The sequence below is a fragment of the Electrona antarctica genome, assembly GCF_951216825.1.
Source record: "Electrona antarctica genome assembly, chromosome: 9".
Classification (NCBI taxonomy): domain Eukaryota; kingdom Metazoa; phylum Chordata; class Actinopteri; order Myctophiformes; family Myctophidae; genus Electrona; species Electrona antarctica.
Window position 1 is genome coordinate 34781649 of NC_136790.1, and position 72089 is coordinate 34853737.

The window sequence follows — 72089 nt, forward strand, 5'->3', positions numbered from 1 at the left end:
TGTCTCCCTTTTGACTGATACCTGTCCATTCAAACTCTAAGACGGGCCTGCCCCAAAGTTATTAATGCAGCCGCGCCCGGCAGCCGGCGAAAACTAGAGTTCTCAACAGGCCCGAAAATTAAGGCCCGGCCCTACTTGGGCCCTCATCAAATCCTGTACACTCAATAGAATGTCACCGCTACCACCCTTAGATCTCCATAGGAGCTGACCTGTTCTGACATTCCATATGTTGATCTGACCTCATCAAACCCTGCATGTACACTCAAGGCATGCTCCTTATATGGCCAGTACAGAATTCAATCCATGTTGAACTTTGGCATGGGGGCATGCCAAAGCGCCAGCGCTCCCCCAGCAGTCTGCCGTCAACGAGGCGGATGCGTGCACGCAAGGGCAAGGTCAATTCTCGCCCTTTAGGGCCCATACCCGAGGCGGGGTTGGCGAAAGGGCCTAGCGTGTGTGCTATACACACACGCTAGTTTGTATGTTCTCCCCATGTCCCCTAGGCTACATGCAGTAATCCTGGTCTCTAAACTACCTCCCCCTGGCCAGCCGGGGTGCCTGATGGAGCGGAAAGGAACTGGTCGGAATAACGTGTTCCTTCCACACGCTACGTCTGGCCGGGGAAACTCTCCTGTCAGGTGAAAAGAAGCAGCTTGGACTCCTCATGCATAAAAGGAAACATGAGGTCAGTCCGCTGCCCCCCCAGGTTGGCAGAGGAAGGATTACATTAGATAATTGACACTGGGTGAAAATCGTGGGATAAAAAAAAGACATACACAAAGAACAATAATAATGAAAAATAGCTTCACTTGTTTTGTTCCTCCATTTTTGGTATCAAACCTAATTTAAGCTTTATTTTATTGTTAAATTACAACTTTTGTCTTGATGAAGTCTTACTACTGTCAGCTGATGCACTTTTGGGGGAAAGCTAAATAAGATATCTAGCACAAATGTTCTCCTATACTCCTATAATCTTCAAATGCGTTGTAGTCAGAAGTTGAACTAATTTCCTCTCACCACCTCTGGCTTCCTAGTATATATATCATGCCATCTCTTGTGTCATTCATATAAGCAGGTCTACTGTATGAGATGGGGATTATAGACTTCAATTATGCATGGTTCTCCAGTATACTCAACTGCCCACAGCCTTTGCACACACAACTGATTGAATAGATAGTGTATACATAGCCTACCGATATATCCTTTATGTATGATTCTAAACAAATATCATATACGTTTATATGCTGCACCGATATATAACAATTTCAGTGTACAGATTCAAGAACTGCAACTTCAAGTCACAAACCCATCAAAGGGTTTTGATGTAGGACTTTATGACCTGACGAAGATGTGACAGATACATCGAAACGTTGTCATTTTATTGCCTGCACCCTGTTGAATAAATAAGGCTCAAATTGTCTGAGATGCTCCAGTGCCTTCCTTCTACCTGCTACCAGTCCTGCTTCTGAGATGCACCAGACCAGCCTACCACACTACCACAGGCTTGAGGCGCAGTGGAACCCCCTTGTGTTTTGATGTAGGACTGTTGGCAAACTAAATATATACAAGAATAAAGTACATAAGATCTGGAGTATCAGATAAAAAAATATATATTTTTAATACAATGTTTGCTTGTGAGCAGTTTCTTTACAGTACAGTATATTTTCATGCATGTTCTTGTTGCACGTCTTGGCAGTGTCTCACATGAATGATGAGGTAGGTATACCCCCCCCCCCCCCCCCCCCCCCCCCAGTATTTACTAATTAAGTCAATTATTTGATTTTAAAGAAATACATTAAAAACGATTAATTATTCTGATACATACTTGTTGCTGATCGTTTTGTCCTTTGACTATTCCATTTGACTATGCTAAGTTAGGTATTTTTGTGCATTTTCAATACTTCTGCTTCTTAACATTACTCTATTTCCTATTTAATCTTGAGACAACAGATGTAACTTGGTTATGGCAGAATGGCCATAACCACAAAGCAATATTGGCATTAGAGATCAGGAGATACCCATACTGACATGTCTCTCCTTTTTTTCCTATTTCTTCACTTTCTTATCCTTGTCCATTTTCTCCTGCTCAGCCTTCTTCTTTTTCTCCTTCTTTTTCTCCTCCTTGATCTCCTTGTACTTCCACATGGGAGGTTCTAGGAAGCCTTTTTGCTTCTTCGTCTTCTTCTTCTTCTCTTTTTTTGGCGTGGCCTCTGCAGACTTACTGATGCTGATCTTTGGGATACAGCCGGAGGGGAACACGCTGTTCCTCCGTGCCATGCCGCGCGGGATGAAAGTGGTGAGACCCTTGGTGGAGGCTATGGACAGTATGCTGTCCCGTCGCTCTGTGTCAACGCAGCAGGTGGTGGCGATGGTCTCTGATGAGTGGATGGAGGGAATCATGCTCGATACAGAGCCATTGCTGTGGCACACAGAGTTCGTCTGCAGCTCCTGTTCCGTGTGTTTCTTCGCCAGCTCCTGCACAGCCAGGCGCCTCTTCCCAATCTCCGGAGGGCTGGTGGGGCAGAGTGGTCTGCATCCAGTCGCTACGAGGGGGCTGTGGATGCCGGTGGTCATGCGCACCATGTGGTCCATGACGCCATTGTCCTGGGGGTCACGAGGAATGCTGAAGCCAAAGGTGTTCTTGAGCCTTTGGGTGATCTTTGAACCAGCACCTCTTTCCATTGCTATGGCCTTGGCTACTCTCTCCTTGAGCTCGGGCCACTCTGCGACGTAGCTCTCGCAGAATTGCTCTGCTTTTGGCCGCAGGGCAAGGCGGCGGAGACGGTGTAATGTGTCATAACGGCATGTCTTATGTGCCCAGTCCCGAACACATTTGCCACGTGTGGAGTCTACAGCATGTATGTCAGCTCCTGCAGAGAAACAAGGTACAAAACAACCAGATTAATTTCACAATACAGATGTAAGAGTAAATTAATAAGTAATGAATAAGCTAATTAATGGGATAATTGAACTGTGCCTCACACAGCCGCACGAGCACGCGCGCATACGCGCACACACACACACACACACACACACACACACACACACACACACACACACACACACACACACACACACACACACACACACACACACACACACACACACACACACACACACACACACACACACACACACACACACACACACACACACACACACACACACACACACACACACACTATAGGCTTGTTGTCTGCTAGCAGGATTAATTTAACCTCTACCAGGCAGCATAGACTAGTAAACCAGAGTGAGATTAGTCAGATTACTGAAGGGTGTGTTAAATTTTGATACCAATGTGTCACTTATTCTCCATCCTGGATGGTGTCGCATGCCAAAAATATCAGATCTATATGCTACCAATGAATCGCAACATGTTGTGAGCTTGTAGATATGCTATTGTCGGTATGCGACATGCACCGCTTGTACAACAGAGTATGTGATGCCATTGGTTTCAGATTTGTTTAACTGTGTATTTACTTTTGAATGTTTTTCTTGTTACCTTGTTTTTTCTTATTTACCTACTGAGTCTGTAAGGAGGCTGTTTTTCTTTAAATACATTTTAGATATTTTGAATTTATGACAGTTTTACAAAACCCGGGCCAGTCCAGTGCTCAGTACAAATAATAATAATAATAATGAATTGCATTTTTATAGCGCTTTTCCAAGTGCTCAACAATGATTCATTCATTCATACATTGGGAGGTGAAGCGGCGAACAGTCGACACCAGCGTCCTCACTTCCCACATTAATGGTGGCAAGCTCACACAGACCAACTCATTGGAGGCAATGTAGGGTTCAGTGTCTTGCCCAAGGACACTTTGACATGTGGATAGGAGGAGCCGGGATTCGAACCGCTAACCCTGGGATCATTGGACGACCTGCTTTACCTCCTGAGCCACAGCCACCCTTACAGTACAGTACTAAGTAACAGGTATGACACTTTCTCCAGATATAAGTTGAGAGAACTGAGTTCTTCAGCCACACACTTTCATCTCCTGCCATAAACAGTGTCTGTTTCTGTTTAACGTTAAGCCTTGGAAATCTTTTTACAGATTCAAATCTACTTTTGGGGGGAGATATTAGTTTTTCGTTAAGCTATCTGTCTAGTACTGTACAGATATACAGAATAAGGGAAGAATACTTAAGCTTTCTGGCGTCAGTGCATAGCAACCCAAGAGGAGTATTACCAGCATCAAACATGGACAGACTGAATTATATTGCATTTATTTCTACAAATGAAAATGCATATCTATTTTGGGAGTTACCATTTTAAAGGTCTTAGATGAGACCTAACTGAATTGTTTGTTTAAATGTCGTGTACAATTGACATGTAAGACTGAAGAATATAGTCAATCATAAAATCATTCTTGAGTTTAGTCAGAGAGCAGTGGATGTTGTTTTTATTGCCAAAGCTGTTAAAGATAATTTCCCAAATAGCTTAGAGAACACAATAAAGACAACAAGAAATTATTGAAGTACTAGAGAATAAAACTATGAACATCTAGCAATAGTTAAATGGGCCTTGTTTAATAAGACACAATATGTACACACAATATGTACAATATGTCAAACAATACTAAATATTTGAAATAATTTGCTCCAGAATGTCAGAAATTGATCTGGCTCTTACATACCAGCCATGACGAGTGCAGACACAATGTCATTGCGGCCTGTCATTGCAGCTTTGATGAGGGCTGTGAAGCCCCGACAATCCCTTATTTCTGTGTCAATACCAGGAAAGTAGTTCAGGAGATACATCACTGTGCCGATATGACCTGTAATAGGTAACATAGAAGGTAGTCAACAACAGCAATGTTTTAGCAATGTCTTAGATATTGTTAGTATTGTATACATGTACAGTATAATCTAATATTTTTGGCAACTGATTCCACAACAATAAAAAGTCATGAGAAGAATATGAAAATAGACAAGGAACTGCCAGTCAATAAAGTACAGTGTGCAGTACCTGCTTGAGAAGCAATCATCAATGCAGTGTTGCCTTCATTGTCCTGTAGATTTATGTCTAGAAAGGGACAGTTCAGAAGGCTGTACACAATATCCAAATAACCTTTACAGCAAGCCACCATCAAGCCATTCTGTTGATAAAGACAATTATGAAATACACAGTAAAATCCTCAGTGTTACTTTAAAGCTTACTTTTTCCAGTAAATACATTTGTATGTTAACCAATATTTATGGTAGAGTATGTTAAAACAATAATAATATAACTAGCACAACTGCTGTGGTTGGAAGTGGTCTCCTTGCTCTTCTATTCAGACATTTACCGTATACAATTAGATCCTGTGGTCAGGTAGGAAATAACTCACCTTCCCAAATGTGCTCTGTAATAGTTCAATAGTAAAACTGTCAGTGCTCTAATGTGATTATTATTCGTGGAGTACACCGTCTTTGGATTTTGATTGTCTCACTTTTATGTCTTTGTCATTTGTAGTTGTACCATGTGATTGTCTTTCCTTCGTTATTTGATAACAGGGTGATAATAGGGTTAGTGGAAAACCATTGGGTCACTTTTCCATAATCTCTTTTATAGTATAGTGTCTCAAAAAACAAAACAAAAGGATGGTATTTTGGGAAGGGTTACAATTTAAGATGTTCATCTTAAATTTCACTGTGCAATAACCAAGACCACCAAATAACTACAGCATCTCAGATGTTTACGTTTGCATTATGAAAGAAAACCATTTACCCAGCCATTGATATCCACCTCCATGGCTTCCTCTTTTGTGATTCCCCTCCCCAGAATCTTCCGGAGGGCGTAAGATTCATTGCGTGCACATACGGCATACAGTGTGGAGGCTGCATGGCCATTTGCTGTCTTCTGCTTATAGTCTGGAAGTACAGAGTCATCAGAGAGTACACTTCCCGAATCTGACTCACTGCCTGAGAGAGAGATTTCTGATGCATCTTCATCAGGGCCTACGCCCAGGTGGGGGTCATCAGGAGCAGCAGTAGCCATCTATCATGCTGCAAGTAAATTAATTATTATTATAATGTTAGCTAGAACTATAAGTTATTATTATTTGTATAAAAAAAAAACGAAAAAAAAAAAAATAATAAAAAAATATAATAATAACTAACTAACAATAACAACTATTATGTCTCAGACAAGGATCACAGAGGCTGTAATCTCAGTGTTGTGGAAGGGGCGTGGCTAAGTAAGCTCAGTGTGCCTTTACTGTTGAGTAACTGGATCAGCATTTAAAAGCCCCGCTATAGACTGTGCTAAATGAGGAACAACCGCCGCTCAAGAATAGTCTCAGTAAAGTTACACGCTTCGTCCTCATCAGCTTCATCACGAAGCCAACTTGAACTCAGAAACTATTCGCTGTATAAAACAAATATCTGTCATATAAACATTTGGCTCCAAGATAGTGACTACTATTGTTTAAATATTTATGAAAGTGTTTCAAGAAAAACAATATGTAATCATACTTAGTATACATTTAATGTGCCATTTCTAATGAAGGGTGGATTTGTTCCATGCGTAATGTCATTCATATAATTTTCCTAAGTGGAAATATTATTAATAATTTTCATGACAGAACTAGCACCCTAAACTAAAGTCAAAAAGAGGAACATCAAACACAATGACATCAGTCTGGAAATAAACAGTTAATAGAATTCAAGAGGCCTTGCATTAAATGTTTGTAATAGTTATTTTTCTTCCAGCATGGCTGCCTGTAAACACAAAGAAAATGGCTATGTGGAGTGGCAGAGTAGGTAAACATTGATAAGGCATGACATTACTGTTCTACTGTGAATTGTTTAAAAGATCATGCAATCATACACTGAATTATGACATTTATAATGGCATACTGTATACAGTATATCATAATGTCAACACAATTGTCTGGTAATTCACATGCAAGCATTCACATGTCAACAGTAAAACAATGTTATGCATTCACACACACACACACACACACACACACACACACACACACACACACACACACACACACACACACACACACACACACACACACACACACACACACACACACACACACACACACACACACACACACACACACACACACACACACACACACACAAACACAGAATATACTTACCATAAATTGGAACGACAGGAAACCGACACCCCTGTGGAAATGTAAATTGTATCCAGGGACAGATGAATATTTCACATCTCCATGAAGAATCAACTTTCCTCCCTCTGCAGAGGACTGCAACAACATCTATCTTCAGAAAAGCTTAGAAGTGAGTTCAGGATCTCACCAGCAGGCCTGTCTATCCACGTGCTCTAGACATCTCCATCCCACACACCGCCACAAAGCAGAGTCTTTACATAGACGCTATGCGTCCACTCCCGTCCAGCTACCGTGCGCTGTCATCTCATCCCACTTATAACAGCTTTAAGCAGAGGATTACTACTACTGCCCAGACCCAACAGCAGGGTTAACAGTTAACACTACCTGTTATTTATTTCCACATGCTATTTACAGGATAAATGTGTGTAGGGAACAAACTGTGATGACATACTATACTAAGCATAAATACCATACTGTGATTGTCATGTGTTTTCAGACCAATAACAAAGGGGTACTAGCTGCTAAGGGAAGTCGTCTTTTGGACATTTAGAGGAGCTTATGTGTGAGAGAGTATAGGAAAGGGAACAAGCCTGAATAAATAATGAGTCACTAAGAAGAGTTCATTAAGTCTGAGTTAAACTTGTTAATTTAACTTGATAAATGTTTTTAATTTAACGAGTCAAATTTAACAGGGAACTTGTACTGGTAAGAGTACTGTATGTCAGACTGTGTTGGTGTGAGTTACATTTGAATATTCTGTATAAAACTACAACATGAAATAAATGTCTACATAAAAGGAAGATGCTTGGAAAGAGTTTATCATGTTGGTCTCAGTATCCACATGGCAACGGCGTGGCTCCAATGTGGATCTTGGACTTGGCATCCAGCTTGTGGCATCCAGCCTGCAACATCAGTTGTGACATCGATCACCTAGCCTGTCTGTCACGACTACAGTTAGTCCAAAACGCGGCCGCTCGCCTCCTAACAGGGGCACGGAAGTATGACCAGACCACATCTCCCCGATTCTCGCCTCCCTGCACTGGCTCCCTGTGTGCTACAGGATCCAGTTAAAGATTGTAATGTTTGTTTTTAAGTCTGTAAATAGGTTGGCACCAGTGACCAGTCTACATATCGGAACTTGTAGCTCCCAAATAATCGACAAGGGCCCTGAGGTCGACTGACCAGTCACTTCTTAAGATCCCTAAATCAAAGCTGAAATCCCGAGGGGATAGGTCATTTTCCGTTGTAGTGCCCATGCTGTATTAACCTCCTGTTAGCTGCTGTACTTTATACCTCATACTTTAAATGCTTAGTATGAGGTATAAAGTACAGCAGCATTGTGTTCATACAACAGAAATATTGGGTATTGGTTAAGACTGACGTTATGTATCTTTCAGGACCTTTCACTGCTTCGTCTCAACCATTACTCTATGGCTCTGGTCTCAGCCACCGCGGTGTATTTTTTGACATTCCGTTTCTCTCCAAAGTTGAATGTTGCCACTACTGTTGGAGCAGCCATAAACTACACAGGTTCATCCCGATGTTCTGGGCATCTTTGTAAAGTTAGTGTTAGTAAAAAGCAGGTAAAAGAGTAGCGTTTGAGCAGACTAACATCAGTCACTTTCGCATTCAATGTAGTAGAAGAGCTGACTCTACACCGCAGATATGTCTCCGCCTACAGGAAATACGTTGCCTGCGACCATGAGACCCGTTTCTGAATCGGTCTATATTCTGGACGCAAGACTCCACCCACTCAATAATCTAATCAGAATCAGAATCTGGCCAGAAACTAGCAGCTCGCTATCCTCTTGAGCCACTGAAGAACTGTGTACAGTCAGGGCGGCAATGTTAATACCTGGGTCACGCGGTGGGACATTTGTAACATTTGTTTTGCTATTTCTTGCGACAGCCTGTGTTTATGCATGGCCACAACAAGAGAGGGATTTGAGAGGTGTTGGTACCTCCTGGGGGCTGGCTTAAAGTTGTGAGACTCCCAAACTATCACAGCTTTCACTGCTGGCAGAATGAAGCATGGGCTGAATGCAGAAGCAAAAGAAAATAATATTACACTGACGCAACTTCTGATCAATCACACACTGTCCAAACTTTCTTCAGACAGAACATCTAGCCCACTGAGCATTTTTGTAGTCTAATAGACGTCTAAATGGCTAAAAAAAATGTCTAAAAACTGGGGTGAAAATAGTCTAAAAATGAAAGTTTTTTAGCAGTCTAGGCTAAAAAACTCGGCTAAAAAACGTCGTTTCAACGTCTATATATAGACGGTCTACATTTAGACCTTGATTAGCCTGGCTAATCAAGGTCTAAATGTAGACCCTCTATATATAGACGTTGAAACAACGTTGTTTCAACGTCTAAAAGCCGAACAATGCTCAGTGGAGGGGTGCAGGAGCGTCAGAAGAAAGTTGTGAGACTTCAAAATTATGTCATTCAGAACGTTGGATGGGTGGATCCCACGTTCTTAATGACATCATTTTGAATAGATAGATAGATAGATAGATAGATAGATAGATAGATAGATAGATAGATAGATAGATAGATAGATAGATAGATAGATAGATAGATAGATAGATAGATAGATAGATAGATAGATCTTACATCTAGATGTTCTTGTTTCTGATTGTATTTTTTTGTTTTGAGATTATCCTATTGGCATCGTACTTGTTTATTTGCATTGATTGTCTTATTTCTTGTATTTATTTTGTATACTTTTATTTGTATTTTTTCTTAATGTCCTCTGGGGTTACGAAAATACTGATGTAGTGGGTTTGTGATGGGGAAGAGCCTTTGTGTATGTCTTTATTGTTTGTTTTGTGTTGCTGTATTGTTCTTGTTGTATGTTGTACCTTGAGGACCCTCTTGAAAACGAGTTGCTGCAACTCAAGGGACTATCCTCTAACGGAATTTCAAAATAAATAGATGGATGGATGCGGAGGTACTTCTGTGACCCACGGTATACTGGCAGGTTACCCAAGAAATTTGGCACTGATAAATTAAGCAGTTTGCAAGATAAGCTCTGGACACGCGCACACACACACACACACACACACACACACACACACACACACACACACACACACACACACACACACACACACACACACACACACACACACACACACACACACACACACACACACACACACACACACACACACACACACACACACACACACACACACACACACACACAATTCAATTAGATTCAAAGGGCTTTATTGGCATAAAACATAATGTTAACACTGCCAAAGCGAAAATGGAACAATACAATCAAAACAAAATAATGTATGTGCAATTGAATAAATGATGTGTACACAGAGTTGTTAGATTGCAATTGAGGAAAATCTAACTTTCAATACCATAAGAAATGTGCATTTGCTGTCAGAAATAGTTGGCCTATATATATCCACATGTTAGTTTAATAGCTTGGGGTAAGCTATTGCAAGGTTGTGCACACACACACACACACACACACACACACACACACACACACACGCACACGCACACGCACACGCACACGCACACGCACACACACACACACACACACACACACACACAAATTGAATGACCCTCTATAGACAGTTAGCCTCCTGCAGAGCCATGTCATAAAAAGAACAATGAATGAGATAAGTGTAGCTGATTATGGGGGAGATTTTCTTTTTAAACATAAGAAGATGACAAATAAAAAAGAAATATATTATAATAGAATTAATTTACTTGTACTTATAAGTACTTATTTGACGTTGCAGTAATAAAGACATTTTGAATCTTATGTTAAAACACAAGGACTCTGAAACAACAACAACAAAAGTCTTTGAAGTGATTACGAACCGTGACTAATGTGTTGGGGGCAAGACTGGACCTGCCAGGGGTCTGACTGACCCCCTCTTGACCAGAGGGCCCTGAGGAAGGATCCCACTGTGACTGCACAGCTGTTCTGTCCTGCCCAGAGGACACAATGGAGACAAAGCAAGCAGTTACAACTTACTAGTAACTCTAGCACAACAGCACGTCGTACACTGCTGCTGAAACCTCAGAACTGTTTTCTTCTGAAGAAAGAAACTGAGGCATGTGACAAAGACAAGGCAAGGATATATTACTGAGTCGAGGAAAAACAAGACACTTTATTGACAGTGAGGAGGATATGAGGTGAGGACAAGTGTAAAAAAAAAAAGAGGAGTCCACAGTGTTATGAAGACAGAGGGAATGCAAGGCAGGAAAATTCTGGACTCCATGGCTGATAGAATGACATTCTTTGGTTCACGAAGCCAACGCTGGGTAAGTTATTTGTATACTTTTGTAGCTGAACTATTATGTATGTGGTGTCTGTAGTATGTTGTTGTGTATGATGTGTATTTGGGTGTGATGGACCCCACAAAGAATTATTATTATCAATGTATGGACTTATAGTGCAAAGATTTACTAGTGCAAAGACTACATGAGACCATAATGTGGAAAGTTATCATTTTCATTTCTCATTGTGCTCATCTGTGCCATAACTTTGGTCAATTGATATAATTGCCTTTGTGATTTCACTGTGCCTGATTGATGTGGAGTTGGTTGGGTGGTAGCCTACATTTTAATCCCTGTGTAATGCCATATGGTGAGGAGATGAGACGTTTGGAGTATTTTGCCATGTGTCATGAATCATGATTAGCCTTGTCACACTTTGCTCAAAAGGCATTAGATTCAATACTCAGAAAGGTTCAAAATTACCCCAAGATAGCAAGTCAGAGTCCTTGTTAGCAAAATCAAACTGTTTTTATTCACGTGTCCCGAAGTGGCAAAAATGGTGTTTTAACAAAAGCCTATATGAAACACAAAATAATGATGTCAAATAAGCCTACTCTAGATTCATTATTCTGCCTGTTATGCTTAATTTACACTAAAATATGTGAAAGCAAGGTGAAATCAGATTTAACATGTGTTATGTTGTAGCTTCAGCGACTATACTGAGCTTCAAATTTTACCAGCGTACAGTACCCCAACTTCTAGCACTTCTGCTAGAACTCCATTTTATGGTTGCTCTGGTGTTTTGTTTATCCTCAGGCTCAGAGACATTCCACAGATAAGATAAGAAACTACTTGAGGCAACAACAAAAAAAGAAAACAGTAAAGAGATAAGATCGCTTGAGCATTGCAAGTGGTAACTTAAGTAGCCTAATAAGCCTATATATAGCCTATGCTATATAAATACTTAGTATTATTAGTATTTAGGTGCACAGATACATCCCATCATGAAAAGCTACTACATGCAAGTATATTAACTCACACAGATTCACTTGCACAGGTTTGTCATGTCTTTCTTTCTGTCTGTCTTGAAGAGTTCACAGACCAGTAGTGATCGAGAGGATGGTTGGCTTGCTGAGATGAGGCTCAAGTGGACCAGGAGGCCCAGTAATGTGAAAGCACCACCTTATCATGGTAATGCGGCAATGCCACTACAATACTACTTAAATCTTTTGTCTGCGCGAAATAGCTCTAGGCCTACTACACAATGCAATGCATAATAGACTGCAGGTGCACTACTTCATTCATCCATAGTGGGGCGGCATCTGACTAGAAGGAAGTCATTAGGTAGTCAGAGCGGCCATTGAGGCCAGTGAATGACCACTGTCGGCGGGGAGACAGGAGAGCGTTTTTGTATAGTTGAGAACACGTGGCTCTCAATGTTGCTTGAGAATGATGCCCAACTTGTTTGGAATGGATTAGGCCTATGCCATGTGTTTTTTTTTCGAAAAGATACTTAAAGATAGACATGCATGATGGTACTAAATTGCTGCTGTTTTGAATAATTATGCTTTTACAAATTGTAAACTGCAAGATTATAACACATTTGTCCGCCAGAGCTTATCCAACCGAGGTTGATTGTGTTTACAGTAGGCTATTCACAAAGACAACCAGAAAACATAATTTGAACAATTTGAATAATTTGAACAAGTGTAATGCTTAATTGGGTCGTCCACTCACAGTTAACAGCCTTTGTATTGAGTCTGTGCTTGAAATGTACTGTAATTCTGCAAACTGTTAATAACATTTTCAATCAATCAATCAAAAAAAGCAACACTCAAATCAATAGATACAAAATTGCTGTTCACAAATTGTCACAGGGATGGACAGACGTCCTCTGTTAGCTGAACAAAGTGTGGGAAAGGGTGTTGTCCTTAAGTTAACCCCTGGGGGTATGTCCCAGGGGTCTATACTCGGTACCCTCGTTTTTGCCCTGCATCACAGCGCAACATGGTTTAGTCTTGTAGATCTGATATTTTTTGCAGAATGCTCACCTGTTTTGACATGAAGTAGGTTTGCTAGGGTTCAACATTCCCTTGATTGTTTTGTAGGTCATCACCAGTGTTTTGAATTGGATGCAGGCAGAAACCAGTGAAGGGAACACAGAAGGGTGAGATGTGAAAGTTTAGGGAAGTCTAAGGACATGCAGGTGGTATGCCTTGGCATTCTGATTCAGTGTACGCGTTCGAGTGAGCATGCTGGCAGACCAGAAAGAAGGGAGTTTTAATTTAATTGTCAATCCTGGAGATAAATGTGAGGCTTGGATAAGGAACTGGGCAGACTCCTTGGTGAAGAATGGTCTGATCCTCCAGATGTTTTACAGTGTATACAGGATTGAGTGATCGCTGCAAGGATAGCTGCCTGTCCTGTCTTAGCCTCGGTCCCAGGCTTACTCATCTGCGAATAGAAAAGCCTGGTCACAACCTAAGGCAGAGACGGTATCGGCGGAAGTGTCGGCCGGAACATCCGTCAGATGTATTTCCCCCAGATACAACATTCTTTCGACCAACACTTGTTTCATACATGGAGAATGTAAACTGATTTGTAAAGTGTCGACGTCATTTCCTTGAGCGGTACAGAATCAGAAAAGGTGACCAGGAGAAGCTGGTGGTTGACGGTGTCAAATGCTGTAGATAGGTCAAGATGGATGAGGACTGAGGAGCAGGAGACCGTGACGGCATGTAGTGCTTCTGTGAGAATCGGAGTGAACCGACTTGGGATCCACAGGTTATTCTGTGATTGCTGGAGAGAGAGAGAGATGGTTAGAAACAATTAATTCAAGAGTTTTGGAAAGACAGGACAGAGTGGTACCCATGTTCTCTGGCACTGGCAGAAATATTTTCAAATGGGTGGCCTGTGGCCAAATAAGTTTGAGGGTCCTTGACATGAAAATGTTTGAGAACCACTATAATTTTGCCAGAAAAAGGCTGCTCAATTGACGTAGTTGGTGGATTAAATCACAAATAACAGGGTGAGAGAAACGAGAGAGAGAGAGACAGAGCGGAAGAGAGAGAGAGACAGTGGCAGAGTTTTCACCATTACATAATGCTTGTCGTCAGCGTGTGTTGTGTCTAATCAACTTCTCATGCCAGACACCATTTCTTCTAGCAGGTGAGTTTATTTTATTTCAACAGAAAGATTGCAAACCAAGACACATGGCTTTTTATTTTTTAATTGTTGCAAGCTGCTTCTCTTGCTGGGGGACGTAATGATTTGGAAGGTTAGACGTTGTTGGTGGTCTGTTTAATCAAACTGTTTACTCAGTGCTTGTACTTGTATTTGTATTTATTCAGTTATTTTCATTTATTTATTTATTTAACTATTTATTTACTGTGCAGAACGAGACAATCAATTCTTGGGCCGCACATGGCCCTCTACCCGAAAGGATTGGCTGAAACTGAGAACTGATCCACTAGTAGCTATTGGCTAATTTTATTTAAGACATACACACTATGCATTCATGTAATGTAAACACAACACAGATACAGACACACACACACACACACACACACACACACACACACACACACACACACACACACACACACACACACACACACACACACACACACACACACACACACACACATACAGCTCACATTTTGGCAAGGTCCGGGTTTTTCAGCTCTCTGGGTTTGTTATTTAAGCAGGGCTTTTAAAGGGGCTTAAGTAGATGACCAAAGGACCAAGAGCATTTTGATAATTTTATAGCTATAATCTCCTGGGTAGATTGTGTGATTGCAGACTTGCAGGGTTATGCTAGTCAACCTATGAGGTGCATGTGTGTGAAAATGGTAAATTAACAAAATGTATAGCGCCTTTCTCCAAAGCACTTGTTTACATTCACCATTCACACCGATGGCAGAGGAAACCATGCAAGCAACCACATTGACACTTTGCCAGGAGGAGCCGGGAATAGAACCTGGAACCTTCGGATTCCAAGACTGCCGTTGTACAATTATTTGGGGGCCCACTTGCCCAGCTGATGCACCAGGTTGGGAATCGCTGGTTTCTGTGGGAAACAGCCAGGACAGCACTCTATGACCACTCAATTATTTTGGGCAGCTATAGGTACTGTACCTCCCGAGCCACTGCCACCCCAGTGTGTACAGTATGTTTGTGTTTGTTTATGCGAACATAAACAGCAGAAAATATTAGACATATTCCTAAAACTACCTCTGTTAACCTTTTTGCTGTTTACATGCCTTGTGTAAGGGGTCACGTAGGTTTATACATAAATCTAATTGGAGCGCACTACATGCTGCTGCTACAGGATTGGACAGCTGTGCTTGGAAGAGCATCTACTTATCAGCTTTGAGATTAAATCAGCCTGCCTGCAATATACTTGCTCAGTTAACTGCGTGTGCGTGTGTGAGTTTCCACTTTTATTGCTTGATAGGCAGACAGACAGATTTCATTTTATTTACGCTCACCACAAATATATCTAGCTTTACTAACACATGCTGTGAGAGTACCTATGATGACAAAAAGAGAATGGATGTTATGGTCATGGTGAACCCAGAGCAGAGGTAATGGGAGGGGTGAGAGCAGAAAGGGAGGGAGAAGCAGTGAGAGTAGGTGGGACCGGGATGTAGGGAGAGAGAGTCATCCCCTCCCCTCTCCCAGCTTTTCTCAATCTCTCTCTCTCACTCACTTTTGCTCCCTCTCACAATCCTTTGCTCACTATATTGACCACACAGTGGGTTAAGTGAGTCAGTAATCAAGTGAGTGTTGGAGAGCATTGTCTCTCTTGTCTTGATTGTTTTGATTCCATCTCTGTCTTCAAAACATGATGGTGTCCTGACTCCTGACAGCATTCAGACCTGTCTTCACCGCGAACAACATTGTGAGTGGAGGAGAGCGGTTAAGACTTTGGTGTGTGGGGGGCTGTTCCAGTTCTTACAGGATTACCACAGGAATACATACCATCCTTTGATTGCGTGCGAGAGTGTCGTGCCCTAGCTGTGCCATGTCGGCCCCTGTCAAGACAAACGGGCGGGGATCAGCATGAAAGGCGGTCGTCACAAACGGGAATGTGCCTGCCCACACCTGTTCCAAAAAGTTGTCACCAAATGTGGCTGCTGCTACGCCCGTGTCACAGGTAAGCATGGCACGTGCCACTGTTCAGGGAGAGATCATTCACAGCCACTGTGGTGTGATGGAGTTGAGTGCAGTTTGCTTGCAGTATGTAGCACAGCATGTCACCAGTGTATGAATATGCAGATCATACAGAGTCAAGCTTCTTTCCGTTAATCCATCTGCTCATAGGTCAGATACCACTGGGGATGTGTGCAATACTTTGACATGCAGAGATGGAGTGTGTCACACTGTCATGCAGAGGCTTGTTTCTAAAGTCAGAGAGAAGTACTACTGACCTTGAGGAATCAGGGAACTGCATCCCCTAAACGGCTTTTGCCATTAAGTTACTTTTCTGACCTTTCACCGGTTATACAATTAAGCTGCTGATATGAGAGGGGACAGAGAACAGAGAAGTGACATGTAAAACATTTTATGCCATGGATGTTGTTAAGTTATAGAATTCAGGAGGAAATTGATGGAGAAAGTGTTCTTGAGCAACTTCTTTCTTTTGTAGAGTTGAGTAGCCATCACAGAGGTAGATCCATTTGAATTCCGTGTTTAAACTTCAGTATACACAGTGTTTGTTTGGTTGTGTATGTGAGTCTGTGACACATATACAGCTCTGGTCGCTGGCGTAACTTATGGGTCCAAACAGAAAGTGAGAGACAGACCAACATCTGGAACTCTGCAATGTCTCGGAATGTGCTGCTCTTGGATCATTGAATCATGGAAACGCAGGAGTCACTGAGTCACTTTCAACATTCCTTTCCTCAAAAAGCAAGGCTTAAGAAGCCCCCCCCACACACACATGCACAGACGCACAACACACACACACGCACATGCCCATTGCCAACACTGATTTACTTCCTTTTCTATATTTTGGTCAGCCAGAAAAGAAACAAGAGACAAGATTTCTGGAGACTGTTGCTAAAAGTGTTATTATTGAGCATATTCAAATGGCCATTTTGATCATATGTCATGTCATATGTACTCAGGGGTGGATTTCCCATGTTTTCAATGGCCGCCATTTGAAAAAGGTCAATGTTCTCCCTCTATCGGGGTGTCAACTGATGAAAACCAAATTAGTGCTTTAGCCTCGGTACCACCAGGTGCCCCGGTACCGCCTCGCGGTGGCGCTATACCAGACTTTATGCTTTATGTTTTGGTCTATAAGTCTTGAACCGTAGGTGGTAAAATAAAAAGAAGATTCACACTAATTTCCACCCAACTACATTTTCCGCTATTTTGCATTTTCTTGAAAACACGCATTTTTCTACTACTTGGACTTTTGTCCAAAATAAATAGTTTTATCTGTGGAGTCATGTGCTGAACATGTATTATTCCAATTTTTCATACTCCATTCCGATATATGATTTTCTTCCAAAATTCATCCAATCCATCAGGGGGGGACATATTGAGATGCCTCTAACCACTGTTTCTCAGTAGTCAAATCTGGCATTAATGCAAAATTTACTTAGAATAGAATAAACAGAAATAGAAATGACTGTTATGACTTCTAATGTATATTTATATACACGTGTATAGTTGTATAGTCTTGACTCATGAGTCATAACAATGTTGTGTCAAATAGGTTTTCATATTTTATACCGTTTGTAAACAGTAAACGAGTATTTTAGGCAATACTTTCTTCACCCCTTTTTACAATATTCTAGTACTGTTACAGGACGAGAACATGTGCACACGTGTGCGCGACACACACACACACACACACACACACACACACACACACACACACACACACACACACACACACACACACACACACACACACACACAGACACAGACACACACCACTGTCCTAACCTTTAAATCCTCTGTTGTTCCAGTTGGCAGAGGGTGATTATAGAACAGCTCTTCTCTATTCTGTGTTTCACTGACAGACACAAGCTCTGCAAATGGAACACATGTGTACATGTGTCTAAATGAAAGTTATAGGATTACATTCATTCCGACCAATTTTGCCTTGCTTAACTTTATTTGCAAGAACACCGACTCATCTTATCTATATGGATAAGCTATTGGAGAGATGTGTTTTTATTTATTATTATAATTCTTGAATGTGAATCCCGCTTCCTCCACCCCGGTAGGTTAAAATGTCTTCTTTTGATGAGTCGGACTCGTTGAGTGTATTTGTGTGAGAGTTTAGGTGACCTTCTGCAATGACAACCAGTACAGACCCATCTCACTAACACTCTTGTTTTCTATCTAATATATCTTTCTCTTCTGCCTTTTATTTCCCCATTCAGTTCTCTAGACTCTAGAGACTCTAGAGTCTAGACTCTAGTCTCAGCAGGGAGTCCGGAGGAACATAAAGTGGTCAGACTCTTAATTTACTTTATGTTTTCCCTCCGTTTTTGACCCTTGTCTTCCTCTTTTCTCTCCTCCTCTTCCTGGCCGTGCTCTACTTTCATCCTGAAGACCTTAAACCTCTTCACTGTCGCGTCGATAAATGTTCCCTCTCTCATCTCTGTCCCTCCTTTCATTTGGCAGTATATTCAGCGTACTGTTTATAAACATAGTGAGACTCCACTGGATACCGTGTGGATGTGTGTCGGAGACATGGTCTGAAAAATATTTCAAGTCCCTCCAGCAGCAGTCTAACCATCACATAACACATAAATCACTCTAGTCTAGTACATAAGCCCCCCTGTGACTAATAGTCCATTAGTCCGCAACAGTGTGCATGTGAGGTCATCATCACTACCATCATGTGTACAAATGAGCCAAATAAAAAGGAAATTGACCATATTCATATGGTGGCCAACCCACCCCTCTCCGACTATGATGTAATAGCAAAATGGTCGCTGTTCGAATATGGTCAATGACTTTGTGTGTCCGTGCCAAGTCTTGTGAGTTGTGAGCTGAATGGAGTCAGTCCAAAGACCCGGTCTGTGGTGTAGAAAACCCTGAGCACGTAAACTGTGCTTCTAAAGGGGGTCTATGGAGGCTTGATTGGGTTTCTTCATTGTACACAGAACAAGCAGTTAGTAGATGTATAGGGAAATCTATATATTTTAGGGATGAGAGGAGTGCGGACTGTGAGGTATTTTCCTTGGAAAGATTCCAAGAGGAAGTGAGACTGGGCAATTGGAGTGCCAATAAGCCTGCGCCTTATTGCAATGATGATGATGACTTCATCTAATGGCATGCACCAGCTCTGACCCTCTTTATAGACTTCTACTTGCACTCAAGTGAGGCAATGAGAGCTGCCGAAGATGGGGAGGCATGGAGAGAGCTGGTCAACAGATCGTCTGTGCCTGTATAGTGCAGTTGTAACTTGTAGGATAGGACGGGGCATCTCAAAGTGGGTGCCGTGGGCCTTAACGCAAGTCCAGGGGTGCCTCAGAATACTTTGATAATATTTGAAATTTTTCAATGTCACTTCAGTTTAACCACATAGACCCTCTATGCTTAGTAAAACAGACCGGAGTTAAACTGTACTTGGTGGGTTCTTTTAGGGCCTACAGTACACCAAGTCTCTTCACCAAAAATAGATATACAGGCTAATGTTGGTGAATGTTCCCCCCGGAATAGGAATGCTGGTATAAAGTAGTAAGTTATTTTCAGTCTGTTCTAATGGAAACAAACATTCTCTCCAGTGTTCCTCGTGACATACCTGTACGGTATCTTTGCGTAAATGCATATTTAAATACCGTTAATATGACAAAAGGCTAAAGTAATAACAATGTAATTCAAGGGTGCCATGGATGAAAAAGTTATTTACAGGGGAGACCTGAGCCAAAAATGTTTGAGAACCACTGGTATAGGATAGGATGATAGGATCGGACTTGGACAACCACAAAATGCAACCCAGACACGCAACATGTGCATAGGAGCTATAGAGATGATTAGACCTGGGGCAGTGTCACGACATTTGAAGTGGTGTTCCGAGTTCCCACAGCATCTAAATAAGTACTGCTGTTACTGACCATGACCATTTATGGGGGTTGAGCGGGGAACACGGAGCACTTTGTGGATGTGTCTCCTAACCATCTCTGTGGTAGAGAAAGACCACCATACATCACAGACCGCAAGAGGGTCGTCTCTGTCTTTCGGTTGATCCCAACCCAGTGTTTGGGAACCAGTGTATTATACAGTATGTTCTATTTTACTGATGAATTGAGTACAATGATGAACCACAATGAAAACGAGCCCCCAGGGGCTAAGTTCTTGCGTCATCCTTTTAGCATTTAACCTTTGACTGTACTACTCGTTTTAACAATCCTGCTAATGGAGCATTCAATCAATCAGTCAATTAAACCATTCTGAAAAATAGGTTTGTTGGGGACAGGGTTGTCGCTGTCACAATACAGGTTCCACTTCCAATTTAAAAAGGACAGACTGCTAGTCACACTGGCGGGGTAATGGGTACAGTTACAGTATGCATCTCAGACCATCCGTGTTACAGACAGTGAGCATGCTGAGCATAATACAGAATTCTTAATCATTCTGTTTCGTTGAGGACCTTCATTGTTGTCGTCGGACCTTCATTGTTCTTCTACTTATGTGACCAACCCTTGTTTGTTTGTAGTTTTTTGTGCACGCACGCACGCACACACACACACACACACACACACACACACACACACACACACACACACACACACACACACCCGCGCGCGTGCGCACACACACACACACACAAACACACACACACACACACACACACACACACACACACACACACACACACACACACACACACACACACACACACACACACACACACACACACACACACAGTATACTGTATACACACAGTCACACGCACATGCTCATGTGGCATTTACACAAGCAAGCAAGCTTACACACGCTGCTGACATTGTGGTTGCGATCCATATGGTGATCCAGCTGTTGCTGTGTGGGAAAAGGGTCCATTACATAAGCACCTCAAACAAACACCATGAGCCTGAGTCGCTCACCATGTTTCTTCAGCTCTGCTTTGCACGTCACACTGACCATTAAGCACCATTAAGAGTGGGTTCATAGAGAATGTTGATGTGTTTGTGGAAAACCTTGCACCGTTTCCACAGCAGAGGTACCTGTCCTGCTGTGTCACAATATGGCTGTTAGTGGCATTATATGACCAGACACTAAAAGCGTCATCGCAAATGTAACCAAGAAGCCATAGAGGAGAACATTACAGCCGCTGGCCCGTTGTGATAAAAAGAGATATTTGTACTGTAAGCATCTGAACATACTTAGAGGTTATCTGATATATTGGACTGATATATTCATATCAGAATCAGCGACTACAGACATCACCAGTATTGGCAGATTTGTTTATTTTTCTACATTTCAGCATTAATTATGCACATTGTTCATGATGTTGATCATGATGATCTTTCTAAAAAATATATTTTTAATACACAAGAAGGAACATTTCAAGCTTGAAAATGTAAAATAAGAGTAGAAAATAAAACACGTGAAGACAGTGGAATCAAATACCTTTTCGGATACATTAAATATGAATATTGGAATCTTTGAGAGAGATGTTGATATCTGCCTCCCTTTTCTCCAACATATCTGAATTTGTTTGACAACATCCAGCTTAAATGAATACTGTTCAGTATGGTTGGAGTATTGGTGGAATCAGTTGTCGGTTAGCCTGAGTTCAGGCTGGAACCCAGGTTACCCAGGCTAGTTGTCGGTAGCATTCCTTTGACATTGTTAAAATAAGGTTATTATCATGGCGGCTATGTTTCCAGTGTAGAGTGAATGTAAGGATTGCTACTGAAATATTCAAGCTTGATCCCGTCTGGCTTTCAGAAGTTACGTCATATGGCAGCCAAGTCTGTGGACTTTTAATGATGTAAAAAACAGCACCCCACGTGACATCAAATAACAGCCAAGTCTATGAACTTTTAATGTCACTTGCTTTTAATGTCACTAGCTTGCAAACAGGTGTATCAAATCCAGTACATATTACACAGTATTGCTCAAAGGCTGCAGTCCAGCTGAGCAGATATGCCTATACCACACAGTCTATATAGTATACTGCCACCGAGTCCCGAGTCCCACTGCCCTACCACTACTCACTCCCGAGTCCCACTGCCCTACCACTACCCACTCCCGAGTCCCACTGCCCTACCACTACCCACTCCCGAGTCCCACTGCCCTACCCCACTCCCGAGTCCCACTGCCCTACCACTACCCACTCCCGAGTCCCACTGCCCTACCCCACTCCCGAGTCCCACTGCCCTACCACTACCCACTCCCGAGTCCCACTTCCCTACCACTACTCACTCCCGAGTCCCACTGCCCTACCACTACCCACTCCCGAGTCCCACTGCCCTGCCACCACCCTGCACTCCCACCGCAGTCACTAAACCCATCCAGTACCTCCCCTCCCTCCCTCATAATCCGCTTGCTGTTCTACACATCCCATTACAGAAATGAGTTTGTGTTGCTCACTGGACAACAGCAAAGTAATGAAGGATTCATTTTAATCAGAGTAGCTGTGCATGGGTCCATGGGTGCCACAGAATACTTTGATAATATTTGGAATTTATCAATATCACTTAAGTTTAACCACTTAAACCTGATGGACCTGATTAAGATGGACCACCAAACCTCCTCGCCAAACATAGCCAATCTACGAGCTGTGAGCTTGTAGATCTGCTATTTTTGATAAATGTTCCCCCCAGAAGAGGGATGCTGGGGTTCAAGTGGTTAAATGTCAAGTATAAAGTTATTTTCAATCTGCCGTAATGGAAACAAACTTTTCTCTCAAGTTTTCCTTGTTACACGTATACTGTATCTCAGGGGGAAAGATTTACATATTTACGTACAGTAATTTGACGTAAATGTAAAGTTCTATAAAGTAACCAATGTAATTCAGGCGTGACCTGAGATGAGAAAGTTTGAGACCCACAGCACCAGTGACAACTGCAGTGTTGCGAAGTAGACCGATAGTGTGTGACCCAAGGTGTGATATAGCATGTTCATAGACACTATATGTTGTGATCTTTGGGCGACCATCTATAACGCCTCTAGAAGTCTCCATTCTAAACCTTGGGGTGGTGGGTGAGGATCCGTTGAGTCGCAGGCGCGGGGAACACATGCCAACACAGCGATGTATTACACATATCTTCTGAAGTTTATTACACACATAGAGAAATACAGTAAGATCAGTGGATAATATGACGTCCTAGCAGATTATGGAAACGAAGATAAGCACACAATGAGCAGGAACAAACATACATCTCATATCATATTGCGCATACAGTCAGTTGATACAGTAGTGGACAATCATTGCGTCATGGTTATCAATATGCTTATGCAGATAAATGTTTTGTCACTGTCAGTTAGGCAGCTGAGGCCATATTTCATAACAGTACACATGATCATCAGTGGTGGAAAAAGTACTCACGTCTCTTAAAAGTATCAAATCAATACTGCAATGTGGAACTACTCTGTTACAACTAAAAGTCTGGAATTCAAATTAACAAAATAGAAAGTACTCATTGTGCAGAATGTCCATTTCAAGTTTTCAAATGTTGAAATCTTTTGAAAACAGCAGATCTACAAGCTCACAATGGACGCGTCACATTGCGACGCAATGTAATACTTTGTAATAATAATCAAAATCTTCAAAGTAACTAAAGTTTTCAAATAAAGGTATTGGAGTAAAAGTAATTTTTTTGATATGATATGTAGGGGAGTAGAAGTAGAAATACTGAAAATTGGAAATACTCAAATAAAGTATAACTACCTCAATTGTACTTAAGTACAGTACTTTACTACAGTACGTTACTTTCCACCACTGCTGATGTCCATGGGGTCGGGTGCAGACAGTGAGGAAATTCATTCGATGGAATTCCCGCTGGCATGGTTTTCCGCAGTATGAAGCAAGAGGAGAATTGAGATGATGACAGTGGAGAGAAGGTCCCATATTATAGGCTTTCTTTTTACTGTGCCTCCTTGAACACTTGCGATTGGACAATGTTCTCCCAAATATCTGTCTCAGTTTTTCTCCAAGGCCCTCAGCTTTTTTCTTTTTTAAATAAAAGTGCTGACAGTAAATGTGGGCTTCTTCTGGGGGGTGGCTAGAGTGACAACATAGGATTCCTGAAACGGTCTGCTTCAGCAGAATATAATGAAATGTTAATGTCAGGGTATTTAATTAGAACAGTATGTTTGAGGTTGTTGTACCCATTTCCATAATCCACAGGCTTTAGACTGAAAGCTGAATCCTTCTGCGGTGTAAACGAGTGATGGCTCATGCAGGAGCCTGTGCGTGAAGAGACCGTTTATAGGAGGATAGGACATGACAGGTCAATCAGGAATACCTTTGGATCACACAAGTTCAGGATTCAGGAAATGTCTGAGATGTGCTGACTGAATCTGATCCCTCTCTCTGGGCTGGCTGGCTTAATGATTCTTTTTATGCTTTTCTCATCATCCACATTCTATTAGAATATACTATGCTGTAATATAGTAACGTCAAATGTATCAGATATAAATGTATCCTCTATAAACCTAGAATAAATTCTAAACAGGTTATGGTGCCTTCAGTCACTATAGTACAGTCCTATACTCTGTAGAATTCATTATCAAGCTCAAGCTTATACTTCTGCTATTTCTGAAAAGCGAACGCAAAAAGAAAAGGTAAAATGATGATGCTTTCCCAGTTTTAATGGGTTAAAAGCAGACTGAAAACATATTTATTTTCACAAAGCTTTTAGCTAGGTTCAAAGTGTACTCTTAACATAGTACTACCTTTTTATTGTACTGTTGCTTTATTCATTATGTTTTAATTGATCTTATGTAATTAATTAGCTATTTAATATGTTCCTGCTGGGGATGCACAATATTGAAACTTTGGCCGATATCCGTTTATCCGATTATATCCGATATTGCAAAACAAGTTTCCAGTAGGGTTTAACTTACAACTGCTATCCAGTGACTGTGATTCTGGGGGCAGATGCAGAATTCTAATAATAGTGCATTCTTATTACCTGATTATTACTGATGCACGTATGAGTTCAAATAATGTAAATTTATTTTTATTTTTAAAATCTTCCAAATTGTTGACCCTTTTAACACGATGTCCACAGACGTCTTGGGCACAACATGCAGGGTAAAACCCAGGACGTCCACAGACGTCTTGGGCACACAATGTGAAGTTTTTCAGAAAAATCACTGATTATCACTTATATTCTAGAATAAAATATTGGCTAAAACCCAAATTATTTTGATATCGGTTCAATACCGATATTGCATTTTATACCAATACTGATGATACCGATGATGATCGATTAGCCGTGCATCCCTAGTTCCTATTGTGGACAAAATATGTTTTGTCATGGTTGATTTTGAAGCACATTTGAGTCTCCATATGAAATATATCGTAAGAAACAATGGAAATATATCTGTATATATGAAATATAAATACATGTGACTTGATTTTGACTTCTTCAACGATGCATTTTGCTTTGCCGATGTTAAAGTTATTATGAATTGAGATACACTGCAGTAGTGGGTATAGATAAGGCATATTATTCACGCGTCTGAATATTGGCTTGATATTATAGCACATCTCCTGACACCGACTTGTTGTTGCCACCAAAGGTTTCAAGACACTTGAAAATGGGACTCCGCTGCCTCTTTACTCCTTTGATATACCAGATGTTACCTATCAGAGCAATATTTTCTCTGTGTTGTTAATCATTCAGGCCTGGCAGGCACAGTAACTGCAGTTGCCGAAGTTACTGTTAGGGCTTAAAGCAGGAAATTGAACTGCATTTTTGTACAGAGATCCACAGTCTACAGTATCTGACCTAAGAGCATTTCTATACCCTATAATTAGCTATTTCACTTTTAACCCACCCTCATAGAATTTCACATGATCTTTTTCCATCTGTTTCTCTCTCCCACTCGGGTAGAATCCTACTCTGCAGCAGGGAGCGAGGGTAGCATCCCTCCCACGGTCGGCCCTATGCCTCTCCAGGCCTCAGGCACCTCCAGCTCGCAGGCCTCACCGGGAGGATCACGGCACGCCGTCAGTGCCCTGAAGAAGTGGCTCACCAACCCAGTTCGCAAGCTCAGCTCTGAAGCCAGGGGAGGAGGAGGGGGTAAGGGTGATAAGCTAATGACCAAGGCAGAAGGGAAGTCTCCCTCTGCCCTCCTCCCCGACGGGCAAACTCAGAGAAGGACCATTGAACAGCCTGACAAGTATACCATCCTCCCCATAACACAGACAGACACGGTGAGATTCAGTGAAACCATTTCAAACCTATTTAAAGATGCATGAGGGGGTTCACTTTGTTGTACATATTTGTTGTGTGTTGTCTCTCATGTCTGCCAATTGATTTTGTCTTGTACAGGAGAGGCATGATGGTCCGCTGTCTCCTACAGCGCTTTCTCCACTCAGTAAAACACCCTCATTTGACCTTCCGCAAGATGCACACAGTCAGGTAATGGAACTCTTTCTTTCTTTCTTTCTTTCTTTCTTTCTTTCAGCCTGGATATGCATTTCTCGCTCGCACATGAATGAGCATGATGCAATGCATACAATGTCATGCATTGGTCAGTAATAGGTTAGGCACACAACAACGTTGTGATTTTCTTTACACCTGCCTCCAATTCAAACAGTTTTAGTATCATATTTTCACATAATGTTTTGATACTTTTTGAAATATTTTACTATTTAAGACTTTAATAATGTGATACTGGAAGTCAGTGGAGGTCGGATTGGGCCGCAATGACACAGAGAAGAACAATATAATCGGTAGCGTATCGAAAACAGCCTTATCGGCCATAAAAATGCCATATCGGTATTGAACCGATCTCAAAATAATGTCAATGGCATTGTACTCACAGAGTACAAAGTCTCTGTCTCTTTAAAAGCGTCAGCTGTTAGTGGGGGGAGGGGATCTTACCATCTACTTTCACCAGCAAAAACAAAAAAAAGCAATGCGGTAGCAATGAGGTATCTGAATCTGCCGATATGTCCCTGGAAATAATCTGAGAAAGTTATTGGACCCCACTTGTTTATTATAGCTTAGACTATTAGCCTCTACTCCAACCAACACACTCAAGGCAACCTTTTTATTACTGTACTTTGTTTAGGAACAGTTTGAACCATTAGACACACAGATTGTGTTGTGTTTGGACAGAGAGCACAGCGATACAGTGATGTGTGTAGCCTTACCTGTGTCTGTGTTTGTCAAACTGATATCAATTTTGAATTAGAGACCAAAAATAGATTGTCCATAGACGAATTTAGTATCTCCCTCCCTCTGGGCTGCTGAAATCTGAAATGATCTTGTATAGGCCTACAGATTTATTTGTATAGTAGTCGATCCTACTCTGTAAAATGAAAAAAGAATAACATGATACAGAGACGGTGACTGCTTTCTTTCAGTGCTGTGTAAACAATCCACTTAGTTTTATTAAACACATTTCTTCCATGTAGCCCATGTTTTGTAATTGCATCATCGTGCTATTATTAAGCCCATGGATATACAGAGTGAATTTATTAATACCTTTTATATAATCACCAACATGAATTATGTTTGTTATTTACAGCTGGGTAGAGTAGTGGGGCGAGATGGAAAAGGGGCGACCGTATCTGTTACCAGTCAGACACGAGATAGATAAGTTAAGCGTGGTTCTTGTATGACACCTGCATACACAGCAGAAATAGTTGTGATCATATAATTGTGTCACATCTTGAAAATCAACAAGACAGTCAAAATATCATACTATCATTATACACTATGGCAAATGCCTAATGACTAAACAGCATAGACTGACCTGTCAAACCTATACATTGTTATACCTTTCATCTGTGTCACATTAGCAACATCATTTGTTTAAAAAAAGATTTTTTTTTTTTTTGGAATCTAGACTATATCCTGATTGTTGGATTTACTGATACATTTTTTATTTTAAAAAGACTAGTTTATTGTCAGATTATGGACACATATTGTACTAATTAATGTCATACAATTAAATACAATTAATTAATTACACTAACTAACTAAGTTGAGTCACATTGCACTCCAATGGATTAAATTACAAAACAAAACTCAAGCAGTTCTGCAATTCAATCTGCAATTAATTAGGTTACACTTACACAATGTATGTGCAAGTAACCTTCCAAACACTTTTTTTTTAAGATTTCTTTTTTTTTGCCTTTATATTGATAGTCACAGTGAAGACGGACAGGAAAGAGGGAGAGTGAGAAGGGGAGGGACAGCAAAGGGGACAGAGCCTATATGTGGCATGTGCCTGGACCACTATAGGCCAGCAGGCGCCCCACCTTCCAAACACTTTAAGACCACACACATTCAGGCATAAACACACAGTGTGTATGGGCGCACTTGCATGCATGCAGCCATGCACACTTGCGCACGCACGCACGCACGCACGCACGCACTACACCACCTTTCTCTGAAAACTCTTTACTGTGCTGATTAGCTTTCAAAAGCTCTGTGTGGTGGAATCAATCCTTTGGGCCTTTCTCCAGGCAGCATCTGGAAGTGATCACTGCAGGCAGGCAGGCAGGCAGGCAGGCAGGCAGAAACAGGGTCAGAGCTGGGGGGTGCATGGTGGGGGCTGTGTGGGGGTGCTGCCGGGGGTTTAAAGGGATGCAAAGGAAGACACCAAAATTGGAAGGAGAACAGGAGAAGCCTTGGGGCAGGGTGAGGAAGGGGCCAGTGGAGTTTGGACAATAGTCCATGTGCCTTCAAGATTGAGGGGGAAAGGTTGAGAGTGAAAAGCTAAGGGGGCTCTGGAGGGAGAACTTAAGGATTCTTTCCAGCTAGCGAGGCAGCAAGTAAAGCGTGATTTATGCTCATAGTCATACGGTGTCCTGAGCCGAAAGTAGAAGATCTGTGACGCTCTGTAAGCTTGTATAGTATATTGTCTATTTTCAGTAAGGGACACCGGTGTATGACAAATATAAATTAAGCATAACAATTAAATTAAAGTAAAGTAAAGTTTCTTTGGGCAGACATACTGTATATTTAGATCCATCCTTAAATCTAGAAGAAAAGAGCTTATACACATTTTACAGTAGGAGAGGAGTCAAGTGTTTTAGTTAGTAAGTAGTTAACATGTTCGTGAACCTTATGGGTCCATTCTTGCACTCAACACTCAGGACTATGTTGTGTACAGTATGTATGTCTGGAGATTACATTTGGGGAAATGCTAGCCAGGTTGGTGGTCAATCAGTTAAGCCTGTAAGTAAAGTAGTCCGGCAGCCGGGGACGTGGAGTGGGAAATTTGGCATATCGTTTTTTTTATTGGCCTAAAATATTTTCTATATACATACATTCATGAATCCACCTGCTGACCGGCTGTCATCATTGAGCTGAATTGCTGAATGAATGTAGACAATGTTTTAGGCCAATAAAAAAAACGATATACCAAATTTCCCACAAAAAAGCCTGTTGGCTGCTGGACTAAGGATAAGATTGGGTGAAATCAACATTTTACATGCAATGCGTGAGAGACTTAAAAAGAAAACACAGAGTGAGTGAGTGAGTTGTGACCTACAAACTGACTGAATAGAAGGATTATCCTTCAGTGCACTAAAGGGAGGGAATGAAAAGTATAGCACAGATAGGGGAGACTATGGGAGGAGGATTACACTTCACATTCATATTAGGAGATTATACTGAGCTATAGGTGACGACTAATATATTCAGCATACAATAACTCTCTCTCAACCATGTCTGTCAGCCCAGACCCTTTCACACAGACTCAGTTATCTCGTTGTTTGTTTCAGAGCGGCTCATAATTCAACTCCATCCATCACTTTCGTTATCTGCACGCACACGGTACGAGCCTCAGCAGAACCTGAACGCCATGAAAAAAGTCCTTATTCTTGCTATACAGTAGGGTTACTTGGGGTTTGGAGCGGCAGCATTTTTCCAAAGGGGGATAAATGATAAATGATGGATTACCCAACAGACAGCGTTTGTTGGGTAATCCAGTTAATAGCCCACAAAGTTCCTTGCCATGGCTTGTCCCTCTCATTTCCTCACCCTCCCGTGGCTGTCTGCTTCCTGGATCAGAAGTTGCCATATTCTAGCTGCTGATGCGGCCTAATTATTTCAGCGACTGTCTGGGCCGTGCCCACCGGCTGCACCGCAGACCACCACTGTCTCATACCACGGGTCGGAGGAGGCCATTCGCAGAGGCTTCTCATGTTAAGACTCCATCCCAGTGTTGGTTTGGATGGCAAATTTTGATTCCGTTTTAGTCGTGGTCTTTTGAATAAAATTCCATTTAGTTTTAGTCATGTTTTAGTCATCTCAACAGTCTTAGTTTTTGTCTAGTTTTAGTCAACTAAATGATTGATGTCATGACATCAAAATATCATATGACATATGACAAAAGAATATTCTGGTGGGCTTTGATGGCATTGTAATGACTGATTTTACACTTGGTTGCATGCTGAAAATAGCTGATCTACACAAGCTCACAACGTATTGCAGCGCGACGTGTTGTGAGCTTGTAGATCTGCTATTTTCATCGTGCAACCAAGCAAAATGACTTGTCTTTTCAATATTTTTTTTTTTGTTAACGAAATTGTCAACATATTTAGTCCTAGTTTTAGTCATCATAGCTTAGTTTTTATCTCGTTTTTGTAAGTGAAAAAAGGTAGTCGACAGAACATTTTTCGTTAGTCGACGAAATCAACACGACTCCATCCATGCAAAACGCTGTTGTTGATACAGTCCTGTTGCAGAACGTATTACTGTACTTACTGCACCATTGTATGTACAATATGCTTTATATGTCCTTCCTCTTTTGCAGGTCGATCAATCCGAATCCCGAGAAGACTGCTGCACCGTTAACGATGACTCGGCCACCAGGTGGTCAGCTACAGTGGACAGTGAAGAGGACAGAAGACTAGCCTTAGAGAAGAGCATGTGGGTGATGCTTAACCTTTACATAAACACAGGTTTACATAAACACAGAGTTAAGACCATTACTGAAGAGACCCAGACCTCTAAGAATTGAAGATATTCACATGGCAGCAATTTTACAAATGACTGAATTCTCATGGAGATACACATGCCAAGTTTGAAGTCCATCGGTTGGAAGGCCCTCACGTTATGTATAGCGAGACAGAGAAGCAGACACAGATGTCATGCATATAGATGGATGAATGATTCTGTTCATATTTATTTAATTCTACTATATGTTTCATGCAGCTTATCATCTGTCCCTCCCTCCTTCTCTTCATGATCTTCTCAGATACGTGCTGACAGAGTTGATAGAGACGGAACGGTTGTACGTGGAAGACCTGGGACTTATAGTAGAGGTATGTTCATTCTCCGCCACTGAAAATGCTCAGCTGCAATCTGTAAGATTTAAGCCCTACACTGGTTTCGAACTGGGGTCTCTCGTGTGATGCGAGTGTCGAAATGTCTACTGCTGACTGATAAAGCCTGATATTATAGGTCCTACTCAATGGAAGAGCAGGGAGACCAACTACAACCACCACAGTTGTGTTAGTGATATTGTATTATTACACGGCTTGGTTGAATGCTTGATTCTGATAAACCACTGAATTAGCCCTTCGCTATAAACCCCACCCCCAAAGCGATTGTCCAATGGCAATCCAAATAGTTTAGCAACCGTTGCTAAGGATGGCAAGCGTTCATCACCTCATAGCTGTCAATGTTATTTTGCATGGCTGTGTTGTTGAACACCGTGCACCGTGCACACCGTGCATTACATGAAGACTCCTGTCAGACGTTGTAAGTTGATTCTCCCTCATATTTCTAGTTTATTGAAATAATGTCATGCACATTTGTCCAGTGTATAGCCTACCGCATGCCTGGTTGACTAGATTTAGAAGACATTTTGAAGCTCTTGCTACTGAAATGATCGATTATTTATATGGAGATTTATATGGTAACATGCATCTCAATGAGTGAGAAGGAAAGCTTGCCATCTCTCCTCTCTTTTAACTGTTGCCTATTGGACAAGGACGGGTTGGGGAGGGACTTAGCGATGGGCTAATTCAGCGGTGTGTTATTTCTGAATAATGACATTTACAACTAATCATGCTCTCAAGAATGTTTTTAGTTTTCTCAACAATGACCGGTCAACTGTCAATTATCCCTTGCTTATTGCATAACATACTCTAACACAGGGGTTCTCAAATTATTTAAAAAAATTATTAAAAAAAAGTTCAGTTTTTTGCAACTGAATGGCTGTAAAATGGAAATGAAGAGTAACTTTCCTAAATGATTATATCTGGTTTCAGTATTCATTTATGATATATTTTCTCTATTATTAAGGTTATTTTTGTAGTCAGTTTGTATTGGGGGTGGGGGTGGGGGCGGGGCGGGGGTCGCGAGACATGGCCAAAGCATTTCCGGGGGTCCCCAACCAAAAACGTTGAGAACCCCTGCTCTAACATGATTGGTTATTAGAATAATGCTTTATTCACTAGAAGAAGTTATGGTTTGCACCTTATGTCTAACCTCATGCACATGGATATGCCAGCCTATGATTAAATATATAGCTTGTTTTTGATTATTTCTTTCCCCCTTGCTGTTCCCCTCTTCTTTTTTTTCCTTCTCTTTCTGGAAACAACAACTTTGCACAATTTTACCCACTGTTTCACACCTGTAAACCTGTGATGTGATATATAAAGGTGATTGTGATTGTGATCTGACAGGGCTACATGGGCACCATGGCAAACCAAGGGGTTCCAGAAGACATGAAAGGGAGGGACAAAATAGTGTTTGGAAACATCCACCAGATTTACGACTGGCACAAGGAGTGAGTCACGCCTCCACCACCCCACTTCCCGTATCTCGTGTTCTGTCTCCTTTTCACTTGCAGTTTTGTGTGTGTTTTCATAAGAACAAAGTATATGTGAAGCGTTTTCCTGTTCTGCCAAGATGTGTGTGAGTACACATTAGTGGTTCAGCATGTGTGTGTCAAGTCCCATGCGACTATTTGGTACTTCCTGTGTACGCGTGTGTGTGTGTGTGTGTGTGTGTGTGTGTGTGTGTGTGTGTGTGTGTGTGTGTGTGTGTGTGTGTGTGTGTGTGAGTGTGAGTGTGAGTGTGTGAGTGTGAGTGTGTGAGTGTGAGTGTGAGTGTGAGTGTGAGTGTGTGTGTGTGTGTGTATACTTGAATTACTACTGTGTGAGTCCTCACAAGAGGTATAGTTGTTTTATGGTTAAAATAATTTTAGATTTAGGCTTACAAATAGGAAAAGATTTAGAGGTTATGTTTAGGGCTTGCGGTTTGAGTTTCAAACGTGCGTGCGTGCGTGCGTGCGTGCGTGCGTGCGTGCGTGCGTGCAAGATCATACAGTATGTGTTTAGCTGAGTGATAATTCCTGCCTGACATTCACTCTGTGTCACACAGCTACTTCCTGGGAGAGCTGGAGAAATGTGTGGGTGAACCAGAGCGACTGGCCCAACTCTTCATCAAGCATGTGAGTGTGCATACTGTATTGTAGCTGCATGCATGGATTGAAGTTGTCATTCACCATGACTGTTTTAAATAATTTGTATTCCATAGAAGCCAGCATATTCTATGGAAGCATGTTGCGCAGTGAATACATTTATTAAGTGGTCAAACTAGCGGGGGGATGTGGGGAATATGTGGGGAAGCAATATGTGGGGAAGAATCTTCCCCAAAGCCCTAATGTTCTTAGATATTTCATATAAGCAAAGGTTCTTCACCTTGTTTTCAGTATGTAGAACAACATTACAAAAACATCATAATTGTACATATCGTGTTGTTCAGCACTAGTGTGAGGGGCTATTTCACACAGTTCTGAGATTTTATTTTGCTTAGCCTTTAATCCATGTGCATGACAAGCTGGCTTTGGTTCTTCTCTCTGGGTGTTTTTGGTTTGAGGCAGCAGTGGAAGAAGTTTTACTTAAGTAAAAGTAATACCACATAATAGAAATTCTTAGTTACCAGTAAAAGTCAAGTGCAAAAGTATTGACATTGAAAAATAGTACCCAAACTATATAAGTACCAAAAGCAAAAGTAGCCATTATGTGTCCCGTCACTCCGTGTCCCATGTAATACGTTTTCAAAATGTGTCAAAATCTGTCAGAAATAGCAGATCCACAAGCTCACAACATGGTGTAATGAAGTAGAATTACTGTATTCAAGTATTGAAAAATGTACATGCTCAAATAAGGTAAAAGTACCTAAAAAGTTTACTTAATTACAGTACTTAAGATGTATATGATGTTCTTTCAGTATAAAAGTCTTCTTGTCTCCCTGCCCTCCAGATGCATGTTGTTATTTCAGTATAAAAGTCTTCTTGGCCCGCGGCCATCCAGATGCATGTTGTTCTTTCAGTATAAAAGTCTTCTTGGCCCGCTGCCCTCCAGATGCATGATGTTCTTTCAGTATAAAAGTCTTCTTGGCCCGCTGCCATCCAGATGCATGTTGTTCTTTCAGTATAAAAGTCTTCTTGGCCTGCTGCCCTCCAGATGCATATGATGTTCTTTCAGTATAAAAGTATTCTTGGCCCACTGCCATCCAGATGCATGTTCTTTCAGTATAAAAGTATTCTTGGCCCACTGCCCTCCAGATGCATGTTGATCTTTCAGTATAAAAGTCTTCTTGGCCCGCTGCCATCCAGATGCATGTTGATCTTTCAGTATAAAAGTCTTCTTGGCCCGCTGCCATCCAGATGCATGTTGATCTTTCAGTATAAAAGTCTTCTTGGCCCGCTGCCATCCAGATGCATGTTGTTCTTTCAGTATAAAAGTCTTCTTGGCCCGCTGCCCTCCAGATGCATGTTGATCTTTCAGTATAAAAGTCTTCTTGGCCCGCTGCCATCCAGATGCATGTTGTACTTTCAGTATAAAAGTCTTCTTGGCCCGCTGCCATCCAGATGCATGTTGTTCTTTCAGTATAAAAGTCTTCTTGGCCCGCTGCCATCCAGATGCATGTTGTTCTTTCAGTATAAAAGTCTTCTTGGCCCGCTGCCATCCAGAATGTGCATGTCCTTTCGGCAGCATGTCATAATAATATTCAGTCGTATTGCAGTCATCTGAAAAGTTTTATTTTTTATGTAGTTTTTGTGTATTTTGGCAGGCCTTGATGGTGTCGTAATGGCTGATTTTGCACTTGGTTGCATGCATGCTATTTTCAGAGTGCACCCGAGCGCAACCAAACCAAAACATGACTTGTCTTTTAGTTCTACTGGATCTCTTCTCAACTAGTCCCTCCCTAACATTTTAGTCTAGTTTTTACTTGTTGAAGCGAATGAATTGGGCACTAAGCCCAATTTCTTCTGAAATACTGAGAATAACCAACAGATCTGATATTTTCACTATTTCTTAAAAAGTATGTAATTGTTTAGATCTTTCGATTATTTTGAAAAAGGTTTTAACTTAAAAAGTTAAACTAAAGTTCTGAAAGTTCTGCATCCCAAAAATGGGCCCCCGATCTATTGTTTGAGAAACACTGTACTAATGTATACAACAGAGCTGCAGCAGCCTGCGTTAGGGGTCAGAGCTCAAGATGCAGTCAACTCAGCAACCAGAGGAAATCACTACCTGAGGGTCATATTTTGGTTTACTGTAAAATCACGATTGTTAATTTAACTCTGACAGTTACGAGTGCATTTTTCCGCTCTCAGAGGTAAATTGATAATTGAACCGATCCCACTGCACACTGTATATTAGTAGGGTAAGTGATATGTTTTGGTTAAAACAAAAAGGTGAAAGCACTATATTCTGATAGTAATCTTTGATATATTATATATTCATTGATATATTTGTTCAGTAGGAGGGGTATCCATCTCCACCTCTCAATAAAGAGAAAATGATTTTTCAGGAGGGTGGCCAATCTTCAGCCAGCCAGGAGAAAGTACTCTTTTTTTGTTCTTTTTTTTCAGCTTCACTTTTATAGTGTTCCAGTTCCAATTTTGTCTCGTTTCTTGTGTGAGTTCTCTCTCCTGATTGGATCAAATTGGTATCCTGACCTGAAAATGAATTTTACGTTTTAAGGGCCCTCTGAAGGGCCCTCCCCTGTTACTGAACAAACAGTCTACAATACTAACCCTAAAGGGTGAGGTTGTGCTGAAAAAACAGAGTTCTTAATGCGGCACAGTTGAGAAGCAGGAGTTAAACTATTAATCTGGTGTCAGTGAGGTCAGATGTAGAGTTGTTGGCCGGCTCAATATATTCAGATCTAGTATGTCAAACCATGTATGGCTATCCAGGGTTTGATGAGGTCAGTGTCGTGATCTTCATATATGGAGATCCGGGTGATGATAGTCAGCTCCACATCATGTTGTACCAACGTTCCTTTGCAAGTGTGACTCGCGTCGCGGCAACCACACTGGTTATCATGAGACCGTCACGATATTCCCATTTATGGGCTTAATATTGATGACATCAGGGATCTCCATATATGGGCATTCCTAGCCGATGCCCTAATAATACAATCCCTGTTATGCCTATAGTATAAATAAGCTATTGTATCATAGCTCATTCACAAGATTACGAGATTTGATTAATAAGCTTTAATCCAGCATTAAAAATAATATAAAGTAAGATAAAAGATGGAGAATGGTTGATTTGTTGCTAGTACAGTATTAAGATAGATAGACCTTTATTGATCCCGCAAGAGGCAGCACATCAGTTAAATTACTGATACAGAGTAAGAGAAGTCCTGCAAGATACAGCACGGGTAACGACACAACATAACACCGTTAACAATGAAAGCTAGCTCCTCTCTGCTCAGTGTTGCTGCTGTCCAGCCCCCAGTATGTTTTATTGCCCCATGGGTGAATAAACCATTATGTTTCAGCCACTGGAACTATTTAAGGAGTAAAATCTCCTGCTCCTATTTAACAGACTTCAAAAGCTTTTTGTTTTAGCGGACTAGAGAACACAGTCACACTGAGAGGAAAACAAAAGGCTCAATTCAGCAACCCTAATACTGTCTCTCTCTCTTCACTGTCTGCCTGTCCCCCTTCTTGATCAATGTCACTCTGTTTCTCTTTTTACAGCACACGCACACACACACGACTAAATAATTAAATAATGATTTCACTGACATCTCCTTTTGAACATGCAGGAGCGGCGTCTTCACATGTATGTGGTGTACTGCCAGAACAAACCCAAGTCGGAACACATTGTCTCCGAGTATATTGAGAACTACTTTGAGGTGAGGGCTCAACTTCTGTTCCTCATAAGAATAGAAGAGTATTTAGTTTTTTCTTTATCACTATCCGTTTGAGTTTAAAATGATATAACAGTACTTAGTGTCTAGTGAGTTTTCTTAAATTTTTCCTGTTTGCCTTCTGCCTCCGTAACGCTTTTCTTTGACCTGGCAGGAGCTCAGACAGCAGTTAGGACACAGACTGCAGCTCAATGACCTGCTCATCAAACCTGTCCAGAGGATTATGAAGTACCAGCTCCTTCTAAAGGTAACATTATTATGCATTATATTTATATTATGTGTCCATAGTTAGAAGGATGACTGTGAACATTCCACCTGTGAGGCTGTAATGTGCACTGTGTTAAACTGTAAACACACGCACGCACGCACGCACGTTTTATTACTATACTTGTGAGGCTATAAAAACTTTAGGAAGGCATTGAAAAGACGTCCCAGAGAGACATATAATTTCTCTTTTGGGTCTGGAACTAAAGAGGTTTGGGGAAACCGTGGCCTACAGCACATTAATCTCTGTTTGATTGGCCCTCTAAGGACTTTCTGAAGTACTACACCAAAGGAGGGATGGATGTTGACGAGTTAGAGGTGAGAGGCCACTTAAGTCATCAATTTAACACACCCATGTCACGTTGGAATATACTGTATGCAGTTGCTAAATTATTCTGTGTAAATGTAACATTAGAGTTGTTGTTTATCTGTCATAATCCTTTCCATTTCTTTCAATCAGAAAGCGGTGGAGGTTATGTGTTTTGTGCCTAAACGTTGCAACGATATGATGAATGTGGGCAGACTCCAAGGCTTTGAGGTGAGGCATATGTAAATAAAAATGTCTATTATCATTAGTGTTGATTTTGACAGCAAATTTTGAATTAGTTTTAGTCCTTCCTTTAGTCTTATTTTAGTAATCTGAAAGGTTTTAATTTGAGTCTAGTTTTATTCGACTAAATGTCATAAGATTTTAGTCGACTAAATCTACAGTTGATTTTGTCTACGAAAATGTATTTTGGCGGGCCTTAATGGCGTCGTAATACCTGATTTTTCACTTCGTTGTTTGCAGAAAATAGCCGATCTACAAGCTCACAAGCGTTGTGAGGTTGTACTGTAGATCTGCTATTTTCAGAGTGCAACACCCGTGTGAAACCAAACATAAAACAACTTGTCTTTTAGTTCCACTGGATCTCTTTTCCACTAGTCCCTCCCTACCATTTTAGTCTAGTGTTTATTTGCTGACGAAATTGTCAATACATTTAGTCTTAGTCTTAGTAATAATGGCTTAGTTTTTATCTGTTTTTTAAGCGGTGCACACCGCTCCTTCAAATGGCTATGTGTGTCCATCTGTCCGTTTGCGTTTAGAGTAGGACGTATTGAACCCTTACGACCTATTGACTCCTACAGATGCTGGGCCATTCACACTAAGCACTCACCCACTGACCACTGCAGCGCAGACACACACACACACACACACACACACACACACACACACACACACACACACACACACACACACACACACACACACACACACACACACACACACACACACACACACACACACACACACACACCAGGAAGGACGGGTAATTACAACCCTGTGCTTAAGTCAACAACTGTGCTTGACTCCAAAGGTGCCGCATCGCTCGACTTCACATTATGGTGTGATTTTTATTTTAGTTTTGGTCAGTGAATGTTGATATCCTTTCTGATCAATATTCATATGATGTTACTGCTACAGGGGAAGATCACAGCTCAGGGGAAGCTGCTACAGCAGGATACCTTTTGGGTCAGCGATCAGGACGGCGGTGTCCAGTCCAAAGCCAAGGAGAGGAAGGTCTTCCTGTTTGAGCAGCTGGCCATCTTTAGTGAACCAATCGACAAGAAGAAGGGCTTCTCTTTGCCGGGGTACACGTTTAAAAACAGCATCAAGGTGAGAACAACACTGGCATTTTAAACCCTACTCTCATTAGAGGTGAAAGCTAGAGGTAGCTACTTTTGCTAAGGGCTTTACTACTTGGACGCTATAGCGTCCCCTTTCTGGGCATGTCATAATAGGGAAATATTCAGCAAAAATAGCACATCAGTCAGCATGTGGTTTAGAGGGAAACCCTCTGGAGGACCCCGGTCAATGACGTTTATAGAATGAGTCACAGGGCCATCGGTCAGTTTATCTTAATTCAGTTTTTATTTTATTATATATATTTTTTAATGCTAATAGTATTAGTTAGTTTTTATTATTTTTAGTGTTCGCTTTAGGTTTTTTATACTTTGGGTTATTTGTCAGGTGCATGATTGAAAAGGTATTGTGTAATAAAATTAAGGGTATATATAGGGTTTAATAATGTATTCCATTACAGATGAACCACCAGCAGCACCAACAACCGAAAACTAAGGGCATTTTGTCTACGCAGTTTTGTAAAAACACATACAATACAGTTTCTGTTTGGTTGTTAACTATAATAATGTTACAGGTCAGCTGCCTGGGCATGGAGGAACATTCGGAGGAGGATCCATGCCGTCTGGTCCTAACCTCCCGGAGGACTAACGGGAGCATCATACGTTTCATCATGCAGGCCGCGTCCAGGGAGAAGCGTCTGGCTTGGGCCAACGATGTGGTCCAGATCCTGGAGTCCCAGAGGAACTTCCTTAACGGTACCACAGACTAGTCTAGCCCGTTTAGACTGGCTGCCGCCGCCACGTTACTTTCCCCTTAAGACCGGCTGCCTGGCAGCGTTTCTTTATCTCTGAAGCCGGGAATGCGTGAACGTATCCTTGTAGTTGTCTTTTTTGTACTTTTCCCGATCCCGGATTAACAAATTCAATTCTGTGAAGTTTCTCAGAAAGACCTCAGGTTTTAGCGTGTCTTTCATAAAACTGCCTCAGGTCTAAATGGCCTAGATTTGGCCTAGGTTTTTGAAATGAATGTGAAAATTATGTTCAAAGGTTGAGAAACAAAGTTGATTCTGTCTCTCCCTCTTCTGCACCACCGCAGCCCTGCAGTCCCCGATAGAGTACCAGCGTAGGGAGAGCAAGTCACACAGCCTTGGCAGAGCCATCAGACCTCCCACGGCAGACAGCTCTGGCCTACGGCCTCATTCCTCTGCATCCATGGACAGAAAGCAAGCACCCTGCCTGCTGTCTTACAACAACTCCTTGCCCTCTCTGCATCTGCCCAGCCAAGGCCAGCCCTCGAGCACGGCTAGGAAGGTATGTGTAAACTACAAACAGGGGTTCTCAAAGTGGGTGCCATGACATAAGTCCAGGGGTACCGCAGAATATTATGATAATATTTGGAAGTTATCAATATCTCTTCAGTTTAACCACTTTTAGTCCCTAGTCTATAGTTTGTAAAAATGGACCTCAGTTGCACTGTACTTTTTTTTCCATCTACATCAATTCTGTAGAACTGCTATTTTGGGCAAATGTTCCACCCAGAATAGGGATGCTGGGGTTCAAGTGGTTAAATGTCCTATGATGGAAACAGATATTCTCTGACGTTTTCCTTGTGACGTATCTCAGACGGAAAGATATCATACAGTACATATTTTCATACCGTATGACATGAATGTAAGGGTCTATAAAATAACATGTGCATTCAGGGGTGCATTCAGGGGTGCCGTGGATGAAAAAAGTTTTTCAGGGGTGACCTGAGCTGAAGAAGTTTGAGAAACCCTGCACTAAAAACAAACCTCCAGCACAAAATAACAAGTTTTCTTTAGCCACTTCAACCCTAGCGACCCTATTCTGGGCGTGACATAACAGGTGAACATTTGGCAAAAACAGCCAAAACATTTGACGACAATTGGCACTCTAGATGCTCACAACAGCACGGATGCGATGCATTGTGAGCTTGTAATGTAGATTGGCTATTTTTTGGCTTTGTGTAGAGGGAAAAAGGAGGGGGCTACAGACCTCTAAGGTACCGTGGTCAATGCCATATATTGGGTTTAAGTGGTTCGTTAAACCCTCCAACCTGTCATTATTAATTATTCATCTTTATGTTATTCACTTCGTCCCTTCAAAGGTCTCCAACTCCAGCTGCCCGCCGTCCCGCCCGAATCGCCTGCCACTGTCAATCCCTGATCAGCTCAGTTTGTCCCTAGAGATGGGACACCGCCATGGAATGCCCAATGGCTTCAGCCAGCACAGCATACAGGTACCGTACATGTAGTCCAGCTATTACTGTATTATGAATAGTGATAATGAACGTAACGTATACGTAACTTATAGCGCTTTTACAAACAGGGTTACAAATAGGGATGGGAAGATATTAATTTACTTTGAAATTGTCCTCCGTCATACACTAGGATGAATTCGCTTTTGTTGAGTGCAAATGCAGTACAACTTACACTATACTTGATAAAACGGACCTGTGAGAAGCGCATTTGGTACGCTCTTATTTCATTCTACATAAATCGATTCGCCAAAAATATCAGATCTACAAGCTCAACACGCTGAGATTTAACCACAACTACATAAGATCAGTGGACAAAGTAACATCATATAAAACAAAATAGCACAGAAACATAGATATAAAATTAACACATAAAATCAATAAGAACACTAAAGTGGCAAGAATACTAAGAAAATTACTTAACATAGAGGTGAGTTTTCAGAGGCTCAGATAGAGCGTTCCATAGGATGCACAGGAGCCCGGAGGTGAAATTCAGGACGGGAACCCCTTTTGGTGTTTTACCCTTCTTATATACATATGCACAGTTTTTCAGAAAACATAGGTCAGGATTTAGAAGGCGTTTCTAGAATCTGCCTCAGTCCTAAATGGGAGTCGGACTTTTGATATGATTAGCCAGTGTATACTAATTATTGTTTCATTGTTGAGAGCTGAACATCTGTCGTCCACAGTAAAATTCTGCTTATCTTATCATATTGTCTGTGGAAGATAGAATACTGCTTTTTAGACCATGTAGACGAGAAACTATTGTTTAGTGTTGACCAGAAGCTGTTACCATGATTCATCATCACTGATAATGAGGGGAAGTACTGTAACTTTGGCAGTCCTCTGCCTCATCCTGTTGTTGTTTCCAAGTGGATTTACAAACCCGGTCAAACTGATCTCTTGCCTGTGTCCACAAAGACAGGGTACCATAGACCGTTCAGTTTATGGAAGAAAAAAACCCCTCAGTGATCTACTGTTTTATCTTATTTGCTCAGACTTCCCCCATCAGGAGGAAATGGGTTCTCCTATCAAACAAGTGTATCAGGTCCCTTTATAAGAGCACTTTCCATCCTGCGTGTTATGTACAGTAGAAGATTATTCATTATTTATATTTTTGCAACAAGTTTTTGGAGTTAGAAGACACTTTTGTTTTGTTGATGCACCAAATGTAACAATTTTCATGTTTCAGGTGTAGGCCAGATATTTAGTAATATAGTAATAAATAGAGTTTCGAATAGACTATATTTTTTTACCCCTTTTCCTCATTAATTTAGTCATTATGCCAATTGATTCCTCCCCACACACATTTCTGTGTTATCACTGCTGTTATCACTGTATCCTACTGACTCACCTACCAGTGAGGAGCCCCCACCGGGAGGACGTAGACCCTTCGTCCTACTCCTCCCGCCCAACACTCCCTCAGTGCTGACAGCTGCCGCCCCAGCTAGTAGGATTACATTCAATGACCAGTATCACCCTCCCTGCCTGGCTTCCCTCCCAGAACACGGGCCAATTGTGTGTGTGTGCTCGACAAAGCCAGATGCATTAGGTAGAGGTATCTGCGTAATTACACACAGGTCAAAAACATGATTATACGTCGGGAGGTAAGCCAGGCGGCGAGGGTGATCTTTGTCATTGTATGTACTCCTACAAGCTAGGGCGGCACCTGTCAGTGGATGATGTTGAACAGGAGGTGTAGGATGGTATATCGGTATATTTGAGTCTCCGACTACCGGAGACTCCGCCGGTCATCAAATTATTGGCTTGTGAATTTGACAAAAACCAAAAAAATCTCCATGAATTCAAGGCTCCACGGGGTAAGTAATCAATAGAAAAACATGATTTTGGGGATTTTCGGGTTAAAAAAAAGCTATCAATCCATTCCCACTGTCAGCAGCGTTCTAAATCAAACACTGCTCCTCCTCAGGGTCAGGGTGTCCATGGATCCACAGCGAGCGACACTGGGGGCTACGCCACGCATCGCCCCAGCAACTTGGATAAGCTGACAGAGCATGAGCAGTGAGATGACCTGCAATGATCCCCTGAACTCTCTTATCCATTTGGTCTCAGAAGCACGTCAGCCCTATTGGGCTGGGCAATCAATCAAAAATACATTGAAACTGATATTTAGAACCAATAATAACCAATAACCGACTTAATCTTGCTCACGTATACTGTAGGTTCATCGAATAATTGAGAAGCAGGTTGATTTATTTTTTCCCCTTTAAACAAATCTTCATGAAAACATACTAACAGATTTGTTTTAATCGATTAGTCAGATTAAACTATTAACCCGGTTTGATATTTTGTGGTACAATGGGGATGTACAAAAAATAGCAAGCTCATATGTCACATCACAACTCATTGTTAACTTGTAGATCTACTTTTCATTCATCATAATCAAGGCAAAAGTTTGAAATAATCGTGATATTGATTGGAAATCATATTGCCCAACCCTAATCGGCCCTGTCAACGAGCCGTGGTGGAGCTGAAAGTGTTCCGCGTTGATAGAATTATACTGTAAATCGTTGTTTTCAGCTATCGTTGTGATATTGTTATATCTTTGTTATGATATTTTGTACTGAATTTCAGCTGAAACCTTTATTTACAAATATAGTGCAGAATCTGCAGACTATATGAATCGAAATTTCAACCTTTCATATTTTGTGTGCGTGTGCGTGTGCGTGTGCGTGTGTGTGTGTGTGTGTGTGTGTGATTCTTTGTTTGTGCACATGTGCAGACATGAGCATTTGTGCAGTGTATGTACTGTATGCAACATACATTCGTCTGTGAAAGACGGTAATCTATCTGTGATAACCAGACAAAATGTGTGAAAAAAGGATTCCCCTTCATACTGTACATAATTTTCTTATATTCTTTCCACTGAAAATTACTTGGATGTATTTTTCCTGTCACATAATTCGGTAGTGTGTGCTGTTTTCTCATAAGGGACCATGCAGTGATTTTATTCAGCTTTTAGTTTTTCTTCCACTTGTACAGTATTAGTCCAGTAGCTATACGCTAAACCTAATGTACACCAGGGTTTCTCAATTAAGTGGGTGCCGTGATGTTCAGGGTTGCCTCCAGAATACTTTGATAATATTTGGAATTTATCAGTTTAACCCTTTAGACCTAAAACGGACCTGTACTTGGTGCGTCCTTTTTCGATCTCCACCTAAATCTGAAAAAAGCACACCTGTGTGAAGAAAGTGGTGCAACGCCGTGTGGGGGTCCCCGGGGGGTCCGCGGAACTTCCAGGGTGCCGGGCCGGTTCCGGCGAGCCGCCCCGCGTCTGAAACGGTCGAGAAATGACAGAGTTACCATGTGGGGGTCCCCAGGGGGTCCCTCTACTGTACTGTACTGTACTGTACTATACTGATACACCTGAAATCATCATATATACAGTTCATATGTATGTGTGTGTTAGGCTGCACAACAGTGACAGATCTGCTATTTTTGGTGAATGTTCCCCCAAGAATAGGGATATTGGGGTTACATATTTGCGTACCGTAATATGATGTAAATGTAAGGTGCTAAAAGTAACGATGTGATGTAGGGGTGCCGTGGATTAAAATGTTACTTACACGGGTTCCTGAGCCAAAACAGTTTGAGAACCACTGGTGTACACAGTAGTATTCTGTGTATAGCACGACTACAGTGCTACAGTTCTGTCTATGACCCTGAATACTTGTCCATTTGGTTGGCATGACAGAGCGTCACTGTTATGCGTGGACTCAAGCTTAATACCCAAATTACGCTCTGTTCTATGATGGTGTTGTGTAGCCTGGAAAAGGAAGTATATAGCCACTCAACAGATTTGGTCTGGACCCGCTCGGTTGTGATTGGATTTCCCTACCCCCAAGGTTGTGGTGCACCAATCAGGGCCCAGTATGCAAATATGGGGCGGGTTTATCACCTGAGGCTTTTTTTTTATTTGCCCCTTGGAAATGCAGGTTCCACACAGAGATTCCAGAATAATATCTACACAGTGATATTTGTCTGGCCATGCCAGGCTAGGTGTTGTGCACTGAAAATAGCAGATACATTGTGAGCTTGTAGATCTGCTATTTTCTGAGAATTATAAGTCATGCTTAATTTATACGTAATACGTATTTTGCATGATGGTGTTGCTCGTCGAAAACAAAGTGTAAAGCTTTAGTCTAGATTACACTCATTACGGCGTAACCACTTAAACCCTATACTATTCTCTTGTTTCCTTCTACAAATCTCTTCGCCAGAAATAGAAGATCTACAAGCTTGTGCGCTTGTAGATCGGTTATTTCTGGCGAATGTTCTTCCCAGAATAGGGGGCATTGTGGTTCACGTGGTTAACTGTGGGGTCTGAATCTGTGCGTCTGAGAAAACCGTAAAACCTTCAGTGTGCTTTTAACTCTTGACTCTCAAGAGAGTTAAATGAATACTCAGGATTTTTACAGTGCCTGCAATAAATATGGTTTCCCTCTCAGGGTCTATTTTAACCCTGCCATTGTTCAAATGTTATCTGAAGAAAACAGGCTTGCAATCTCAGACAAAGCACTCTTCACTGTGGAGTAGAAGGAGGAAAAGGGCAACAAAGATAAAGAGAGGTGTTCATCTGTCAATGTCATCTTGAATGTAAATAATGTGCAATGGATCATACAGTATCAATAAAAAAGTGTGTCGTTATGAGTGATGTTGTCCTTGTACACACAAAGAGAAACACACATTGTCCAAATAAAGAGAATGTCCATTGAAAAAATATATATATATCGAAAAGCTACCGAAAGCAGGTTATTTAGCATTGTGTGATATCTGTGATAGTCACAACAAGACGGGACAATTACCTGGAGTTAAATGAATACAAACAGCCTGCGAATGAATTGTATACTGTATGAGATCATCTGCCCCAAATATCCAAATATAGATTTTGAGGTTTTCTACATATTTGACCAGACTCCACACACACTAGTTGGTCTTCACTTCAACAATGACAATAGAAATATGTTGTAGCCTTGTTGACATAATCAAACACAAACTTCATTCATTCATTCATTCATTCATTCATTCATTCATTCATTCATAAGGGGATGTTAATGGGGTGGATTTCAGTATGGATTGTAGGCCAATATTATGATGTTGTAACAATGTACAGTAATGATAGTTAGTACAATTACCAAGCAGCAAAAAGGGGAGTTGATTTGACATTAACTAGTAGACCACACATAACACATTGTGTGGCCCTCACACCTATACGTCACACCTATACGTCACACCTATGCGTCACACCTATACATCACACCACCCAACCAACCCATATGCCCTTGCCCATATATTGAGATCTCTGTTTTGGTCAGATTCATGATGTCATCCATATGCCCATATATGGGCATGTCCCCTTTTGTGCCCATATACTGTATGTTGGGCTTACTGATTATGGCATAAGGACACATTGAGGTTAGACAATACACTCCATATTTGGGCGTAGCTGCATTGGCAACTGCTTAGGTGGTTATGGTTGCGTCATCGTGACATTAGACAATGTGGTCCGCAGGTCCTCCCTTAGGCCAAATTTAATATATAAGAGGATTTGGAAAGTTGGAACAGAACAGGGACTGTTTTATTTCTCTTCAGTGATAATTGCCGTTCTTTTTAGAAGTCACAGCCACAAATCCTTCATTACATTTTACATGATTTATTAAAAACATATGATGGAATCTGAGCATGCTGCAATTATGGAAAGGGCCTTTTTTTGTTAACTTTGATTGGTCCATCAAATTGCTGAAATGGTCAGGAATTATGAATTGTTTATGTCCAATAATACCATGAACAATATTTGATGTCAAACTCAGGACTAACTAGTCCTTGTACAATAATAAACAAGCAGACGGTTCTCGGTTCAGTATACTGAGAGGTCAGGTCACACATGACATGCATCTGAAGGAGGTCTTATGAAACAATACCTGCATGGTCATTAAAAGTGTTGAAATCAACACTTTGTCATAACATGTGTTAATGGTGTAAAAATGAAACGGAAGAAACCGGCTTCCTATTTTGTCATGCAATGACGTCAACCAAGTGATTAAGAAATGCTGACATATGTTATATCTTGTTTGAATGATTCACCTCCATTTTTTTCCACATTCCAGTCCAAGAGGAGACTTGGCAAGAGACAAAAGACATACTTCGTAGTAGGCCTATACATAAGGTTTGCAGGATTGGTGATGGATGTATGGCCATGATCAACGGTCCTCTTGTATTGGCCAGGGGCCATATTACTTGAAAGCTGCATGGCTTGTGTATTTATAGATGGTTTGTAGGTCTGCTGTCTCTTTTGGGATCACCAGTCAAATATTTAATAATAATTAGATTCATATACCAGCCATTCAGAATGTCCACTAGACAAAGTGTTTGTTGTTTTATTTCCCTTTTTCCCCGAAAATATTCTTTAACCTTTGCATCTGCACTCTTCCTCTTTCTCTCAGATATTTGACTGGAGAAACAAAGCCACATCAAATATCGCCACACTGCCTGATTTGCCTAAACAGTGTGTGAGCGAACAATTGCTGTTACTGTTTGTAAAATAGCAGACACACAGTCCATTCATTCTACCACAGACCCCAAAGACATGCAGCGTTGGAGCAAGCCAAAATGTATTTAGTACTTAGGCTACATGTCATGACACTGTGTTCATGGAAATTGTATGATTATGACTACGTATATAAGAATTGATGGTTCAATGGTCAGGAGGTGCACGCATAATCCAAGAAAATTCAACGGCTGCTCGAACAAAAGGGATAAACTAAAGAGAAGGAAGAAGTCTGCACACCATATACCGGTATGTATTAACAACGTTTCGGCTTCTGTGGCTTCATCATTTATTTGGTTGATGGTTCAGCCCATGCCAGCCAGATGCTGGGTGAGTTGCCACCCAGCAACTTCACATCATCACCCACCAGTTACTTTTAACCCTACATAGGAATTTATCTTATTTTCTGAGTGATTGAGCAAGTTAAGAAATTCCTCCAGGAGATAATTTAAGATAATATTATGCTACAAGTCAATTGTGTAAATCTCCAACTGATATTATGCTAGTATATAGTGACCTCTAGTGCAGGAAAAGGTGATGGTTGTGTCAGGACCATGAGAGAAGAGTAGAACTGGCACATGGCAGGTGCAGGACCAAGCAGTGGATAAGGCAATATAAATAGAAGTAGTCTGATGATGATGATGATGATGATGATGATGAAGACTGTGTTGAAACGTTAATCTATAATAAAGGTTATAAAGCCTTGACTGGGAGCTTTACAAAGTTACGTGTGCGCGGACTTCTATTTTTTGTGTGCTCAGGACAATGTCTTGGTAAACAACCAATTTACAAAATAGTATTGATCATTCAGAACAATTGACACTCAATTGACTCATTTGATATAATTAATTGGACATATTAAAGTTTGATTATGTGTATGAGTCACTTATGTGTGCACTGTAACTGTGTGCTCTTGGTGTAGAGTACAGTGTGTACTAAAATAAATGATCCTTTCAGTCATCACACACCCTCACCTTGTGTGAGACTTTGTGTCAATAATGCCCTGCTTTCACTTTGAACTGTGAAATACCATGCATCTGTCCACTCATCATCTCCTGTTCATGTCTCTTATTATAATGCTGCACAACTTCATATCAGAACAGCTGGAACTCACTGGATCACACTATCTGCACCACTTTCCCAGGAATTAGGACCAGTTGAAATAACATGTCCCTAGAATATAATTAGTCCTAATTTATGTTTTCCTTCTTTGCACCTCAAATTTGTTAGACATTATTCATACAAGGTGCTGCAAAAGTGCAAAACATTTTCCATGACTGTGTGCAAAGGTGCAAAATGAATTATATGTGTGTGTGTGTGTGTGTGTGTGTGTGTGTGTGTGTGTGTGTGTGTGTGTGTGTGTGTGTGTGTGTGTGTGTGTGTGTGTGTGTGTGTGTGTGTGTGTGTGTGTGTGTGTTTATTTGATTGTATTTATTGAAAATAAGTTTGAAAAGCAGTATGTAATTGTAGATCATTGTAGATCAGCTCAGGGGGCCTTGTCTGTTGTTGTGCTTGGTTTGTTCCACCTGTTTAAGAGCAGGCATTCATGCTGCATGTGAGGAAAAGTTGAGGCTACAGATCAGGGGAGAGCTGCCAGGGCCTCATGGGAGGAGGCATAGCCATGAGCTTAGCCTGTTAGCAGTAAGTTCCTGTTTTGTTTTAGTAATGTAGTTTTCTGGTATTTTTGTATTTGTCGCTGCTTGCACTGTCTGTTATTCATTGGAGAGCTAAAATACCCAGACTGTAGTTGTGGACCTGTCTGCTTCATGGAGCCTCCGGCCATCGGCCAGGCTTTCCACAGGGTTTGTTCTATTTATGTCTCTAAATATGTAGACAATGCCCCTATGCTGCCAGCCTATAGTGCGACTTACCTCCATGCCACCCAAACACCCAATTTAAATCAATAATGTAGCTGTTATGTTTATAATAAACCTTTAAGTATTATATAGCTGAGTGCTGCCTATACATTGCCACAGAACGTCAGTCTCACACACACACACACACACACACACACACACACACACACACACACACACACACACACACACACACACACACACACACACAGTATACAAAGACAATTCCATTACATAATGTGCACACAAGATACTTTAATTTAAACAAACCCATCGGTTCATTATTTTGAGTGCAGAGCTAGCATCCCAATTTTGGGATAAAAAGATTAAAGCAAAAGATGTTCATAGCAGACAGAAATATCACACAAAATAGTTTCAAAATATCCTCCAGATTTAAAAATGAAAAAAATACTTTCTATTTTGTTTCTCCTCCGGCTCATAATGACGGTTTAAAAAGTGGTTAGTGTTAAGTTAACTTGACCTATAGGAAACAATATTCTGATACAAGTGAGCCATCCAAAGGCCATGATATAAAAGAACAGCATAATCATATTACCAGGTATGAGTGTGTGTAGCAAACACTTGATAAGAGGAAATGTCAGTATAAAACATGTTTTTTTTTTAGCCTTAGTACCTGCCAGTCTGTCCTAATTGACTCATTTAGGTGTCATTCGCAGGTCACCTTCCATTTACTGTACTCATTTCTCACAAACGCAATACCATTCATATTTTCCATTCCATTGCTAATCCTTTTTTTTTTTTTCTTTTTTTTTTTTTTAAGATGAGGAAATATATACATGCACTTTGGTCAATCCAACTTTTCTGTTATGCAGCATATAAAAATGCAATCACTTTCAACATCATACATTGGCGTGCATGGACAGAAACACTCCTCCACTCTGCTGAAGAAACTGGACAGGCAGCGGACATGACAGGCAGCGCAGCGGAAGACAAGTACAAAACAAGGCTATTTCTGAGATCAGCTAACACCAGGTCCAGATGGGTGTGATACGTTTCTCCTCCTTAAACATAAAACACTCATGGATGACACAAAGGATTCTGGTTAAGGGGCAGAAAACCATATGACAAAGAAATCAGAGCAAAGAAACTAAAACAACCCCAATCTACCATCAAAACCTTTGGCACATCCATCCACAGAGCTTAGGTCCCATACATACATTATGTTTTGAATGGCATGAATGCGTTCTTCATATGGCATTGGTAAAAGGGATACCTATGCTCTGTGACTTGCAGATTGTCACTTAAGTGGGATGCGTCCCTTGTCCGAGTGGATGGTCAGTCCTCATTCTGAGACCCCGGCACCCACCTCTGTGGCTTCTACCAACTCAGTCTTTTTTATATAGTGCAAACTGAATGAGGAAGGACCTACTATACCCACCTCTGATCTCTTCAAAACAGTACTCAAGTGACTTATGATTCCTTTTCCAAAATTTCAATGGACTGGGCTGTCTGTTGGATTTTAGCTTTTCTCCATTCTCGGTCGCTATAAGAAAATGTACTCAGTGTAGTTTGGGAAGATATGATTTGAGGCACACAACGCATAATCTCCTTACAATCTTGGAATCCTTCAAGAGTACTGTATGGGGAGCTATTGCATTAATACACAGGGGAGTAGAAGAGAAGGGTGATGACATCAGTTAACAGCTAATTAGAGCTATGTCAATGACACAATGTTTGCACTTTACAGTGAATTGTACCATCTTCTTTGTTTTTATAATGTTTTGTGTCCAATCTTCCATTTGGGGAATTGTTGGAAGGGTTGTTTTGACAAGCTCTGCGGAGCTGCTTTAATAACAATATATCTCAAGTAATACCTGCAAGGCCGTTGTCAAAGAGAGATGCATAACATGGTTGTATGAGATCTTATCTGACTAGACACATTGTAAGAGAGCTTCTTTGGCAACTCAGCAACAGCAGGAATCTTAAACATAAAGTGTGGTGGTAACAATGGTTCAAGAGGCAATGCCACAATTTTGGACCTTTTTCTGCTTTTCACTTGTCTATCTATGGAGTCTACTCTACAGTATGTCTGTGTATTTCCACTGTCTTTTTGTAAGCTGCAAGCTTCTCTGTCGAACAACAGGTGAATAGAAACAGAATGTATTCTGACGTATGAGGGCCATGTACCACTACCTCCCTTCATATTAAATGAGCACTTCACAAATGTTCAACATTATGTTCATATAATTGGTCCTCACTAATGTCCATTATAACAGTGGTTCCCAAACTGTCCGGGGACCCCCAGGGGTCCTTGAGGGAGTTCCAGGGGGGCCAAATGGACCCTTATGGGTCTAAATGGAACCCCATTTGGTTCCATTTGTACTCTCAGAGTTAAATTCACATTGATTTTACAATATAAATAGGGGTCCCAGAGATAGAAATGCCATTAAATGGGGGGCCGTAGCCCAATTTATGTCAAACTGGGAGTCCTTTAAATTAAACAGGTTGAGAATCTCTGCTAGAGCTGTAAAGATCTTCTCTTATGGGGGTCTCTGGCATATCATTTCAAATGGGGTCCACGGGCTAATTAGTGTCAATTTGGGGGTCCTTGACATGAAAAAGTTAGCATACTGAAATAGAAGTCACGGCTCTTCCATTAATAAAGAGTGAGTAGACAGGAATGGTGGCATTCCTGTCTACATTACAAGATGAGGACCAGTGAGGAGTGAGGACCAATAATATGAAGATGTATTAATATTAATAACAAATATCTAAACATTATTAAATACAAATGTGTTGTGTGAAATAAATAAATAAATAAATAAATAAATAAATAAATAAATAAATAAATAAATAAATAAATAAATAAATAAATAAATAAATAAAGGCAGAGTACCTCAGTGTGTTGCGCAAGTAGCAGCAGATATCAAATATGTATGTAGTGAGTGGTCCTAAGGTCCCAACATGAATTATGAATGTGTCCACAGAAGAACAGCATTAAAAAAAAAGAAATCTTCCTCCATATAATAATATTACTAATAATGATAATATCCAGTGATCATTATTTAGGAGGAAATAGGACTGTGTCACTTGCCTCTTCAATTATGAGTCAAACACTGAAATCGATTCTTGAAGAACAGGAGACCATTTTTTGTGTGTGTGGCATCGGAGGAGGCTGGCGGGTAGCGGAACTTTGCGTACGTCTTGTCGCTTTCCGACTGGCTGACCCATGGGAGCTTGATTTTGGTTGCGTGATTCACTATGACGTCATCACAGGATCCCACGTGCAGCGAACCAAGGCCGTCAATGAAAAACTCTTAATTAAACAAACAAACAAAAAAAAAGTTTAGCTAAAACATCTCACAAATTATACTTTAATACTTTACACTGAATAATGTTCTGTGGTTTCATCCATCCCATGCACATTGACTGTAGTGTTTGCAGTGGTGGAAAGGTAACTAAGTACATTTACTCAAGTACTGCACCTAAGTGAAGTTTGGAGGTACTTTTACTTTACTGGAGTATTTCCAATTTTCAATACTTCTACTTCACTACATCTCAGAGGAAAATATTGCACTTTTACTCCACTACAATTATTTGAAAACTTTAGTTAGTTACTATATACATTTTGGCCATTTGAAAATAGCCGATCTACAAGCTCACAATTGTGTTATTTTCATTGTGTTATTTTCTAGAAAATAAATATACATTTGAAAACTTGTGAAATGGGACATTCTACCCAGTACTTTCTACTGTTGGTACATTTTGATACCAATACTTTTGTACTTTTACTCAAGTCAATTATGAATTCTGGACTTTTAATTTGTAACGTTACGTAATTAAAAAAAGAAACAAAAAAACAATGTGAGTACTTTGGTTGATGATTAAAATGTAGGCCGAAGCAGTCCCTGCTCTAGTTCTCACCCAAATGTGCCACCCTGGCCAAACGCGGATCAAAGCCGACTTGTTGGACCTTATCAGTGCGAGCCAGGAAGAAGTTAATGACCCCATCGGTGACGACACAATTTGGAAAGCCCTCGATGACGTGGTGAAATCCTCTCCTCATGTGCAAACAGTCCCCGTCCTCTTCCCCTGGTTCAATGGATATAGTTTGCCTGTAGGTGGCAGTATATCCTGTTGCCTCTCGCACTGCACCTCCCACCTGCCACACAGGTACAAAAAAAAAACAGGTTACTTTAAAAATGTCAAGTTGTAATAAGTAGCCAAGTAATGTTGTATTTACTTATGTTATTATGTAATGTCATGTGTGTAACTTGATTCCCATTTTGAGGTAAAATCTGGTGTCCCTCACCAGATCGAGAGTGGTCCTTTCCAAAACATCCACCAGTTTCTCCAACTTGGTGTTGGATGTGAAGATGAAATCATCATCCACCCAAAGTACATACTTTGTGGTCACCTGGGAAACTGCCAGGTTTCGTCCTGCAAACCAGCCCTAGGACACAGCAGACAGACAATATAGTATAGGCAATCTATGGAAGAAAAAAGGGGTCAACCTCAAACAAATTTAAACAGAAACTCTTTTTTTGTTTCATAAATATGTTAGTAACAACATATCAAAAGTCCTAAGAAATCCTAGTGGTGGAACAAAACAAATGCTAAAATTCTCTGATTTAAGTAGCATGTGATGTGTCAAACTAGGGGGGTTTCATGATTCTGAATTCTGCAACTTTGTGAGCATTTGTTTTGCATGGAAAATAATAACCGGGTACAGGCTTTAGTTTAGACATACTATTGGTCCTACTGTCATTAGACCGACAACCTACCTCAAACCCTAACCTAACCCTAACCGCAAGCACGGGAGCAGTGCATGTTCGACCGCATGTCTGACTGTTGTTAATAACCGTCACATTTGTGATTTTGCTCGAGAACAAATGCTGCAAGGGTACGAATTAACTCATTATTTTTCACCTACCTTTGAAAAATCACAGAATTCACTAAATTCTGTGATTCAAATGTATGGCATTGAAATGCCTGATATATACGTTCATCTTGCGTTTCTGCAAACTATCATGTAGTATGAACTATACTGTACAGTCAACTAACATACCTTTCCAAAAGGCATTATGTAATGCTCAATGTAGGGTCCAGGGACAGCTTGTGGATGTTCACTGTCATCAGCAATGACAATGGTGACTGTTGGATAGTATCTTCTCACACTGTCGATGAGATCTTGGAGCTTGTTGTAACGGAGAAATGTTTTAGTAGCTATGGTAACAAGGGCACTGACATTGTATTCTAAAAGGAAAGAGGGTCAGAAAACAAAACACAAATAGTTATGTCTTTTGGGGAAGAGCAGCAGATTTTCAATGAAAGAAATTCATAGGTGTTTTATTTGGCACTTTGCTGAGGTACATATTTCTGTACTGTTTTGTACCTCCTGTTGGTCCTGTGTTGTACAATTTGGGGGTAACACCATGACGGATCTTGATGACAAACGTGGCTTGATGTCCCTCTGTCTCAAGCTGCACTACAAGACAGCAAAACATACTTTCGATACTTTCTGCAGAAAACAACGACTGCTGAACTTAAGTGCTTTTAAATTATGCATTAGTTGTTGGATACAGCTGCTTAAAAATGGAAGGCTCATTTATTTATATTTATAGGCTCAGTTATTTTCTTTGAAAAGGGTTTAGTTGAACTGATAGTTTTTCCCTGCGGAAACAAAAACATTTATTTGCTGCAATCAAAAAGGGCTAAGGTGTGAGGCCTCACCTGTATCAGCTGTGCTGGGATGAAAGAGTGTGTTGGTATAGGTGACAAACTGCAGCTGCCGGTTAAAGTTGGGCAGGAGACAACTGGTTAAGGCCATGTGCATCTCACCGTCACCTTTGACCTTCACCCCCTCGACTTCTGCGGCCACATTTAGCGTTCCTAATGTGGCACTGATGTTTAACTATAATACAGAAAAAATATTATTGGGAATCAAGTTTAAAAATCTATATTCTACACAACATACACACTGACATACAGTAAATTACAAGAATATGTATTGAGTGGCGCTAGCCCCTCATATGTCCAGCTTTGAGGATTTGTGTAAACACAAACATGTGTAAACACAAAAATCGAAAACAAAAGTGAGGACGCAAATTGTGATTAGCCAGAATGAGATGATGTATGATGACTTATGGTGATAAGAGTGCCCCTCACTTCACACGGGTGTGATTTTGTTTTTAACTTACTGAGTAGTGTTCTCTGTGGAGGTCTTGTAAGGACAACCCTAAAAGCATATGAGAATTATTGTTTAGTAAGGCTACTAGAACATTGTAAGTAAATAGGCAGCAATGAATTACTTGTATAGAATACACTTAAACATAGTTTTGGTTAAAAAAAAATGAACACACATGTTACATCATGATGCCAACATTTCCTTTCTGGAATCATACCTGGAATGATGATTGTTTTCAGCGGCCGCACCTCTACTCCCTGTGTTGGATACTGCAAGGGATTGTTGGCTTCTGCAACTATGAGTACGTCTGCAGGGGTCTGAGACCTTAAGGGAAGGCATTTACAGAAGAGAGTCAATACTGCAGGAGGTCCTTGCAGAACAGCGGAAAAACGCTAAAAATCTGAAAAAGGTGTGCAGGGACCGAAAGAGTCAACAACAGCCCTAAAGATTTGTAAGAGTAAACCAAGTGAATCATCACTTGCAGTTACTGTATCTGGTGCAGATACAGCAACATTATAACATAATATGGTTGCTGAGAAGATACAGATATTTTCCAGATCAATCTATAGAGAATAGATTAAGATTAATCGTTCAATTACCATTGTATTCTGCCAAGAGTATAATCCACTGATCAGCTTCATATGATACCTGGACCATTTCACTTTAGCCGGCTTATAATTCTATTTACCTCATCTGAAAGCTTTGATATTCCTTAGCCCGTCGTCTCTTCATTTCCTCCAGATCAGAAGCCTCAAAGGCCGTGTGCAGAGGATGAGCCGACACCCGTGGGAAAAACAGCTGGGCAAAGGGTAGATTAACACCGCTGTTTTCACCCTCACAAATGCATCCATTAAGTGACAGCAGACTGGAGGATTCATCAGAAACAAAGGACAGAATTTAGTATAGACTAGAACTGAAATCACAAGTAAGTAAGTTAATATTTCAGTAACGTTTTTAGTCTTAAAATTTGCAGTCAGTTGTTTCATATTTAGTTAAATGATGTTGAACTTTGGTAGAACCTTGGTTTGCACAGCAGACCATGACATAAGTGAAAATATATTATTGATTAAAGTTGCCTCTGTGTTCTGTGAACAAGCAACTGGAAGCAGCCATTCCATTCACTTTCATTGTACAGTATGATGACATTTAAAATCAAGGAGAATCAAGAACAATCAAGAATGTGTACAGGGTTTGATGAGGTCAGATCAACATAGGGAATGTCAGAACAGGTCAGCTCCATATATGGAGATCTAAGGGTGCATGCGGGGCAGTGTCTTGAGTGTACAGGGTTTGATGAGGGCCTTAATTTTTGGGCCTGATGAGAACTTTTTACGGCTGCCGGGCGCAGCTGCACTAATAACTTTGGGGCGGGCCCGTCTAGAGTTTGAATGGACAGGTCAGTCAAAAGAGAGACATCGAAGAGGAAGGACGGGTGGGAAGGATCATATGCAATGTCAAAACAGGTCAGCTCCATATATGGAGATCTAAGGGTTTGAGGTCAGATGTAGAGTAGCTGGCCAGCTCCATATATGCAGATCTAGGTGATGATCCAGTCTTCTCCATGTATCCAGGGTTTGATGAGGTCAGTGTTGTTTGATTGATTGATTGATTGAAGAATTTATTAACAGTTTGCAGAATTACAGTACATTTCAAGCACAAACTCAATACAAAGGCTGTTAACTGTGAGTGGACGACCCAATTAAGCATTACACTTGTTTCCAACAGGGTCCACCATGTTCAAATCATCAAAACATTTAGAGACGTACAAATAGACACTTCTATAGACAGAACAGGAATTCATCAAAAAATAATTCATCAAAAAGGAGGTAAAAAGGGAAAAGAAATATATACAGTGAGGGGAAAAAAGGGGGGGGCGGGGGGGGGGGGGGGGGGGGGATTCAGATTTTACGGGGGCCAGTTTCGAATTGCAGCCATCCGTAGGTGCCCTTTGAGAGCGGTTTTGAAGGAGTCAAGGGATTCGCATGTCTTAATGACAGTTGGTAGGGCGTTCCACATTTTGGTGGCATAGGAGCGAAAAGAATTTAGTCCCTTGTTTGTGCCGAATCTGGGTTGTACATGGTTCGTTGCACTCCCTCTGGTGTTGTGGGTGTGGACTTCGTTAACATTAAGGAAGTATCTAGACAGGTACATGGGTATCTTGGTGGTGTATCGAATCTTGTGGACCAGACCCATTGCAAGATGCTGTACTCTGTCGTCGACCCTAAGCCATTCCAGCCTGTCGAAGTGGGCAGGGGTGAGGTGGGTTCGGGGGGCTAGATCAAGTAGGAGCCTGACCAGTTTGTTTTGGGAAGTCTGGAGCCTGGTTTTAAGGGCCTTTGAGGTGCTGTGGTACCAGGAGGTGCATGCATAGTCAAAGAAACCCTGTACAAGGGCTCCTGTTAAGGTCTTCAAGGTGTTTTTGTTGACCAGTGAGGAGATCCTGTAGAGGAATCTTGTTCTATGGTTGACTTTTTTGATTACGTTGGTGGCCATTTTATCACCGGAAAGATTAGCCTCCAGGATGGAACCTAGGTAGGTAATTTCATCTTTACGTGTGATAACATTGTCACCCACTCTAACCAAGAAGCCATTTGCCTTGCTGAGATTACTAATAGAGCCAAAGAGAATGGATTCAGTTTTTCCCAGGTGTAAAGACAGTTTGTTATCAGCGAGCCAGGTGCAGATTCTACCGAGTTCAGAGCTGAGGGCATTTTCAACCTGCAGTTTGTCCCTGTCCGAGACCAGCAGTGCTGAGTCATCTGCGAACAGGAACAAGTTGCAGTCACAGGCTGAAGTCATGTCGTTTACATATATTAGGAACAGTGGCTGGATGGTAACCGCAAGGTTGCCAGTTCGAACCCGGGCTCCCCCAGAGTTAGTGTCGAAGTGTCCTTGAGCAAGACTCTAATTGCTCCTGATGTGCTGGTTGGTGCCTTGCATGGTTTCCGCCGCCATCGGTGTATGAATGTGCGTGTGAATGGATGAATGTAATGCACAATCTATGTAAAGCGCCTTGGATAAAGGTGCTATATAAATGCACCATTTACAATTTATGGTGGTGTGACGTGTCACGAGGCGTTGTGTCACGAGATGTGACCATATATGGAGGCGTGATGTCACAAGGCGTGACCATATATGGAGGCGTGACGAACAAACGGGAGATGCAGGTAAACTGCATTTCATAGTAAACTGCGACCTACAGTTGCAATAAGGACATAACATGAATACATTAATTTTACTTTACCAAAAGTAAGTACAACGATAAGAAGTACATTTTGGCAATATCCACTTTGATTTTGAGACCTGTTTCACCATGCTGGTTCCAGTTCCTCGATCACAATGCACAGGAGAAAGAGGTAAAGATGATTGACCACCCAAACCCAGCTTTCCGGGTTTGTGTGAACACAAACATTGGCTTAAGTTGTGATTGGCTGATCACCCCATAGTGATGATTTGATTGGCTGTCAATGGTGGAGCAAAGTACATATTGAAGATAAAGTTGAGGGCAGAAAGGTGAAGAAGCCAAAAGTGATTGGCCGGAATTACATTTCTAATGATTTGATTGGCTGAGCATGTAATGTGATACTTCTTTTTATCGTGGCCAGGTACAGCTAGCCTATATAATCCAAGGTTTTACCACAGTCCAACACTGCTTTAAAAGCGACCTTTAAGCCTTACCCTGCCACACTCTCCCTCAAGCGATAGGGAATGTTGCCTAATCTGTGGTCCGTTTCTGGGAGCCTCTCCTCTTGATGACGCTCTACTATTGGCCCTGGTCGCTGTCGCACATCCACCGTTGTGTACGCCCGGGTGGACCATGAATGGAGGAGGGCCAGTACCAGTACTACTGACACCAAGATGGCCAGCAACAGCGTCTTTCTCAGGGAGCGCATCATGATCCTGAAAGCTATATCCCACAAAAGCAAACAAGAGATATCATCACTAACTGTATAATTGTACAGGTGGTTTTCAGCTGAATGTAGAGCAGTTCAATTTCTCTATAATTCAATTCACTTGAAATTGTTATTATATCATATCTGTAAAGGAATATCAGTGATTATAACTATGTTTCAAGACTGTGAATCAATTTATCATAGTGCACATATTATAATAGTACTTGTAGAGAACAAACTCTATATGTTTGTGAAGATATATTAATGTGATAAATACCCCAACAACAACCAAACCACATTTCATATTCCATAGCACTAAATTATTTGAAATTCCACACAAGGTTCCATGGCCTAATATGGAAGTCAATTTGGAGGTCTGTGACATTGACAGCATCAATGTGAATGAAATAAAACAGCAAAAAGTCTTGAATTATCATGCAATATAGTTCAAAACACATGCAGTGGTAACGTCGATAACATTACGACTTGTTTTGCATGATGTAATAGGTTATTACATTACTGCTATCTGTACCTTCCATTAAAGAAGACTCTCTGCAATCTATTTTCCAGATAGCTTTCCATCTAGGCAATATGGTCTAAATAACACTTAAGCTTTCCAAGAAAGAGCTTGTGGTCTATGTCCAATGCTGGGGAAAGAAATCAAATAGGACTGCTCCACAGATCACGTTGTTGTCCGGAACTCTGTCAATTGCTTCATGTCTGTAAGCATGCTGGAAGTTCCCTATCAGATTATAGACTATATATAGTCTATAATCTGATACGGAACTTCCAGCATGCTTATTCTTGAATTTTATCAAATGTGATGATTTAGGACCACTAAATTATGTTTTCCCATATTTTGCTTTTTTCCAAGCCTGCGGTATAGCTATATAACCAATCATTGATTGTTGTTGTTGTTGTTATTGTTTTCTAATTATTCGTAAAAAAACACTCAATAATCTAATAACTGACCAACATGTCTGAATCTAATTAGTTGTTTTGCATAACAGGTACATTTTACTCATTGGATGTTTACAATAATGTAGGCATATAACACCTGCCAATAATTATAATTGTTCAATTCTTATAAAAGAACGATAATCTATATAATAATGTAACTATCACTTTATGTATACGTTTTATATAATGGCTAAGTGTCACACTGACTTCCATTACACTTTGATACTTGATAGTTAGACTTTATACTCCATTTGAATGTCAAATTAAGTGCTAGCTCACATTTGCAAACACATAGACAATTACTGTTATGTTGGACAATATGGAATATGCTTTATTAATTTGAACAATGTATTGGCATGGGTTAAATTATTGGCACTTTATACATTATTGGTTGATCCAGTGATTTATCATATTTTTTAAATGTGTTATTTACAAAAAATAAATGTGTCACTTTGGCCATAAACCCGTTGACCACATTGGGCCCACAGGAACATTATCCATGCAACGTCATCGTGGGCATAACAAAGGTTATTGTAATATTTAGACCTACCCATCTGCCTCTATCCAGTCAGTGAAAGGGCATCATCTGTTGGGAGCTCCATAATCCATGTATTGATGGTAAGAATGGACACTTCCCCCATCTGCAAACAGAAAGGTCAAATGAAACCAATATATTCAATACGCAAACTGGTAAACAATTAAACAATGTTGGTTGTATATTTTATGCAAAAAGCACTTATGCACTAGGCCTACTATAGTCCGCGTCTCTACAGAGGACGGACTATATAAGGCTAGCATGCGTAGGCTATTAACGACAATTAGGTGCAGACGCATGTGCATGCAGCCTATGTTTATTTTTGATTCCCTCCGCAGACCTGACCTGGTGAGATTCAGTCAGAAGAGATGCTATACATAATGATCTTCTCTGAATCAGATCATCGGCGGATTCGGCGCTACAGTGCTAAATAGGACCCACCTAGACATGGAGGTGAAGAAGTGATGAAGATGAAGGCATGCGACGCCCGGCGAGTCCCTCCCAAACCCTTAAATGCGTGATGATTTCACAGCCTCCTGTAGGTCGGGGCCGGGCTGGCTATCCAAGTATCCATTCTGGGACAGTTAAAAATCCGCAGTTGCTAAGTCAAAAGAAACATACAGTGACAATGTAATGGAATCCATCCAATGCCAGCGAACTGTATGGAAGCACATTATTTTGATTCATTCAACTGCGCCCGTGAGACAGGCAGGCCTACGCCGGGTGGTGCACTGATAACATTGCAGATTAACTAAACCAGTTAGGAAACACTGACTGACTGAAGCATATATCGAGCAGTTTTTTTAACCAGCAAGAGCAACCTATATACATAAAATCAATTAAGCTATAGTCGAATATTTTCTCAAAAGCTCCGATGAAGAAAGCCTGGCAATAGATTGGCCTAAAAAATAACGCTATAAAACATTGCCTGCATCACGGAATTAGGCCTATTTAATATTATATACGGACACAAATAGCATATACTTTCTTATCAGGCAGCAGCGACTCACCTCAAATGAAAGACGCATAATAAACTGTAATTCACCTACCGTGTCCATGAGGTCGCATTCATGAAATTAGATTTTAGCAGCAAACTAAACAAATCAACCGCCGCACAGAGGGGCACTCCGTGCATGCAGCCCTGCAGCCGCTGCGCGCGCGTGTGTGCGTGCGTGTGTGTATGAGAGAGAGAGAGAGAGAGAGAGAGAGCACACCTCAATCAGGAGTGGACCCACGCATCCTGCGGTCATTGGCTCGCAGTATCATGTCTGCGTCGAATCATCATCATATGCATTGACATTCCACCAGACTCAGAATCATATCAGTCACATGCACGCATGATGATGGCGTCACCAAACACACAGCAGCCCGCAGACATATCGTGCTGTGCGTGCGTGTATGTGCAGTAGGCCTATATGCAGTGTACACACACTGGGAGCGTGTGTTTAAGGTGGCTGCCTGGTGCATGGGTGATGATGATGAATGATAAACTGAAAACCATGACGTATCAGTTGCTATGGCCCGCGCACGTTCGTTCGTTCGCGCGCGTGTTTGTGTGCGTGTGTGTGTGTGTGTGTGTGTGTGTGTGTGTGTGTGTGTGTGTGTGTGTGTGTGTGTGTGTGTGTGTTTCATGTAAGCTATTTTGGGAGGGGTCGTCTGTCTACTATAGAGTATAGACTATCAGGCCATAATGATAAGCTGTGTTTCATTTGCATTTCATTTGTTTTTTATGCAAATGATGTATTTTTGCATAAAAACCCTGCATGAAAACACAGAACTTTCGACAAACAGTCGAGTGGATTTAGTTGGTTTTATATGAGTGAAATGCGCAAAAGGGAGATACATTCTTTGGCACAATAAGTGCTGATGTATAAGTAGGCTATAGGCAATTTAACTCAGATCACTATAGGCTATATGAATTTAAAATGAGGGCCTGCCCCTCAACTTCAAGCTGAAATAAAAGTTATGATGATAATGATCAATTTTGTACTTAAGCTAATCAATAAGTATAAGCCACATACATTGTAATACTTTGCCATGTTTGCAGACCCATGCAAACACACATTTCCGAATTGACCACAGCGTTGATCACAGCAGTAAGCTGCTGCTGCACCGTGTTCTGTATACTTAAAAACAGTTCAAATTCTGCTATGGAATAAGCTTTACCTAACTTTGCTATACTACAGGGAAAACATGCGCATGTATGTTACTCTTTTTTACACTCTTTATATCCCTTTTTTGTTGTGTTTGATGTTGATGTTATGTAGCCTATGCTGCTGCATTGTCTGAAGGACTGTCATATATACTGTCAGGCAGAAACCTCTGGAATTGAGACACCTGAAACCAATAATATATAGGTCTAGTGATATTAACCTGTGGGCCCTGTCATGGTCGAGTCATACCGAAGACCCGTTCCCACCCTGCTTGCAGCATCAAGGGTTGGATTTAGGTAAGTCCCTGTGACTAGTGTGACATATCATGTCCAGACCAGGGGTGTACTTGTACATCAAGCTGCCTCACTATAACAGAGACAATGACAAAGGAGTTATAGAGCGTCGCAGTCCCGCCTCCTACCCTGGACCAGGAAATGAAACCCAATGCATTTTCCTCATAGACATAGACAAGTATTTATTTAAAGACGGTTACGCCGCGGACAAAGCCAACTCGAGTCGTGACAACTCATGACAACACAAACAATATTTTGGACCAAACAAATAATTAGAAAGAAGAAAAAAACGGCAGGTTACAACACTTTTGTTGTTGTTTTTCTTCTTTGTAATTATTTGTTTGGTCCAAAATATTGTTTGTGTTGTCATGAGTTGTCACGACTCGAGTTGGCTTTGTCCGCGGCGTAACCGTCTTTAAATAAATACTTTAAGAAATGTCTATGGGGAAAATGCATTGGGTTTCATTTCCTGGTCCAGGGTAGGAGGCGGGACTGCGACGCTCTATAGAGGACACACCTCAGCTGCTCAGCATCTGTACTCTATAGGAAAGATGCTTGTTTACAGCCACGCCCTGCTCATAGAACATTTCATGGTTGGGGTTCAATGCCTTGCTCAAGGGCACTTCAGCGGTGGTAATTTTAACGTGCCGGTCCGGGGATTCGAACTGGCTACCTTCCGGTATCAAGACCGCTCCGCAAACCGTTCGGCCACCGCTGCCACACAGTAGAGTGTTTCTGTTTTAAGTAGCTGACACCCCTTTTCTTTGAACTCTGACTCTGGGAACCCTTTTTACCCGACGAGAAACCTACAAAAGAAAACCATAGCTTGCAAGTTGCATGCCTGGGCTGGTCCGGCCAAATTGCAGATCTACAAGCTCAAAAGGGCCCCATGTGTAGAAGCCTTTGTCAGGGCCTCAAACCCAGTATCGCGCTGTCCAGTTTCCCAAAGGGACCCTGAGATCCAAGGGCCCCTGGGCCCTGGCCCCACTGGCCCAAAGGCTAATTTGGCCCTGAATACGAGATTTGACCATGCAGAAGAACATGGCACCAAATAAGTATGCACATCCATCCACTCCCACTGAACTGACCTGCTGCACTAATATGATTTGGTCAAAATGGCTTTGACACTCCTCATGCATTTAGGCCAATGGAAGAGCACATCGTGTGTGGAAGCATGTGTGCCACAACAACCTTCTGAGGGGCGGGCTCAGCTCAGCAGACTGGGAAACGGATACGGAAATAATGTGTTCATTCATGTATGTGCAAAGTAGAATCCTGGTGAGGGCCCCAGAGAGTCGCTCTGCAGAGCGGATCAGAGCAAAACCAAGCTTTCCACAGGTACTGCAGAAAACTAAACGGAAATTGATTGACATGTATATCAGCCAATGGGCGCGTTTTACTGCTCATGTCGTCCAATCCACGTTCACCATGTCAGTGCTTCTGTTTTTAGCCTGTCTGTCAGCCAGGCACTCAGATGGGGCTGTGAAAGAATCATGGCTGCTCCCTTCAATAGGTGGCTAAAGAGATTCTACGTTTTCTTGTTAATATCCCCCGTCTGTGTTCCAGCCTTCTTAAATTTGGAGGAGCTAAATGAGATGAAATATGGCATCGAAATTCTTCCAGATCCAGTCATTATGGGGCAGGTGAGTGGGTAATGGCTAAGTAACAACGATAGCAATATAGCTATCGTTTGTAAATAACATATGCTAACATGAGCTCACCTTTACATTATTAACGGACGATTAATTTGATGTTTAAGAATTGGTATGGGTTGCATTATATAATGCAATCAGCACTACTCTACTGACTTCAAGGCAAAAGCATTACGACAGCTGTCACATGCTTGCTTTCAACTCTGAACTATACCATACGTTCCATGTATTTTCGTTTTACTTGACTTTTAAATGGCTCCATATTAATAATAAGACAAGGCAACTTTATTTATACAGACGGTTCATACACAAAGTCAAAAACTAAATGCCATCAGAGTGCAATGCACTTTAAAAATATAAGAGAGATATAAGAGATACAATTAAAATAAGATAAAGGAGCATTAGAACAAATACTCTCACCTAGGCTTTGGTACAAGAAATAATAAAAAGTGACAGCACAGCTCATTTAAAGCCCCTGTTGGGCAAGATAGCTGTTAGATATCCGAAATTTGCAACTCTATAATGTATGAATCTAGAGTTGCAATTGATTGATTGATTGATTGAAGAATTTATTAACAGTTTGCAGAATTACAGTACATTTCAAGCACAAACTCAATACAAAGGCTGTTAACTGTGAGTGGACGACCCAATTAAGCATTACACTTGTTTCCAATAGGGTCCACCATGTTCAAATCATCAAAACATTTAGAGACGTACAAATAGACACTTCTATAGACAGAACAGGAATTCATCATAAAGGAGGTAAAAAGGGAAAAGAAACATATACAGTGAGGGGAAAAAAAGGGGTGGGCGGTGGGGCAATACCCTCCATTAATTTGGAAGCACTCGTTTTTGGTAAATGCATAACTTGGGATATATCTTATTATGAAGGTTCACAGACAAAAGTTGTGTTGCAGGCCAAGACTGAGGAGGTTGTGATGGTTTCTAACAAATACAAGCAGCTGTATGAGTGTCGACTTCCAGCCCAAGCTGTCAGATTTCACCAAGACCCAGCATCTGAAGCGGACCCACACAGTTACACTGGTCCTGGCATCCCAGAACTTCTCAGACCTATGCATAATGCTGCTTGCTTGGTGAAGGTTGGTGCTCTATTTCAGTACATGTTTACTGCTTCAACATGAGATCATTTTTGAAATACAGAAATGTTATTTTAGTTCATTTTATTGTGGGCTCGAGTGGCGAGTATTACACTAACAGTATTTTTCTAGTTTTTCTACAATTACAATTCAGCAGATGCTTGTTTTATCAAGCGTGACTTAACAAAGTGCAAGTTGGCATAAAACCTAGGATCTGTCTAAACACAACATGCTATCTGAATAACATTCTTAGCATTTGCGGACAAGCACAAACTATATCTCTTAACGGCTTAATAAAGCCATCTTATTTGACTTTCTGCATGCAAAGCCCTTCATAATGTCTTTGAAATCATTTCGCCAAAAATCGGCAACAAGAATGCCAAATTTGCCAATCGAAATCATCTTGCCAAAAATAGGCAACAAGAATGCCAAAAATAGAAGTGGTACAAGGAAGTGCTGCAGGGTGAGATTGTATTGTATTGTTCCGCTTTTTGCTTTAGCAATGTAAATTGTAAACGTATGTTTTCTCATGCCAATAAAGCCCTTTGAATTGAAATTGAATTGAGTGGGAGTCTGAAGAGGTGAGTTTTTTAGACTGCGGCAGTGACAGTGAATCTGTAGTCAGGTGGAGGTCATTCCACAGTGAGCTTGGGAGCCAGGAGGAAGCTTAGAATGTTGGTCAGGGTTGTCGTAGGGAAGGGAAGTACAGTCTGTACAGAGGTCCTGTGTTAGCTGAACTAAGTGAGTGGTAAGGGTTGTAGGGGTGCCATGCCCTTCATTACCGTGTAAGTTATCTCCAGTGTTTTGAATTTGATGTGGGCAGAAGCTAGTAAAGTAATCTCTCAAGAACAGATTCTGTGCTGCCTGCTGCACTACCGAATCTGTCAGCGAGGCCATTCAGAATGTGTATACACTGTTGATAGTGGGAATGAAAACACAGGCACACCACACGAATTGGAGGGCTGAGGCCGGGCTAAACAGGCCAACATCCTGTTATACACATTCTACTGGGGCCTGCCCCCAGAGGCAAATTCAAAGGAAACAAACAGCAGAGGTTTTCTTGTTTTTGCCGATGGGTTCCCAGATTGCTAGTGAAGGGTCCACGAAATGGGGAACGTGAAAATGTAAGTTGAACACGACAAGGCATGGTGCAGCAAGGCAATTGAGTATTAAGCATGCCTGCAGACTAGGACTCAGAAGGAGAATTTCAAAAGATGACTGAGGCAGTAGATGAGCAGACTCCTTGCTGAGGAAGGGTCTGATCCTCTAGGTCGGGGGTTCTCAAAAGCTTGAGACCCAAAAGTGAAATGTGATGTTTTCCAAGGACCCATTTTCTAGTAAAAATAGCCATTGTGAGCTTGGAGATGCTGCTATTTTCACTACTTCTTAAAAGTGTGTTTATTTTTATTATTATTATTATTATTATTATTATTATTTGATTTTTTTAATTTATGAAAATTCTTATGTAATATGTTTTTATTTTATTTAGTAATTTTTTTTAAAAACACTGGTAAATACTGCTCTAGATGTAGTACAGTGCATACATACAGGGGATCAAGTTAATTTGTTTCAGTTAATTTGTTCACACAGATTTTGACCTGAAAGTCAAAATTCAACCCCGCCACAACACCATAGTGAAATTTGTTCTTCGCATTTGACCCATCTCTTGGAGCGGTGGGCCGCAGCCATGCTCGGGAATCGTTTCATTAGTTGATTTGACCCCCCAATCCAACCCATTGATGCTGAGTGACAAGCAGGGATGCATTGGGTCCCATTTTTACAGTCTTTGGTATGATCCAGCCGGGGATCGAACCCCGACCTCCCAGTTTCAGGGCGGACACTCTAACCACAAGTCCACTGTCTGTCAGAGAGAAGAGAGGTTCAAATCCAGGGTAGAACAGGACAGTAACAGTTACATGTTGCAGATGTATAGGTCAGTTGACAGTGACACACTATTACAAAATGATTATATCATTCACACATGAATGTTAATGTGTTGACTGTTGAGTTGTGTAAATTCTTTGAATCTGCAAAGTGCTCCCTTATGCCAGATTTATTGCCACAGTGTTGACATGGTTTGAACAACCATGCTATGACAAAACTCTATTTGAGCAGTACAGAGTACAGACCCTCATTGTTTTGTTCAAACACGAAATTAACCTCATTTTGATCCTTGGGAGTTTAGGTAAGCATTGTGTAAATCTTAAAAGCTGGGAGCAGGGAGTTCACTGTATGTTGTACAATAGTCTGAATAGAAGGAAAGGTTTGGAAGATGTATAAACAATTTAAAGGAAAATACTTTTTTTAATCTGTACTTTCTGCAGACAAAGGACTGGTGGACTTACGAGTTCTGTCACGGACAGCATATCAGACAGTACCACCTTGAGGGTGAGTTATCGTACTAATAACTTATATTTTCTTTTATTAGATGAGCATAATGGACTGTTTATAGTTCGCAGTTCTGTGACCAGTGGAAATCATTACAATATTACCAGTGGACAACATTCCATTGTTGTCCACTGTCCAGCCTAACATATTGACCTTGGCACTCAGACAATGTTTGTCCGGTTTAGGGATGGGAATTATCGATTAATTCATTAATTGATACGTTTTGATTGATCAACTGGTTATTTGAAAAGCTGCGTTTAAAAAAGAATAATCTTAGAATCTTAATAATTTCCCTTAATGTTTAAAATCTACATTTCGCTGATATTCAGAAAAAATACAAAAGGCATATTCATTCCTTAATAAATATTTATTTGACCATTTGTGATACAGGGCCAGGCAATGGCATCTTTGTATGAAGAATAAAATGAAATGTAAAGTGCACTGCCTTGTCTGTCACATCACATGCAAAAGCAGAGATGCTTCTGTGGCTACCAAGGTGGGGGGGGGGGGGTCTTTTTGAACCGGCCCACATGTGCGTTCCTCTGCCACGCGCAGACCGCATTACATTCACAGAAAACAACCCAATGATGGAACCGCAGAATTTTAGATTAATTGTTAACTGTTTAATTTAATTAAACTGTTAACAGTAATTCAATTAATTGATTAATTTAATAACAGCGATTAACATCCCTAGTCCGGTTTTGTCTGTTACTGGACATTCAGCAGCTCTTGAAGGAAAGGGAGCGTGCAAAACGATGCACATCAGAGCTGTTTACACTTGAGCCTAGGCATTCACGTTCTTCACTTGTGTCCTTGTAATCAGGTTTACCAGATGTGTAGCCTACATGGATACATTTTAATGTAATCATGTTGCACTGACAAATACATTTCAAATATATATGAAATATATTACCTTACCTCTACTGGCATTCTAGAATTTTCATGACAACAGTGATCACTAAAGCTAAATATGTTATCAAACCACACCTGCTCATTGCTAAGGGAACATTCACACCAGGATGTCTGGAAGACTGAAGTAAAAGATGGTATAAGTAGCCTATGCTTAAATTCATATTTAGAAAATGTTTCAGTTGTAAAAAAAAATGATGATGATGGTCATGGAAGGGGAACCTTCTGAAAGCTTCATGGGCAAAGATAATCAACTTCAAAATCTCAAAAAATAGGTAAAAATGACCAAGTCATGCGAGTGATGGAACGAATCCTGGAGCATATTGTCGGAAAGTGTGCTCCATTTGGGCAGGTGTGAAGGCTCATTTGAATATAGGACGGTCTAACGCCCCTCAAAAAACACTGCAGTGTACTGTGTGCAGGATGTTTAGCGAGAGAATGGAGGCGATTGGGTTCCAGCGCGTGCGCGCACACACACACACACACACACACACACACACACACACACACACACACACACACACACACACACCGTAACATCCACCCCCTGCATCCACGTTGCTCTCACTTTATGACGTCCTAACTATTACTCGAAGTATAATTTTAACACTATAGATTTTACTGTGTAGTTTATGAATTGAACACATTGATGACGTTCCCTTCCTGCACTTGTTGACACAGTGCAGTGTGAATGCCAAACACCCCCCCCCCCCCCCCCCCCCCCTCTCTACCAAACTACAGGTGTGAATGTGCCCTAAGACTAAATCGCCTGTCTATAAAAAACACCTAAGGGACACTCTCGTTCTTTCAACAGACACGGAGATCAAAGGGGATGTTCTCTTCCTTGGCTATTATGATTCTGAATTTGACTGGAGCAATGAAACTTCTAAGGTAAATATCCATTTATTAAAAACCCACCAGGACTATTGGAGAGAACCAGGTCTGGTCCATGAATCTTATAATGTGACCTTGAGCTATAAATAATTAAATTGAAATATATTTGATTTGTTCCATTGCCTGAGGCAGTATATTACAGCCTTACGGGATATTGCCACCAATCAATTTCTGTAACAAAGCCTCTACCTGTTCAGGCCTCCAAGCAGCACAGACTGAAGCGCTACCACAGTCAGACCTATGTAAACGGCTCAAAGTGCGACCTGAATGGAAGTCCCAGGCAGACTGAAGTCAGGGTGAGTAAATTGCACTCTTAATTTAGCTTCAAATGGCATTTCTGTTGCCTATACACCCAGACAAATTGACCCTTTCAACATTACATTTTTCAGTTTGTGTGTGAAGAAGGCTCCAGTGACTACATTGCCCGAGTGGATGAGCCTCAGTCTTGCCACTATGTGCTGACGGTCCACACAGGCCGCACCTGTCAGCACCCCTTCCTACAGCCACCCTCCACTGCTAAGCCCCAGGGTATTGTGTGCCAGCCTGCTCTTAGTGCCCAGCAGTACATGGACTACGTCAAGGCTCAAGTCTGTGAGTTGGCAGGAAATTAGTGTGCATGTCAGAGGATGCTTGAGTTGTCTGTGCTGAAATCTTTTTAGGTTGGTTGATTTTTGGAAACCTGGAATTGTCTTTGTTTGCTTATGTCTTTATTTCTTCTTTCATTTTCTGCTTAAATTAAATTAACCTCCTGGTACCCTTTCTTTCTCTCTACTGTATTCCCAGCGGACACTAAGCGTAAAGTAGAACAGATCTCAGAGGAATTGAAAAGTCTAGATGAGATGTTGGCTGGTAATGAAGTGGCGGACGCTACAGTAGAAGTCACAGAAGATGACCCAGACCTCATGGCGTTAGACAGAAAAGGTGCTTTTTCAACTTTGTGTCCCTATT

General features: G+C 41.1%; 4 protein-coding genes across 7 annotated transcripts in view; 2 read left to right on the forward strand and 2 right to left on the reverse strand.

Annotated features, from left to right (window-relative positions):
• Window positions 1-1835: 1835 nt before the first annotated feature.
• ankrd33ab (ankyrin repeat domain 33Ab) lies at window positions 1836-12528 on the reverse strand. 3 transcript variants are annotated; one of them, XM_079510432.1, is made up of 6 exons: window positions 12367-12528; window positions 10926-11031; window positions 5711-5988; window positions 4970-5099; window positions 4638-4778; window positions 1836-2870 (listed from the first exon to the last, which is right to left on the reverse strand). In XM_079510432.1, the coding sequence occupies exons 3-6, from the start codon at window positions 5978-5980 to the stop codon at window positions 2047-2049; spliced, it is 1365 nt and encodes a 454-aa protein (XP_079366558.1). In that variant the 5' UTR covers window positions 5981-5988; window positions 10926-11031; window positions 12367-12528; the 3' UTR covers window positions 1836-2046. The 3 variants fall into 3 exon arrangements, with proteins under 3 accessions (XP_079366558.1, XP_079366557.1, XP_079366559.1); XM_079510431.1 differs by having other exon boundaries at window positions 10926-11036; XM_079510433.1 differs by lacking the exons at window positions 10926-11031; window positions 12367-12528 and adding an exon at window positions 7098-7336.
• Window positions 11269-46463, forward strand: arhgef25b (Rho guanine nucleotide exchange factor (GEF) 25b). Of its 2 annotated transcripts, XM_079510427.1 has the most exons (17): window positions 11269-11372; window positions 12419-12518; window positions 26372-26694; window positions 26813-26902; window positions 31257-31372; window positions 31701-31767; window positions 33136-33239; window positions 33836-33905; window positions 37526-37615; window positions 37785-37877; window positions 38162-38212; window positions 38355-38432; window positions 39360-39551; window positions 40093-40273; window positions 40614-40828; window positions 41646-41777; window positions 43726-46463. In XM_079510427.1, the coding sequence occupies exons 1-17, from the start codon at window positions 11286-11288 to the stop codon at window positions 43819-43821; spliced, it is 2085 nt and encodes a 694-aa protein (XP_079366553.1). In that variant the 5' UTR covers window positions 11269-11285; the 3' UTR covers window positions 43822-46463. The 2 variants fall into 2 exon arrangements, with proteins under 2 accessions (XP_079366553.1, XP_079366554.1); XM_079510428.1 differs by lacking the exons at window positions 11269-11372; window positions 12419-12518 and adding an exon at window positions 16152-16485.
• Window positions 46464-53278: 6815 nt separating this feature from the next.
• Window positions 53279-60260, reverse strand: b4galnt1b (beta-1,4-N-acetyl-galactosaminyl transferase 1b; the record flags this gene model as incomplete). Its single annotated transcript, XM_079509976.1, has 10 exons — window positions 53279-53496; window positions 54105-54342; window positions 54493-54633; window positions 55249-55436; window positions 55576-55668; window positions 55914-56094; window positions 56381-56418; window positions 56585-56691; window positions 57056-57232; window positions 60046-60260. 10 exons carry the CDS (start codon window positions 60258-60260, stop codon window positions 53279-53281), a joined length of 1596 nt encoding a protein of 531 aa, XP_079366102.1.
• A 5398-nt stretch (window positions 60261-65658) lies between these two features.
• The window catches only part of os9 (OS9 endoplasmic reticulum lectin), a 14211-nt gene continuing 7780 nt past the window's right edge, over window positions 65659-72089 (forward strand). The window contains exons 1-7 of the mRNA XM_079510335.1: window positions 65659-65844; window positions 66771-66953; window positions 69275-69338; window positions 71062-71138; window positions 71339-71437; window positions 71531-71732; window positions 71925-72062. Coding sequence (XP_079366461.1) covers window positions 65695-65844; window positions 66771-66953; window positions 69275-69338; window positions 71062-71138; window positions 71339-71437; window positions 71531-71732; window positions 71925-72062 — 913 coding nt within the window. The 5' untranslated portion in view covers window positions 65659-65694. The remainder of the gene's footprint in view (window positions 65845-66770; window positions 66954-69274; window positions 69339-71061; window positions 71139-71338; window positions 71438-71530; window positions 71733-71924; window positions 72063-72089) is intronic.

Excerpts from the sequence above, each read along its gene's own strand:
- ankrd33ab (XM_079510432.1), bottom strand. The coding sequence starts at position 5,980 with ATGGCTACTGCTGCTCCTGATGACCCCCACCTGGGCGTAGGCCCTGAT. Across the intron at positions 5,100-5,710 it reads AGGTGGATATCAATGGCTGG|AATGGCTTGATGGTGGCTTG; the intron begins GTAAATGGTTTT and ends CTTTATCAACAG. Across the intron at positions 2,871-4,637 it reads GTCTGCACTCGTCATGGCTG|GAGCTGACATACATGCTGTA; the intron begins GTATGTAAGAGC and ends GTTTCTCTGCAG.
- arhgef25b (XM_079510427.1), top strand. The coding sequence starts at position 11,286 with ATGAAGACAGAGGGAATGCAAGGCAGGAAAATTCTGGACTCCATGGCT. Across the intron at positions 37,616-37,784 it reads ATATTGAGAACTACTTTGAG|GAGCTCAGACAGCAGTTAGG; the intron begins GTGAGGGCTCAA and ends TTGACCTGGCAG. Across the intron at positions 38,213-38,354 it reads TGGATGTTGACGAGTTAGAG|AAAGCGGTGGAGGTTATGTG; the intron begins GTGAGAGGCCAC and ends TCTTTCAATCAG.